The sequence below is a fragment of the Dipodomys spectabilis genome, unplaced genomic scaffold (assembly GCF_019054845.1).
Source record: "Dipodomys spectabilis isolate Male_0828 unplaced genomic scaffold, ASM1905484v1 ptg000075l, whole genome shotgun sequence".
Classification (NCBI taxonomy): Eukaryota; Metazoa; Chordata; class Mammalia; order Rodentia; family Heteromyidae; genus Dipodomys; species Dipodomys spectabilis.
Window position 1 is genome coordinate 10,129,022 of NW_024870752.1, and position 72,089 is coordinate 10,201,110.

At 39.7% G+C, this 72,089-nt stretch overlaps 1 protein-coding gene and 1 pseudogene across 1 annotated transcript; one reads left to right on the forward strand and one right to left on the reverse strand.

Annotated features, from left to right (window-relative positions):
- Positions 1–8,032: 8,032 nt before the first annotated feature.
- On the reverse strand, positions 8,033–45,060 carry Dct (dopachrome tautomerase). The gene is made up of 9 exons (XM_042682660.1): positions 44,766–45,060; positions 36,572–36,871; positions 33,887–33,987; positions 33,148–33,314; positions 32,095–32,274; positions 30,386–30,521; positions 19,860–20,061; positions 17,928–18,055; positions 8,033–8,136 (listed from the first exon to the last, which is right to left on the reverse strand). The coding sequence occupies exons 1-9, from the start codon at positions 45,058–45,060 to the stop codon at positions 8,113–8,115; spliced, it is 1,533 nt and encodes a 510-aa protein (XP_042538594.1). The 3' UTR covers positions 8,033–8,112.
- LOC122110162 lies at positions 24,522–24,896 on the forward strand (annotated as a pseudogene).
- Positions 45,061–72,089: the final 27,029 nt, after the last annotated feature.

The following is a 72,089-nucleotide window of genomic DNA, read 5'->3' on the forward strand; positions in this document are numbered from 1 at the left end:
GTATTCCATAGCGCATCCATGCAGAGGTATTTTTGTGAAAACACTGCACAAAACTAACTCATTTCTGTTCTTGATACATGCTCTCCCAATACTCCCTACCTTCAGCTTCCAAACGAATGAGGATAGATTGAAAGGGAAGGAAATAGGAGGGCTCTATCTTCCACATTCCTCCTATGTCATCATTGTCAAGTAAGTGGTTGATTAATGGAGAAGAAGTAGGAGTACGAAGAGACATCGTCAGCGTGCCTGATGATTTGTCATGCTTACAACGCTACTGATGTCTTCCTGAAATAGAGGCAAGTTCTCGTTCAAATGGAAACAGGGTTGTCAGAGCAGCTGCACCCCTTCTTATACTAAGTCTCACCAAACTCTCTGTGCATCAAAGGTTCACCACAATTTTGTGCATACAGGACACTGTAGTGCTAAAGAGGTGACAAGAACAATAGACGTGCATATCCAGTAGAGGTGCTCCACTCATCTGCCTGCCCATACATACATTTTCCCATGAGACTTCGTATACAAAGTGCAGGTTCAAAGATAAAATGAATCTCAACATGGTGATGATAGAATATTAGAGCAAATACAATGATCCCTCTGAATATGGCACTCTTTGTGAGGTATAATAGCTTCATAGTAATACAACAAAATACTCAAAGCAACTAATTTATGAAGAGAAAAGGTTTCTTTATCTCAGGAGAGGGGTTTAAATCCAAAGCAGGCAGCTCCATTGCTTTGGCTTCCTTGCTTGGTAATGACTTGTGCATATGCTAGAGTTAATGTTACGTTTTGAACCAGAAAGCCAAGAGAGACTGGGAGATAAGTATCTCATGACCTTGTTCAAAGACATGTCCCCAGTGACCTAAAGGCCTCCCATCAGGCCCTGCCTCCTATATAGTTCCTATCCCTGCACAATCATGCTATCTTAAAAACTAAACCTTTACCATATGAAACTTTGGAGAACGGTGTCCATGTCTGAACCATGACATAACTGCACAAGTCACACATTTATGGAGCTTGCCCTGGTACTCAACCCATGTACTGGAACCCAATATCCAGCCCAATTCCATATACCTGGAACTCATGTGAGGTTTTCACTCATGTGAAAAGATTCCCCAGCCTAGGTAAAGGAGGGTGCACTTTCTACAAAAAAAGGAGCATGTGAAATAGTGAGTGTGGTCATCCGGATTCAGACTGGGTTGGTGTTAGTTATCTAAAAAAAAAGCTTTAGATCTTAACTTAGAGCTGACTGAGGGTTTTAACGTAGCTCAGTGGTGACGTACTTGCTTAGCATGTGTGAGGCCCGGGGTTCTATTCCCAGCACAGCTAATACTAGTAATAATAAACAATAATAGGGGTAATAGTGATCCCTGTGGTGTGGACCTCATGAAATGCCACATAGATCAGATCTGCTCTGAAAAAGATAAATTCAACTTTGGAAAGAGATTAATTATCAGCAGGTTTTTCAAGATCAGTGATGCCCACTGAGACTGGTTTGAAGAAAAGAGGAAATCTCCAGTGTAATCAGTGGCAAAACGTTCAGAGCAGGAAGCAGGAAGGGGAGCATGATGGGAAACAGAACAAAAGGAGGGAGAAGGGAAAGAGCGGGTATTAGAAGCGGGCCCCTCAGTAGCTTTGAGAATGATTAAGGATAGTGGATTGCATGGGAGGGACTATTATTTGATCACCATAGGTGAGAATGAGACTTTCAACTTCAGAAAAAGAGAGGAGCCAATTACCAGTAACTGAATGCAATAACAAGGACAGAACAGCCAAGGAAGGAAATATGGGCTGAAGGCTCAGAAGGATGGATGAAAGGAAGAGAAGGCATTCGGAAGCCAAAAATGATTATTAATTGATGACTGACTTTGTAGATTTCTGATCCCCAAACCATTTGTGAATCTCTTACTGAAAATATGGATGCTTGCTCACTGGCAAGGGTAGTGGAGGACAGATTCTTATGTGGTCCATACGATCCAGCTCCTGGCTTTATGGCCTTGGATGCTCCCTCTGTTGAAGTTCAGGTGGCATTTGTGATTGCTTCAACCCAATAGAAAACTGTCAAGGTAAAGACCAGTATGTGGTTATGAATGAGTAACTATGTGCGTTAGATGCCTTTGGCTGTCACTGTGAATGTCTCTCCTTTACTGGCTTGAAGGAAGCAGCCCAGTTGGTAAGCCCAGGTTGTGGGAGCTGAGATCCTGAGGGCCTAAATTATACAGGTCAGGTCAGCAGGAACTGAATGTGAGCTGGGAAAGAATTCCCTCCCCTGCCCTGCCTCAGATGAGACCCCAGCTCCCACTGAACCTAAGCAAGAGTTCATGGAAACAAAAAGGTCCTGGTCTAGCCCTTTCTATTATCACAGAGCATGGGCTTCAGATAGTTGAATATTCATTCGCTCTGGGTGTTGCCACCACTTTTAGTATCATCATACACTACCTAACTCAAATTTTGTACCCTTGTAATCCAAGGATCTTGAGATTCAGAGAGCACATAGCATTTCCCCAAAGCCTAGAGATTACACAGGTTAGACAAGGAATTTAAACCCAGCCTTCTGCTTCTTCCTTGTGTGTTCTTTCTGTTCTTACATGCTGTTATCTTTTTAAGCTTGATGGAGTCTGGAAGATAATTTAATCCCAAGCCTCCTAGTTGAACAACAGGCAAAATGAGCTCAGAGAGGTCATCCAGGCTACCTGAGACCACTCTGCACTTCTAGAAAATGGCAAACATGGAATTAGATTTCTCTGTCTCTGGGCCAACACCTCTGACTGCCCCTCTCGATCACCTCTTTGTGGTTGAATTCTTTCCAGCTTCCTGCCCGGTAGAGTCAGGCTGTGGGATTCCTCACCTTTACTTTAAATATGTGGTACTCATTCACAAACTTCCCTGGCTATTTAAACTCTGGACTTCAACTCTTCATCGTTAATTCCCTAAAGGTCACTAATTCAGGTAGTCAACCTGATACGATTTACTCATCCAATTAGTGAATTGAACGAAACTTTCTTTCCTCTTTTTTTATATGAATAAGTTTTTTATTGTGAAAATACCATACAGAAGGTTTACAATTACATGAGCAAGGTAATGAGTACATTTCTTATCAAGCATTGTTGCCTCCTCCTTTGTTTCCTTTTCCCATCCCTGCCAGCCCATACCACTCCCCATACCAAAGTTGTAAAGTTTGTTTTTTGACATAATGTCTTGTACATCTCATTGTTGCAATGGGTCCACCTGTATCCCTATTTAAACAATTTGTTTTTCCCTTCCCCTCCCCAAATTTATACCAACATCAAATACAGTGAAAACAGGGGTTATACAGTGGGGGAGGGACATACAAAGCAACAAAGAAATCATCTTATAAATATGTTAGAAACAATAGCAAGAAAGCAAAACCATTTGAATCCTTATCTTGGGGTTCATTTCGCCTACCATCAACTTATCTGACCGTTTCTGCATGTCTACAAGGATGTCCACTAGTATATGTCTTTCCTCTTTTTAAGGTATGTATCTCAGGTATTCTGTCACCGTGACAGGAAGTTGGTTAAGACAGAATCTTATTCTCCCTCATTGGCTTGTCTGTCTCTACCATTTTTTTCTACTTGGATCTCCAACCTATGGGGAGAGTTGTCTACACTCATGGTGGGCTTTCCTTTCAGCTTGTCCTCCCACATGCCAATTGTCTCTGGAAACATTCCAATAGACACAGTTAGAAGTCTAGTTTACTAATTTCCTAAGCAGCTCTCAATCTAACCAAGTGAAAATCAAGACTGACCATCTCAAGAGATGAGAAACATGAAATTAAGTACTGAAGATGTGCATAAATACCGCAGGCAAGTGGCTCCCAGTTCTGTGTAACACGCAATTTTCATTGGTTCAACCAAGTACACAAATCCAATGTGCAATTTGTTAAGGCAGCATTACAAATTTGTAAGTAATGCCAATGTGTAATTTCTGGAAGAATATGCTCTACTACCACAGTCAAATGGGCGAAAAGTGCAAGTCAAAAGAGGCAACAACACATAAACTACCTCTAGAAGGTTTAAATTACAAATACAAAGCTTATTTGATCACATAGCTAAACAGCAAGGAATCCTCACTTCCAGTGAAGTAAGGTACACTAGTCACTTCCTTCCCCATCCATTTGTATTCCCTTCTACCCCCAAATAAAAACTCAGAGAGACAAACCGAAAAAGGACAGGCTCTGTTCATCCAAGATATGTCTTCTCAATCCAGGCTGAGCTTAATATTCAAGCTCCAGGAATGAACTAGAAACTGGGAACATTTTCTCATGCTGCACTAGCAGGGGAAAAAAATGAAATTTTAATGAAGCAGAAGCACCATGTCAGTTGCTTAAAGTTCATTCACATTTAACATTTCACACACCATTTGCCTTTCAGATCTCTCTCCACCAAGTGAGAGGCAACAGTGCCCTTTGGGGCTCAGTGGAATGGTTGGATTTCTTTGGAGTGGTGTCTTTCTTATTTCCTTCTTCCTCGCTCGGGGGTAAAAGGTCTTAACAACACCCAAAACCATCCAGGGGCTTAGTGGCCCATCTAAGTACCAAAAAATCACACAGGTACCTCCATCGTGAATATCAAGGGAAAAGAAGCAATGATTCTACAACAGAGCCTTGCTCGGTTCAGATATCTTTACAGAATCCACAAACCTTTTGGGAGTTCCAAACAAGATTTCCTGTCTTGATGGATGAAATTTAGCCCACGGCTTTGGTTTCACACACCTAGGACTCCAATATCGTTTGCTAAGTAACACCAACATTTATTTAGCAACTTCTCTGTTCTTAGCTATTACAGGATGAATTATGTCTCCCGCAATTCATTATATGGAAATACCCTAGAATGGAACCACATTTGGAGACAAGGTCTTCACAGAAGTGATTAAATGAAAATGAGCCTGAGCCATTGGGGTAGACTCTCATCCAACATGACCATGCTCTTATGAGAGGAAATGTGCACACAGAGACAGAAAAGATGCATACACTCACTAAGCAAAGACAAGACACAGGGGAAAGGCAGCAAACCAAGGGAAGAGACCCTAGAACACACCTGGAGCTGGAACTTAGCCTTCCAATTGCTGGAAAGTAATTTCTGCATTTTACACCAACACAGGCAATGATATTCTAAAGAAGTTATATTCATTCATAAACAGTATGTGTATATGTACATATCTGTGTAACAAGAGGAACATGGTGAATGTCCTTTTGTAAGCAAGGAAATGAAATCCCACAGCAGTTAAAACTAAAAATTTAAAAACGATATCTGGTACTGGGAATTGGTGGTTCATATGCCTGTATTCCTTACTACTCAGGAGGCTGAGATCTGAGGATCCCAGTTCAAAGTCATCCCAGGCAGGAAAAGTTTGTGAGATTCTTATTTCCAATTAGCCAGCAAAAATCTGAAAGTGGAGCTGTGGAGGGTGGGAAGGGGGAACTAAGGAAAGGCACTCAGGCCTTAAGCTGACTGGGGAAGTAAATGACTGAGCTAAAAATTTACTTCCTTGGGCTGGGAAGGTGGCTCAGTGGTAGAGTGCTTGCCTTGCATGCATGAGGGCCTGGGTTGGATTCCTCAGCATCACATAATCAGAAAAGGCCAGAAGTGGCGCTATGGCTCAAGTGGCAGAGAGCTAGCCTTGAGCTGAAGTGCTGAGGGACAGCGCCCATGCCCAGAGTTCAAGCCCCATGACCAACCAAAAAAAAAAAAATTAATTAATTATACTGTCTCTGCCCCTAGAGACATGGGAATCACTGCATGTTCCTGTGTGTTTCTAGAGGAGTCCTTTGTATTAATGTTTCTCCACTTCTCGTATCTTTAAAGCACAAAGAAAAACTTTTTTTTCAATTGAAGGTAGAAATTATGGTATTTGGAAATAAAGAACTAAGCAAACACACCAACTCCCTCTGTCTTCCCATTTCTTTTTCAAATTCTCTGGAAGTTAGTTAAAAAATTTCATGTCATACTAAAGTTCTTGACTGAAACTGGACCAAACTTTAAGCAGGGGGGGTAGGTTGAAATGAAATAAATAGGATGGGTCACTCCCTAGCTAGTTCAAACTCCCAAACAGGCAAAATGGCTGCTGTGTTTCCAGACTTTACATCTTTATACTGACTCAGGTCCTCTACAAAGATCTGTTCCTATTGACTGGCTTTCTGTTTCAAGGCTGGCCAAGGACATGGAACATAGCCACTGCTGCTTGGTCTCCCCCTTAGCCTCATGCTGAGTTCCTAAGGTGGAAATGAGAAAAGCTTCCTAAAGCCTGGTTAGAGGTTGGTTGCCTACCATCAAACACCTTGCTGGCAAAAAGAGGATTATTCATGATGCCATGATTTATATTCTTATTTTCCATGAGAGTGAGGGAGAGCTCAAGGGAAACATACAAAACTCCATCCAGGGCTTGAATTTCCTGTCTCTATCCAGGGCCTGAATTTCCTCTGTCCTCCATTCTTAATGGGCCAGAGTCCAAGTTCACTCTCCGTGTTTTCACAGACCAAAGGGCATGACACTAAGAGGCAGGTAACAGCTATCAGGAAGGATTTAAGTACACCGGGCACTCATCCTGTCTTTCTGTCACTGGACGCAGGTGAGGGTTTGTGAAGTTTCCATTTGAAAGGAAGGACTCTTCACTTGAGGTCTTTGACTTTGATTGCAAGAGAAGTGTTTCTGGGTAAGTCATAATGGTAAGAAAATGTGGCAGAGCTGCTTTGTGTAAGTTAAGCAAGCAAGAAGCAGACAAGCTCTAACGGAGTGTAGGTGCTCAAAGCTTTTTGGCCGCAGCATTATTTATATGATAAAGGCAGGGAGTCTGACTTCAAGGTTATGCAAAGATAGGTATTTTATCTTGGCTCTAATCACTCCTGGGGTTATGCTTTCTGAGTTCCTGGATGTTTGGGGCATTGTTTGCAGGTAAGAATACCTCCTGTCATAAAACAGATGCTTTTCCTTGGGATAAGGAAGGCTTCCTGTTGTCTCTCTTAGAAGCAAAGAGTACTTCTAAATACTTTGTTTCTAAGTTGCCTTCACCACGCCTCATTTTCCTTAATTTATCTTGCCTCTTTTTCCCCTAAAATGACTTCGGTGCCTTTTAGTCTTAAGGGAAGTAGATAGATGCATATCTCTTGCATTTGCTTTAAGCTTCAGTTTTTGAATTCCTGGCAGCTGTTTACCATGTCTTGTTTCCCTTATCTATCCTGCCTCATTTGGACAGAATCACTGTGCAACGGTCAAGCACTCAGAATCCTATATAAACAGGACAAGGGAAACCTCCCATGGGGCTCCAGAGTCCCCTGCACCTACCTGAGGAATGGGAGGTATACAGTACTACAGAAGTGTGTACCTGGGGTGATTAAAAATCCTGCAAAAAAGGATGCTGGAAAATGTATCGCTAAATTGTACTTGTTCAAATGGATCAAATATCAAATTTCATGTTACCATGTTGCCACAAAAAAAAAAGCAATTAACAAGCAAAAGAGGAAAATTGTGCTGCCACATTTTACATTTCCTGGATCAGGTGGTATTCTGAGATTCAACTGCCCAGTTGATATTCTGCACCGCCCCTCTTCCCATCACCTCTGCTGCCCCCTCCCCTTCCTAACCGCCCCCCCCCCCCCGCCCCAGGTGTCCCTTGGCCATTATAGACAGCCCTTGAGCATCCCAAACCACTGAAGCAGTACAAGGCGACCAAGCGTTAAAGCAGCCAAATGTCAGCAGAGAGAATTATGTTCAAATTGCACAGAAACTTGTGTCTGGACTCCAACACACAAACCCTTATCTTAGACTTCCAGGGATGTCATAGAGGGAGATCATTAAGGTCAAATCGCTTGTGAGTGGTTTAAGTTGAGGGTAAAAAAGGCCCTTGGCTGGTGCTCTGGAGTGTGGTGTTTTCAGTGTTCAGAAGAAGGGGACAACTGGTGGGTGGCAGGGCTGTACCTACACGAATCTCACCTTTCTCCTGTGTCTAGTACAGTTAGTTTCTTACCCAGAAGCCCCTTCGCCCACAGACATCACCAGGGTTTTACTTCCAGGCAGCCACAGTGAAGATGAGCTGCTTACCTGGAGATAAAAAGCACTTGATGAAATCCTGGCTCCAGCCAAGGGGAAATCAAGCTCAAGGCAGCCATCTAGCTGCAAGGTGAGTTCATGGTAATTGGAGGCTCAGAGCCACTATTGTTTAGAAAAAAAACACAAAACAATGAATTGACATCCATTATGCCCAGCCTCTACTTCAAAATGATTTTTATCGTGTTTGCTTTTGTGCAGCTAAGCTGGAAAATGTGGGCTGTGACAGACAGGCAGAAAAGGAACACATTTGCATGTTCCTGGGTAGTTGTAAGAGGCTTGGATTGTTAGAGAGAACTGATAATGCTGTCAAGACACTGGCAGGCTGAGTGACACCCAAATGCACCAGATTTTTCCCGTGATGTGGCTGACCGTGAACACCACAGTCAGCATGGAGCCAAAGAATTTCAAATATTTCAGGTAAAAATGCTAAACACACAGTGACATGTGCATCTGGGTAAGAAGATGTCCCTGAGGAGACTGCACAGAAAGAGAATGACCATGCTTTAGAAAATGTTACACACCACAGAATGATAAAACTCTTGAAAGAGAAAAAAAAATGTGTGGCTCAAATATGAGTTTGTGTGTGTGTGTGTGTGTGTGTGTGTGTGTGTGTGTGTGTGTGTTTGAGGTAACAAAATGGCTGAATGTCATGTGCTTGCCACTGGTGAGAGAAAGAGGGACTTCCCTTCACAGAAATTGTTAGACATGGACGGTGGTTTTGATTACACACCTGTTTTTAAGGCTGGCCTTTTGCTTGTAAATAAGTCTAATGATGGGTAAACATGTGTGTGTTTAGCTACACGTGCTCTATTTGATATGAAATGCAAGACTTTTGAAACACACAGGTATTTTTCAATATATGAAATGTTTTTATTACCACCAGTTTTTATAGCTCAGATTTAAAAAGAGGATTTTCCCCAGTGAAGAGAATTTTCGGATGCTGCAGTTTCAACTCACTAACTCAATATTTATTCTAAACACTGTGCCAAAAGTTTTCTTCTTGATTACAGTTCTTAATTAATTAAAAGACAGTTTCCCAATCTCTACTGGAGTATGACCATATAAATAAGTTAACCAAATTTATACTGCGTATTTACCCAGAGAAAAAATTTTCCCAACTGCCAGAAATATTCCCCCAACATGGAAAACATTTAATGCCTCAAAAGAAGTGAACAATTAAATTCTGAGAGCCTACAAGAAAACTTTTTCCTATTTAAACACTACGCTTTCCCAATTGTCAGTTCTGAACCCAAAGCCCTCCCACTCCATAGCTTAGCTGTGAGGAAGCTATACTGCAGTGTGCAATTTTCAAACCAAACACAAGAGGGCAGGTTTTGCTTTATTGTTAGCCTAATTCTATATACTGGTAATCAAGATGGTCATTGGGCTAATTGCACATTCAGAAAAAGACACACAAAGACAGGGAGTAATCAGGGTGTGTGATTTGTGTGTGAAACCTCTATTGTTTTAATAGGGAAAGCCAACCTGGAGTCTTTCTAGTTTAGCCTTTATTTACAGCACAGGGAATAATTACACTAAGGAAGCATGACAATTGTAACTGGTTGTATGTTTACAAACCTCCATTGGAGTAGAGAACATCTGAAACAAAGAAGAGCAAATTGTTATGTTACATCCAAGAGATTTCAATGTGGCAAATTTCACAAGTGATTTTTTTTTTTTATCCAATAGATACAATCTTGGTGAAAATACACACAGCACCCAGACTTTCTATTTTTGGAGTATTTATATTTTGGGGCATTTTGTGGTTTTTCAAACGCCTTGCCATATCTTATAGTTCACAATTTCCTTGTGTGTTGTTTTTCAAACTTTTATTAGATAAACTGCCAATACATAATTTATTTCATAGAGGTTGTTTCAATGTAAACTTTGATACGTTTAAAGTCAAAGTAGAATCAGTTCTCAGTATATGAATGCTGATCTTCATCAGACTCAGCTAAGGATAGAAAACATTCGAGAAACCAGGTACTAGAGGCTCATACCTGCAATCCCAGGTACTCCGGAGGTAAGAGAATTAAGGTTCTAAGGCAGACTAGGTAAAATGTTCACAGATCCTCATCTCAGCTAATAGCTGGGCTGGATGTGATGGTGTGTGCCTGTCATCCTAGCTTAGTGGGAAGAGTAAATATGAGAATTAAGGTTTAGACCAGCTCAGGAAAGAAAGTAAGACCCTACTCAAACAAAAACAAAGCAAGAAATACTGAAGGCATGGCTTAAGCTATAGAATAACTGCCTGGTAAATGTTGAAGCCTGGATCCCAAACCTCAGTGCTGCTATCAAAAAAAGAAAAAGAAAAGAAAGAAAGAAAGAAGGAAGGAAGGAATACAACACATGTCATTATTCCCTAAACATGAAAAACTTGAGAATTTTGGGTAACCTTCGAGATTCTGGAGTTAAACATGCACAGAAACTCACAGACAGCATTTTCAGTAACAATCTGGGAGTTTTCCAAAGTGATGTTGCTCTGGTTCATTAGCACGAGAAAATGAATCTGTGCTCAGACTCCCTCCATTGAAATGAGATTTTTAGACGGGCCCGAACGTGAAATGTGAAAAAAAAATGGTCGTGTTTGGTTTTTCCTTTTGCTTTGTGTTGTTGTTTGTTTGATTTTTGCTTGGGCAGTTCTGAATGCCCAAACTCAGCGTTTTATACAGACTGGCTAGGTTGTTGTAATATCCCTGAGATGCACTGCCAGCCCTATTTTGTTCTCATTATTTTTAGAGTAGGTTCTCATTTCCTGGCAGGTGTATGTCTGAGCTTTGATATGCCTGCTCTAGGCTTCTGGTCATTGCTGGGTCATGGGTGTGCACCACACAATCCAGTTTCCTTCCCATAGAGATGAAGTCTTCTTGACTTTTCTGGCCAGGCTAACCTGGCACTGTGATCCTCCCAATCACAGACTCCTATGTAACTGAGAACAACAGGCATGTGCAGCTATGGGATGAGAAGGGGAAGGTCTCTCAAATTGTTCTGCCTGGGATGACCTCAACCATAGTTCTCCTGTTCTCAGCCCCGCAGGTAGCCAGGATCACAGGTGTCAGCCACTCGTGTCTAGCTAGCAATCTTAATTTTTTATCCTATTCCTGATAAATGGAAGGATTAAAGCCTGCCAATGGTGAGAAGATGTATCTAGAAAGAAAATATGTCTGAAGTGTGTGTTAGGATGTATGTAGTAAAATTGTGCAAAATATAACCTTGTTGTTGAATGTAGTAACCCCCCTCCCATAGGTAGAACTCAAAATTTGAAGGTTAGATTGTCCTTAATTTCACAGGATGTAATGTTTCTCTCTAATATGTTTTATCCAAGACATTAAAATGCATGCCAGAATCTATCCTGAACAACAGGAACCAGTATACAAGGACACATGCACCTCCATGTTTATTGCAGCACTGTTCACAATAGCCAGGATATGGACACAACCCAGATGTCCCACCACAGATGAATGGATCCAAAAATTGTGGTATCTATACACAATGGAATATTATGCAGCCATTAGAAATGACAAAATAATGGCATTTGCAGGGAAATGGATGGAGCTAGAAGAAATCATGTTGAGCGAGGTAAGCCAGGTACAAAGAGGCAAATGGCACGTGGTCTCCCTGATAATTGGATGCTAAATCCAAAATGTTAGGTGATACGACAAAATTAACAGGACTTAAGAAACAAAGGACTTCCACTCATCTGGTTGAATCTCTACTAAATAACCCCATGCTGCTGATCACATGTATGGTATATATTTGCACACCTGACAGAAACCAGGAGGAGGACACAGAACTAGAGGGAGTCAAGGAAAAACATACAAAAGTGGGACCCATCAGCTGCACTGGACATTGACCAAAATCAGCTAAGCAACTCAATGGCATTGATGGGAGGGAGGGAACAAGTGAGAAAGAGGGAACAGCTGATGCTATGCAAAACAAAAAAAAGTACAGATCACCCAATGTGGAAGAAATAACTGCATTGCAAAGCTCATAGAACTCATAAATGTTATAAACCATGATAGACAATTTGCTCCATGAAAGAATGTGTTTGTGACTTTAACTAAGCAGCACTATCCCACAATACTGTGAAATTTGGGGAATTATGTAACCACTTAATCACAATAAGAAATAAATAAAATAAAATGCATGCCAGAGACATGATTGATTCCCTTATTCATGCATTCATTAAAAGAAAACATGTATAGAGCACTCAGGATGAGCAAGGCACTAAGGAAACTGCAAGACTCCAACCATTAGTTTCTTTATTGCATTAGGGAACAGAATTCTGCTCATTGGAAGGAGTCATCTCTTTAATGTATCTACATCAATTAACTACCAATATTTTTCTGAGTACGTGTGGCAAAGTGGTGGTGTATCACTTGACCTCTAGCTTCAAGTCTAGAGGTGAAAGTGAACACAGAATAATTATTTCATTAGTTCTAGCTTCCTTCTGGAGGTTGACTGGACATGAGAACATGGAGGATTCTTTTGACCTTCAAGATTTAACTAGAGCACCACCAAGCTAACTCCCTTAGTATCCCTTCTCCTTGGGCTACCCCAGCCCAGGATCAGTGTTTAGACTGTGAGGATAAGAAAAACTCTACCTAGTCAAGGCTAGCTCTCCTTTTCTACTTGTTCACAAGAGATACAATTAATAGAGTATCAATTGCTTAGAAACTTACCTAAGAACTAGAATGTCCACTTACGAACCTCCTTTCAGAAGTAAAGTTGAACAAGAGGAGTTTTTTTTGTCATTTTTTTCATTTTTGTCTTGTTTGTTTATCTATTTGTTTTGGGGAAGATAAGGGGAGGTACAGAAATGGAGGGACAAAGGGTGAATGAATGCAGCAGTGGTACTCTCTAGACACTATGTTGAACATGAACTACACAACTTGTAGGCAAGGACAGGAGGGTAAAATGGGAGAGAGCAAGGGAAAGGAAGGGGTGATGTCCCCCCAAAAATGTACCTATTAGCCTGACTTATGTACATTACCTTTATAGTAACAATAAGAAAACAGGAGTGAAGTTGTTGTTATATATGTGTGTGTGTGTGTGTGTATTACAATATATGTATGTTGAGGGACCAGAAGATGGGAATCATTGCACACAAATTTAATTAAAAACAAAACAAAACACAAGAACTCTTCAAAGATGAGCAATGATTTGCAAGATATTTATTTTGCTTTTTAGTAAGTTTTTAATTACTTGTTAATGGCAAGTGGCAATTACTCATTAGAAATATTATAACTAATGATATTAAGATTGAAATTAATGTCAAAGAATTCTAAATTTAAAAGACAGCTGAAAGAAAGAAATTACCAGATTTTATTTCACTTCTGGATGTCAGCTTACTTCATAAAAGCATTTCTATTGGAATCATAATTGATATGCATACAGTTTTTCTAATACTGAGGATATAAGCATGTAAAGACATCTATTCATTTTCTTTTAGGTTAAATTTTCTCCCTATCATTGGAAAGTATAGCCCCATATTCTCAGTAATATTTTCTTGAGTTTATTTGCATAATATTCAATGTAAGTAAATACCAATCTTTTATTCTGCAAGTGAATTCTACCTTTAGATTTGTTTAAAAAAGCACTTCTTAATTGATTTATTGTACAGTTAGAAAATGCTAAGAAATTTTATTTCTTTTATATGAACTATGAAATTAGAAAATTGTTTCTGATAGGAGCACATCCTAAAACATATTACTTCTAAGAAGTTGTATCGAGTATGGATAAAAGCACCTAAGTATAAATGATTACTACCTATGTCTACCTCAGATCTTGTTTTAACCAAATCTTATGAGAATATGATGTATAAAAATTCTGAATACCCAAAAGATAAACAAGAGGTGATTGCTTGACTTATAGAATTATTCATAATAATTCATCTATAAAAAGTGATTTTTTTCCTGGTGCTTTTAAGATCTAATTGATTTATATGTAACTTTTCAGGAACATACCTACCATACACAATTATATCTTCATTTTACTATATTTCTCTTTCCATTTTAAAGCTGTTGTAAAACTGTGTCCCCACCAACCACGAGCCCAGAGAATAAACCTTCCATAGAGGACCGTGTGATCCATACATTGCTGCTGTTTTCATGAAGATTAATAATGGCAGGAATTGAGGTTCATATGCATATGATTGTGGTTAAAATGCCCACGTGGGCTTCATCCTGTGCAGGACCCTAGATTGTCTTGGTGTTTTCTTTTTTTCTTTTTTGGTCCGGTTGTGGGGCCTGAACTCTGGGCCTGGGCGCTGTCCCTCAGCTCTTCAGCTCAAGGCTAGCGCTCTGCCACTTGAGCCACAGTGCCACTTACAGCTTTTTTCTTTTTGCTTATGTGGTGCTGAGGAATCGAACCCAGGGCCTCAGGCATGCAAGGCAAGCGCTTTATCACTGCACCACCTACCCAGTTCCTGTCTTGGTGCTTTCTACTAATTCAAGGCTCAGAGATATGTGTCGTTTATGAGGCTTGAGCTTCAATTCATTTCCAGCTGGGCATTGTCCATGTCTCTGGGGATAATATTAATTCTTCAGCAGTCTGACCCAGGAAGTCATGCTGATTCTTGATTAACCAGGCAGCTTCTTGGCTCACCATGTGGAGAAGGCTGCTCCAGAGTCATTCCAATGCCATTATTTACACACATCCATCCTAGCACCAAGGGGCCAACAGAAGAAAACTGACAGGCCGTCTCTAGTGCTTCAGCCTCACTCCCGATGCACAGGTCTGGGCCTTGAAATCTCATTAACATTTGACTTCTCATCCTGAGGACTGTCGTGGTAAGTCTAAACATTGTAGAAAGGATTGCCTCTGCTGCATATCTCAGGATCTGATCATTATTTAGCTGAACATAACCGTTTAATTCTGAATTGTCATACCACGAACAGACAAATTGCTTTCCAGTGATACGATTAATTGATTAGCATGCATGAAGAACTATCAATGACAGCCCAACATTAATGAATTTCATGTCGACTCTTAAAAATAAGCATTTTATAGACTTTTTTTTCCTCTGAGGTTACCTTATAAAGAAATTGGTTCAGGATTGGCCAAATGAGACCTCAGAGTAATGGTGTCTAATTGCTACCAGGGGAAGAAAAGGCATGAGGAGGTTCTTACAGCTCCCCATTTCCATGCAGTTTGCAGTCACGAGCTCTACATGGGAAATGGTTTTGAGGGGTCTTATGAAAAGGAGAGTCTTACAAGATAAAAGTTTAGCAAGGATTTATTTCAATAAGATAGGGTAAAGTTGGAGGACAGAAGAAAGGAAAGAGAAACATTTCCTGCTTCACACACCACAGATAACAGTGCAGAAAACTCAAATGGTGGTTCTTATCTTGTGGTGTTCAGGGAGCCCATCATGAATTCCCATGACCACATGATGTGACCGGGGTCTAGGGCCAGTCTAATACTCAAAAAACAGGGAGAGCTGGGTGGTGCTTATGCTCACACCTACAATCCTCCCTACTCTGCCGGCTGAGATTTGAGGGCAGCAAAGTCCATGAGACTTTTATCTCCAATTAACCACCAAAAAGCTGGGAGTGGAGCTGTGGTTCGAATGGCACAGCACTAGACTTGAAAAGAAAAAAACAAGAGTCAGCACCCAAGCCCTGAGTGTAACACCTAGTATATAGAAAAGAACAGAAAAAACACACCAAAAAAATGCACAAAAAACAATCAGGAAAACCTCATTTGTCAATCATGTCCTTTTATATATTCTCTCTCTCTCTTTTCTTCCCTCCCTCCCTCAATTATATCCCTATTCAAATAGCTTACAGCATCTTAACATCTAAAAGGAGTAGACAGGCCAGCCCTTTATTGAATGTCTCCCTATCCAAGGCAATAACTTTATTTAACATCTAAAAGGAGTCTGGAGTGATGGGAGGAAAGTTCATGGTTTTAGCCTTCTTTTCCTGCTTCAAATTCCCGATCTAGACTTTTCAGTACTTTCATTGTTATTATTTTTATTTTTATTTCCCCATTGCCTCCTCCGTCCACCTTGCCTCCTGAGTAGGCTTCTCATGTTCAGGATTCTAGCCTTGCCAGTCTTCTCTGGAGACTTTCCTGGAAAGAGTGACTCCATACTTGCTAATAGGTTGAGAGCAATATGTTAATTAATTAGGAAGCTCCATAGGTTTATAGGATCAGTGTTTAGCTTATTAGTATTAAGAACTGCAAATTAAAACAAATCTGTAAATCTCAATTCATTTTTTAAAAAGAGCACGGGTACAGATCCTTCATTTCTTCATTCTATGTTCTATATGGAAAACCAAATCAATTTTCTTCTTCAAGGCTAGAGAAGAAAAGACAGAGAAAAGAGGGGGAAAAAAAGCCTAAGACAGATGAGAGGGAGGACACCTAAACCACAGTTTCTGTGATCTTGGGGATCTCTGTGTTTCTGGGACAAGCATCTAATGCCGCCAATATGAGGCTTAAAAAGGATAATGAAATAAGGACACTGGGTCTAAGTAACAGTGCTTTGTTCTATTGTCACTCTGGCATCTCATGGGCAGTGAGGGCTTTTCCCCTAGCTCCAAAAAGCCTAGAAGTGAGACAGGCTATTCTTTTTTTTTTTTTGGGGGGGGGGGTCCGGTTGTGGGGCCTGAACTCTGGGCCTGGGCACTGTCCCTCAGTTCTTCAGCTCAAGGCTACTGCTCTACCACTTGAGCCACAACACCACTTCCAGCTTTTTTCTTTTTGCTTGTGTGGTGTTGAGGAATCGAACTCAGGACCTCATGCATGCAAGGCAAGCTCTCTACCACTGAGCCAACTTCCCAGTCCCGAGATAAGCTATTCTTAAAAATGCACATGTATCATGATGAGTAGCTCCAGGAAAGTTTTGCTACAGAGAATACTTTCCCAGGATTTTTCTCCCCCAGATGGTTTGCTTTTGTTGAGCTTGGGTCCCCACCCAAGACTCATGCTTTTCACCTTTAAAAGCTTTGTGCTAACAGTATTCTGAGCTGAAGGTCTTTGGGACAGGAGTCCACTTGAAATTGTCAACTCTCTAATAACAACTTGGGATTGGACCTCTCAAAAAGTGGCTTCTCTGTTTCTGGTGATTGAATTCCTGTATAACAGTAGAAACAATCGAATCATGGTAATGACTAGGATAGATAAGGCCATCTGCATGTGTGGTTGGATCCTGGTGGGCTTTATTAAAAAGAGGGAGAAAAACCCTACAGACATATAGACATGTCCTCTCCCTGATTTTCCCCTATGCTGTTCTGCATGACCTCAGGAGTCTGTCAACAAGAAAACTGTCTTCAGAGACAAACACTAGACCTGTACTGACAGACAAGGGAGCCAGAACTAACTTTTCTTCTTCACCAAGTTAACCTGCCTCAGGTAATTTTGGAATAGTTATGAAAAGCTAATTAATATCCACTCCCACCTCCACATCATTACAAACAAAAACACTTGGACTAAGAAAGATGAAACAGTCTCCCATCCAGGTCTCAAACAGCACTAGCCTACAAATTTAAAGCTACTCAACTCATTTTCGGGTGCTTTTAGGAAAAGGGAAAGATTCGATCAATATAGTGAATTCTTAACCACAAATTATCAGTTCTATCTTACTTTGGTGATAGAGACAGCAAGCACTTGAGTGAGCTTGAGTTTGTTAAGCAAACAAGCAAAACATGAACTACAGCTAAGCATTGTTATTTGGGATCAACATGACAATAATAGAAGCTAAGCCAAAGATCTCCAGCTAAAGAAAGAGCCTTGAGCATTTCTTTGATTACCATCCAGGCTAGAAGTATAACTTGGCTGATATCTGATCTAGGATGAGGCCTGAATGCCCTAGTCTTCCCCTGTATATCTTTTAGTGCTTAAATTTGTCTCCATGAGAGGTGTGTATCCTCTTCGAAGTTTTCTGTATTGAAAGAAAGCCAGCAGCACAAAAAAACCAACCAAAGCCACCAGCGTCCCCATAACCACTGAGAGTGTTGTGGTCCAACCTGGAGTTTCTTCAACTGAAATGAAAGCAGAAGAGAAGAGGCTCTGATGAGACTATTCGTCAGCTGAATATGGTTAGAAGGGGAAAGGGAAGCTCATTCTGTCAACGAAGCAAATCCACCACTGCTAGAATATAATTTTATCTTCTCTTTGCTCACAAACTATTAATCACAACTGTTTTCTTCAAGAAGTTGGTAGTGACATCCCATTGTTTACATACGGCTTATGACATTTTAAAATTTGTTACGATAAATGCTTATGTGCAAAATAAGCCCTCTAAGGGAGTACCTAACTGCTTCTGTAAGATAGAAACTCATTTGTAAAACTCATTTGAATGCTAACATGGTATCTGGAGAATTGTTAAACACACAACCCTTGGTAGAAAATTCTGCTGGAGGTTCTGCCATTTTCGCAGGTGACAAACATATGAGACAAGTACATTGGCTCTAACAAGAGAGGACAGCAGACGTAGATAACATTTCTGCTCATGTTAATGATCGTGATCAAAATCTGACTTCCCCAGTCATCCAATCACCCACTCATATATATATATTTTTAGAGTCCTCTCCAACAAAATTAATGCATTTTATTTATAATATATTTATGCTTCTCTATGAAATCAGCTTATCTGTCTTTTTTTTTTTTTTTGTCAGTTCTAGGTCTTGAACTCTGGGGCCTATGCACTGTCCCTGAGCTCTTCAGCTCAACGTCAGTGCTCTACCATTTGAGCCATAGCACCACTTCCAGCTTTCTGGTGATTTATTGGAGATAAGAGTTCCTGCCTGGGCTGGCTTTGAACCTCAAACCTCAGATCTCAGCTTCCAGAGTAGCTAGGATCACAGGCACGAGCCACCAGTGCCTGGCTTGCCATTTCTTTTTAAATGATCTATCCAGATGCTCAAAAAATTCAGTCCCTCAAGACTGATAGAAAATGACCAATCCAGTTGTTGGAAAACAATTGTTATTGAAAATGATGATGCTGGATTGTTCATCATGAAATTCTTCTAAAATATTGCATTATATTATTACTTAACATAATTAACTGAGGTTTTTAGCCTCCCTTTGAATTTTATGCTAAAAGCAAATCCTGTACTTGTCTCACCAAAATCCTGGCCCTGCCCTCAGGCAATGGTCTCTCTCTGGGCTAGTTCTATTTGACTTTCTTGTCAGACATTTCAGTGACCATAGGAAAGTTTTCTATGCATTCTATTAATTCAGATAGAATTGTCAAATCAAGTAGAGGGGTAGATAGTTACTCTGTGGGATGAGGTCACATAATAACTTCATTTTTTAAGACAAGAGTCTGCTTGCTAGTCTCTGATATTTAATTGTTAGTTTAATAGCTTGTCTTGTTATATAGATACATTCTAGAAAAGTGCCAATAAGCTTAACTACAACGGAATGTTTCAATTAAAGGTCTTGGTTCACATAAGGAAGGAAGGAAGGAAGGAAGGAAGGAAGGAAGGAAGGAAGGAAGGAAGGAAGGAAGGAAGGGGGGAGGGAGGGAGGGAGGGAGGGAGGGAAGAAGGGAGGAAGGGAGGAAGGGAAGAGAAGAAAGGTCTTTTAAAAGTTAAATGAGAGGCTGGAAAGGTGGCTCAGTAGTACAGTGCTTGCCTTGCATGCATGAGGCCCTGGGTTTGATTCTTCAGCACCACATAAACAGAAAAAGCCAGAACTGGCGCTGTGGCTCAAGTGGTAGAGTGCTAGCTTTGAGCTGAAGAGCTGAGGGACAGCGCCCAGGCCCAGAGATCAGGCCTCACAACGGACAAAAAAAAAAAAAAAAAGTTAAGTGAATCACCATTTGGAAGTTGTTTTAGTTACCTGTCAGATCAATGGCATAACTGTAGCCAAGTTGGTCAGCAGCTAAGAAGAGTTCCTCATTAGTCACCGGGGGGAAGAAAGGAACCATGTTATACATCCGATTGTGACCAATGGGAGCCAGCTCCTGAGGCCAGGCATCTCTAGCAGGGTTGTACCTTTTCATCCACTCATCAAATATGGCATCTGTAAAGGAATGAAGGACCTGCAAGACAGTTGGACATGGAATTTGATGTTGATTGGTTTGTTTCAATCAACTACTCAGTCAACTTCCTCTACAGTTAGAATTGAACTTCTTTTTACCTGGAGAGCTACTTTATGCCCCATCATTTTTGATAAAATATTCCATGATGTGTGACTATCTTCTTCTAAATATAACTGAACACACTAATGTATGCATCGCACACAATAGATACAACTGCAGCACTATTCACAATAATCAATCTATGAAATCAGCCTGGGTACCCAACAGCTAATGAATGAATTAAGAAAATATGTTACATCTACACAAAGGAGTATTGCTTGGCCATAAAGAATGGAATTAGGTAGGAAAATGGATGGAACTAGAGACGTCATGCTGAGCAAGCTCAGAAAGCCAACCATCACATATTCCAGTTTTATGTCATATTCAGATTCTACACCTAATAAATAATACTAATAATATTATGACATGATTGTAAAGGAGGGCTAAAATTAGGGGCCAAGGAGGAGAGGGTGATGGGGTGAATATAATTGAAATACATTATGTGTTTGTATGAAAATAGCATAATGAAATCAACTAAAAACTTTAAAGGAAAGAATAACACAGGGATGAAGTTTATCAAAACATATTATAACTTATATAAAATTATCACAATAAAACTCTTTGAATAATTTATGCTAGTTTTCAAAATGTAACAAAAAAGAAAGTTCACTTGCATATTTCTCATTGCTTTGGGAATGTCTGAAGCCTTCTGCATGTGTGGTTAATTATTCATTTCATAAAGGCAAAGGAAATATGGCATAATTTCTACTCCATACCCATATACTTAGGCCTCACAAGAAAGAGAAAAAGTGGTCCTTATCAGTATTGTGAATTGACAGTAAGAAATAAGAAAAGAAAATCTCTAAATTGGATTTTCAGATTTTCCTCATCAGAAAGGCCTTTGTGTCTACTTACTGTAAAAATACTCTCACTTGAATTCTTGTTGTTATGTTTAGAAAGTCTAAAAATGTCATCATGAGCACAGTGCTCTTTAAAATATTTTTCCTCAAAGAAGCCTTTAAAGCAACCTTCTCAAATTCAATAATTCAAATTATTATTTCAAATACAGCAATGGTGACATGTTTTGAAGCATCACTAGGATACTCTGCACATGCATAATCCTGAGTTCAGCCTAGCGCACATCTGGCAGTCAGTTTCCTTTTTCATTTCTCTACTACAAGTTCAGAATCCTCAGGGACAGCTGCTTTCCTTTCTTCTTATATACTAAGGTTTGTTGCCCATGAACCACTATATGAGATGTCTAACTATCCCCAAAAGGAAGCCCAAACCAATCCACACAGAGAGACTACTCAGAGTAGTCCTGAGACCTCAGGAAAAGAAAACAATAATTGACTAGGCCACAGCTGTCCTAACACCTGTCACCACTGGAGTGTAACTGCACTGAGACCTTGGAGCCAGAATTGCTCAGTCAAGCCTTTCCTGAACTTCTGCCAAGATTCATGAGAAATGCAATGAGAAATCATGAGAAATGAGTTCATCATTAATGCTTTAAGCACTAAGTGCTGGCATGCTCTATGCAGCAGTGAACACAAATGCAAAGTAAAAAGACCTGAATGCAGTCTGGTGGACTTAACGTTTACCCCAACAAATGCAGGGAAAGAAGTTTCCTGATCCCAAGGTGAGGGCAGAGGTTCTGGGACAAAAGTAGAGATGAGGTTTGAAAGGAGAGGAACATAGCTCATGACCTGATGAACAGGAAGATGACTGCAAAGAGCAGCAGTGAACACGTACCATTAGGAAGGTGGAGACGATGCTATCTATAAATCACTTAGCTCAGCCCAGTAAATGTAAATGGTTGCTGTTACTGTGACTCTATCATCAGTACTGTTATAATTTTAACTTGGGGTAAGAACTTATGGAAGAAGAAGGAAGGAATTCATATCTTAGAAGCATAGAGGACTATAAGACCTCTGAGATCATATATTCTACATCTATAGCTAATAAGAAGCTGAGCCTTTAGAAAAGCTTAGAGTTCATAATAGATTAATATTATTAGTGCTTATTCTATATCAAATACCATTCTAAGCTCTGTTCCTCTAATGAAATTTCCAACACTCAAGACAGCTTGATTTGGTAGACCATTGTCTTTAAGTGCCTTAAATGCTCAGGTTACCATAGACTAGATGGCTTAAGCAGAAGCCATTGTTTGCTAGTTCTACAGGCTTCAAGTCCAAGGCCTGTAGAACATATCTGCAAAGCTGGTTCTTTCTGGGTGCTGTGAGGGAAAAGCCATTCATTCTCCCCATGTAGCTACTGGTAGATTGCAAAATACCAGTCTTGCCAATGTCTTCACTTTCACATCATGTCTTTACTATGTACAAATATACAAAGACACCACTTGCGATGGTTTAAGTGTACTCTCCCAAACTCATGATAAAGGATAATATCCTACGGGATCATGTTGAAGCTGTTCCATTAAGCAGGTGTCTGGATCACGGAAGGTTTGGACCTCATAAATAGGTTTATATCATTGTGGTGGGAATGGTTATGATGGGAGTAGCATGATTTTTACCTGATTTTCCTTTGTGTTTTCCACACTCACATGCTGCCTGCCGCACACCTGCCCCTCCGCCCCGCCATGACCACCATGTGGTGAAGCAGTACAAAGCCCTCACTGGGTTCTAAGCCATGCTCTTAGGCCTCATATCCTGCTGAATCATGAGCCAAGTAAATGTCTATTGTTCATCTTTACCAAGACAGTGTTATTTTGTTATAGAAACAGGAAGTGGACTTAGCCTTATTCATCTTGAGTTAAGCACTACTCTAAACAATATGACCTCATCTTAACTAGTTATATTAATAAGGACTCTGTTTCCAAACAAAGTCATTTTTGGAGGGATGAGAAATTGGGATTTCAACATTTGAATTAGGTCTGGGGGTATAAGTCAAACCATAGGGTTATTATCCCAATTATAGGTTAATTATGTTTATATATGAATTATGAGCATAAATTTGAATCCCAGAAGTTTATTTCTAAAGTTAGAGTTCCTAAAACACACCCATCTTCTGCTATTCAATCACATGGTCATACAATTATTAATACAACTCCCAAGACCAAATAGAATAAGAGAAATGAGTTTAAAATCGTGTTCTCAAGTCTTACCATGGGAAGAAAGCACAGTGTTTGAACTAGGAGTTCTAAGCCAATTCTGAAACTGTTAGATATTACCTGAGCCCAAGTTAGAGATGAAATTAGAATTTCATCTCTAACTTGGAGAGATGAGAAACTCTTAGGACAAAAGGAGGATGTAGTTTTTGTGTTATGTGAGAAAAAATAGCTTTTGGAAAAATAGAATTCACCAAGTGCAAAGAGTAAATAATTAAAAACAGGCAAGAGTAGAAAACAATTCATAATCTGGAGAGATAAAACAGGTGGAAATAATGAGGAAAGGCAAGAGTATCAGAAGGTCTATAAATTATTACATAATAAATAATCTAGTATGAACCATATAAATAGTGCAATGTGATTTTTTAAAAAGAGGCAAGATATGCTGAGAGATGCAAAGAACTTCATAAATAATATGCCGCGATCAATAATGTAGGCAACAAGAAGTCACTGCAACCCCTAGAGTAGGTATTTTTGTTGTACTTGTGGGCATTCTTCCTCCAATGAATTACTCTTGATACTAATTCTATCATTATTGGACACAAGTTAAAAATGCACTTGCTTAATATCTCTGCAAGGCCAAATGTCATTCCAGGATAAGAAACAAAAATGAAAGTAAAATAAATGCATGTTACTATTGTCTCCAAATATTTTGGTATTAGATCTTGAGTCTTTAAAATATGTTTCAAAATTTGTATACAGACCTATTTTACTTTATTCAAAGAAAATATAGATAAGGATAGGAAAAGAAAAACATGAAATTTCAACATACTGTATATGCAGGCATAAAGAAAACAAAACACAAGAGTACATGCTTCTCTTTTCAAGATAATTGGAGGATAAGGTTAATACTGAAGGGCTAACTTTGATGATTGTAAATTCAGATTATTGCCACAAAAAGGAAATGAGAATGTCTGCACCTGGAGAAAGGAAACTATAAAAGTCTGAATCTAGCTGAAAAACATGTGTATATTACCTAGGTAGAACCAGCACAGTTTGTGTTTTAGTCCATTTAGAAATTTAGTATTTAAGGTGAAAAACAAACTCATGAACTGTTTTGTGAGTATTAATTACTCAACTTATGGGCTTCCTAATAGCTGGAGATGTGAAAATATTTACAACTTACCCAATTCACTTTCTAAAAGAACAACATCAAAACCACAACCACAATGAGATACTACCTCCAATCAGCCAGAGAGATTATCATCAAAACCCCAAAGACAGAATTGGCTGTTTACTTCCAGTGGAGTGGAAGCGGTGACTCGGTTTCCAGCTATTTCTCCTTTCCTGGAAGATGGCGCTGGAGACAGTCTGAAGGATCTGTGGCATCTGTGGACGGGTCTGCTGTGTTCACTGGTCAAGACTATAGACCAGATTGAATATGATGGATGTGATCATTGTGATACATATCTATAAGTGAAGGGTAACAGAGAAATGGTATATGACTGCACCAGCTCTTCCTTTGATGGAATCATTGCAATGGTGAGTCCAGAGGACAACTGGCTCTCCAAGTGGCAGTGAGTCAGTAACTTTAAGTCAGGTGTATATGGTGTGGCAGTCACTGGTTGCCTGCCCCCAAGGAATTATACAGGAGCTAAAAAGTCGAGGAGTGGCCTACAAATCCATAGCCACTGTTACAAAAACCTAGCAAGATGCCGGACTGTCAACATCTTTGCTTCTACCTTCTGCCTCTGCTTTGTTTTTGTTCTGGAATCTGAACAGACAGAACTTCAAAATCTCTGCTCTTCAACTCTGAGAATCATCAGACTGTTCAATGAATAGCAGATCCTGTTCTTGGGCTATGGACTACTGGTAAAATGGGAGGGCTTGGAATGGTGGATTCTCATAGACTGAATTGAAGGAAGATAGTGTTTTTTCTACTTGTTGAAGGCCTTGCTGTATGCTTCCTCTTGGGTCAAATGCCAATAAGCATGAACTCTTGGGGGGAAAAAAGGCAAATTCTGGTAAAAGGCAGGGAAGGAGAACCTTAATGCAATGTAAGTGTAAAGTTACCACAGCCATTATGGAAAACTATGTGGAGGCTCTTCAAAATAATTGAAGTAAAACTTCATGAGTCAGCAATCTCACTCCTAGCTATATAACCAAAGGAAAAGAAATAGGTATGTCAAAGATAGATCTATCTACACTCTCTTGTTTACAATAGCATATGCACAGTGACCACGACAAAATTCAGCCTAAGTGTCCATCAGATGAATGGAGTTTAGAAATGCGGTACAACCCACAGTAGAATATAATTCAGTTATTTTAAAAGGATAATTTCCTGTCATTTGCAATAGCATGGCTGAACCTGAAGGGATGATGTTTAGATGAATTAGACAAGCACAGTAAGACAATTACTGCTTAATGTCACCTAAATGTGTGTGTGTTGGTACTGAGGCTTTAACTCAGTGCCTCACACTATTACTTGACCTTTCTGCTCAAGACTGGCACTCCTCTACTTTTGCTCTACCATACTCAGCTCCACTTCGGGTTTTGGGGTGGTTAATTATAGATCAGGGTCTCATGGACTTTCCTGCCTGGTCTAGCTTCAAGCACTCAGCCCCCTGGGTAGTCGAGAACCATACGGATGAGTCACTGGCACCCAGCTCACCCAAATAAACTTTTAAGAAGAGCACTTTTAGAAATTAGGGAGAATATGATACAATTTCTTTTTTGGCTACAAATTAAACTTTTTAATCCTACAGTCTATTTCCTGTTTTGTTTTTCTCTCTTTATTTTCTGGATTCAAGGCAGCATTGCTTAACATTCCTGGGGCCTAAGCTTATTTTCCATGATAAATTTGTGCATTTGCTTCAATTACCCTCAGAACTATTAGAATTTCAGAGATAGGTTCAGAGATTTTCCTGCATTTTAATGATCTGCCTTCTTTTATCCCTTATTTTAATCATACACAACTTTGTACTTTGTCTGAAGAGATTTCATAAAACATAAATAAATGTTACATGTAATATACGTGCATGAATTGTCTCATGATTTTGAACCTCTAGAAGCTATAACTCTGTTGACTAAAATGCTTTAACCTAAATCTCAGTATGCAAAATAAACCATTTAAGGCTGAATTGGCTTCAATATAAAACCCCTTGTAAATAGCCTGAAGTATGTTTGGGAATCAGTGCCAAAATATTATTCCTTCTGTGCTTTCAAAAAACGGGGTCTTGCTTTTCTTTATTTATATGTGGATGGTAAAATTCTTGTCCAAGAAAAACAAATTTCTAAATGTCAAAAAACTAAAAGTAATAAATAATAAAATGAACATGATTTAGTATCTTTGAACTACATCCATCAAATGGTAACATGAGTTCTGTCTTAGGGCAGGAAAAGATGACTAAGGAGGCTAAGGCAGGAGGAATGAGAATTCACAGCTAGATGGGATACATAGCAAGACCTTGCCTAAAAAAAAAAGAGAGGGAGAGAGGGAGAGGAAGAATATTTTTTATTTACATATTAGAGTCTGGGTTGGCAAACTAACACCTGAGGATATTATATCCATGAAATAAGCAAAGCACAGAAAACTACGGCCTGGGCTCACCACCTTTTTTCTAAATAAAGTTTTCTTAAAATACCACAGTCATTTTTGTATGCATTCTCCGCAGCTGTTTTCATGCTACAGTAACAGAATGGAGTCACGGCCACTAGCCTGGAAAGCCAAGAATATTTTCTACTTGGCCACTTACAAAAAAATATTAACAATCCCTAGGCATTTTGTGAGCTTTTCCCAAAGAAAAAGAAGATAGATTTGTAATGCTTAAAAATATCAGCGTACTGTTTCTTTTAGGAAGAGAAAGGCCTGGGGTATCATCTTCAATTGGTCAGTGGATTCCACACTTCTACTCTACATTTTACAATACTAGATAATAAGTATTATGACATTTTCCTTGTGAATATGGATTATGTGCACAAATTATGTAGTTAGAAAATATTTTTAAAATATATTTATTTAGAGATATGGAATATGATAAAAAGCATAGTAACACATCTATGTAGATAGTATTTAATATATGTATAAATTATATAACATCTGTACCTATAGAGTATAGATAAATGACAGAGAAGGCAGACATCAATAATTCTTGTCATAAGAATTATATCTGTTCTTCTAGCTACTCAGGAGGCTGGGATCAGAGGATCCTAGTTCAAAGTCAGTCTGAGCAGACAAATTAGAAAGACTCTTATCTCCAATTAACTAGCAAAATGACAGACATGGAGGTGTGGTTCAAATGACAGAGTACCAGCCTAAAGCAACGAAGCTCAGCAAGAGTATGAGGCCCTAAGATCAAGCTCCAGTACTGATGGAAGGTGGAAGGAAGGAAGGAAGGAAGGAAGGAAGGAAGGAAGGAAGGAAGGAAGGAAGGAAGGAAGGAAGGAAGGCAGGCAGGCAGGCAGGCAGGCAGGCAGGCTATTATAAGCTGTTATAAGCTGATGGTTGAGATGGGAAAACAATCTGAAGTATCAGGTAAGAGCCCTTGGAGAGAAAGGCATCCCACAGATGGCAATGGTGGCTGTGGGACCACTTGTTTAGTGCAACACTTGTGGCAATCCTGTCATTTATTGCTTCTACACAAATCTGAGGAGAGAAATAATTTTTAGGAGGAAAGACAGCCTCTTTCTGTTGTAGAACTTCCTAAAGTTCATCCTTCCCTTGCTTTAATTGATCTGGGAGCTCCAGAAAGCCACTTAGGCCTATATCCTTCGTGTCACTAAAAAAGGCCAAGGGCATTGGAACCTACGGCTCCACTCTCTTCACATCTCCTTTATTGCACCCCAAGTCCCATAAAAACAATAAATCCCCTTTGAAATCCCTCTACTTTTGTGCTAGCCATCAGCTGCCTTAGGACATGATTGTGTGCTATGAAAAATAAGATAAGGAACTTTAATGAAGGTCTCGGAATGCAAACCTAACACAAAGTTCTCCAATTCTCTCCCACTGACTACATCCAAACACATTGCTATTTTTTAATAAGAACTTTTGTGTTGTCCTGGGTGGTTCCTCAGACAGCCTCAGATTAGCACAACACTGTCCCACCACAAGATCAGGTCATGTGAACATCACTGGACAGGGAGAAACGGCTTTTTGTTGTTAGGAACATTTTCAAGATTCCATAAATTATGACTAATTAAAACCAACTTGAATTGCAACCTAGAGTTTCTTTCACAATGTTATGGACCATGCCAGGATTCAGAGAAACAAACGGCTTTAAACTCATAATACTATGAACTGAATTGCTCCCATAAATTCCTATATTGAAACCCTAGATCTTGATGTACCTACATGTTGAACATAGGGCCTATAAAAAAGTAATAACTGTTGAATGAGGTCATAGGGTTGAGACCCTGGTATGATATGACAGTTTTCATATAAAAAGATACTAGCACATTAACAACAACAACAAAGAAAAACCTCTTGTGTCCATGTCTTGGAGTTCATTTAACTTAGCATCATCTTATATGGTCATATGTATTGAGCTATTCTGCTCATCTGCTGAGATTATCCTAGACGTATACTAATTATTGCAAATAAGGGAAACCATGGGATCTATGTTTCTTTGAGTCTGGCTTACTCCACTTAATATGATTTTTTCTGTCTTTCCATTTCCTAACAAATAGGACAGTGTGATTCTTCCTGATGAAAGCATAGAATTCATATATATATATATATATATATATATATATATATATCACTTTGTTGTTGTTTTTAATATGCTATCTGATTTCTTTTTTCTTTTGTGTGTTTCCCCCTTTTGGTTTATCCTCTGTTGTCACTGTATTTGATTTTGGTACTCTGGTGTTGTATATACATTTATCTGAATTAGGGAAGGGAAGAGGAACAACAGAATGGTGAGAGAAAGGACAATGGAGAGGGAACCAATGCAACAGTAATATTCACAAGACAATATGTTGGAAATGATCTGTACAACTTGGGAAGGGATTAGGGGAAGGGAAAAAGGGAGAAAACTGAGGAAAGAGATAACAAGTTCGACAAGAAATGTACTTATTACCTTACTTATGTAACTGTAACCCCTCTGTACACCACCTTGACCATAAAAAATTATTTTTTTAAAAAAGACACTAACTCAGTATTAGATGACATTGGGGAAAAAAAGAATATTTTCCATAAGAATGCTCTTTTTAGGTGGGGCACCAATGGCTCACACCTATAAACCTGCTACTCAGGAAACTAAGATCTAAGAATCACAGTTCAAAGCCAGCCAGGGCAGTGTTCTTATCTCTAATTAATCACCAAAAACTATGAAATAAAAAATGTTTTGGCTAGAGGATGTTGACTAAGGGCATCTGAACAACATGGCCCGATTGTCACATCTGCCATTTTGTTCATCTGTCTTAAAAACTAGTACAGCTTAGAATTCTAAAACTTACACTTCTACTGTCAATTTTTATCAAATTTGTCCTTTTGTTTTAAAGTCATATAGAAATGAGACTCAACTATACCAAAGCAGTCCATTATACTTGAAAGGTTTGAGAACCATAGGCTGCTGGTCACCATGGCTCATGCCAGTCAACCCATCTACTCAGGAGACTGAGATTGGAAGGATCACAATTCCAGGCCAACCCAGGAAAAAAGTTCATGATACTTTATCTCAACCAATAGTGAGGCATGGTGGTACATACATGTCATATATCTGTCATCCCCACTATGTGAGAATTGTAAATTGAGGGTCCTAGTCCAGGCTGGCCTAGATAAAAAGTAAGACCCTATCTCAAAAACAGATTGCAGATAAAGGGCTGGAGGTATGGCTCGAGTGGTAAAAAGAAAGGGAGAAAGAAAGCGGAAGGAAGGAAGGAAGGAAGGAAAAAAGACAGAAACCATGAGGTTCCTCCAGATTTTGCTAAATTATGGAATCATTATGCTAATTTGTGATTCACCTCTGGATCATAAACTGTTGTCCAACATCATCTAGAAGCAATCATCCTTGACACACAGGTTTCAGATTAGAACTTACAAATGCTATCTAGCCATCCCGGGGCGGGGGGGGGGGTGGATTAAAAATAATTTTGCATGTGCACACATAACATTGTTCACAGAGAATGAATCAGCACCAAGCGTTGATTATTCAAAAACAAATAAATCTAACATACTGTCTACAAACTTTTCCCTCTCTTCTGAGTCTCTGAACATACCACAAAAACAGGATCATTGGCCGCAGAATGTGGCAAGGCATTTGTCCCATTCAGGAAGGAGTGGACCAAATTGTGTAGGCTCATAACTTGAGAGTCCAGTGTTCCATCTGCTTTATCAAAGCCTTCCAGGGCATTCCTAAGAGAAGCCAGCATGTCAGTGACAACAAGCAAATATTGACTAAGGTCTCTATTTATTGTCTCCAGACCAATCATCATCTAATCTGAGGCTGAATAGGGATAGGAGAGGCCATGTCATAGCTAATTAACAATCAACCCCCCATGGAAGTGGAGCTCTAGTTCAAGTGGTAGAGCTCTAGTCTTTCTGAAAAAAAACTAAGGGACAATACCCAAGCCCTGAGTTCAAGTCCCAATATCAGCACCTTTCCCCTAAAAACGCTTTAATGATAATCTTTTATTAGGGAAGGAAACACCTAAACAATGCTCCTTCTGAATATATTGCATCTCCATAGGATATTCACTATCTCAGATAATTCCAACAATGTTGTCTGGGGACTACACTCCTAACTCAAATCTATAGGAAGTACAATGAGTTTTAATGGCATTTTTATCACAAACTAATGCACATTCCTTTATAAAGACAATCTTAAATCTCATTTTTGACCAACCATTGACCCCTACTTTAAGGGTTGTGTCCATCTTGAGCACATACTCCAAACCCTGTTACAATTAGCACAACTTCCGCATCCTGCCCCTAGCCCACAAGTTATATAATTAACAGAAAGAGAGAGAGAGACAGAGACAGAGACAGAGACAGAGACAGAGTATCCAGCAACTATAAATCTAGACACTACCTCTCTTTGGAAGACACATTCATCTTAGTTAAAACATTGTTTCTCTATATATATGTATTCCTCATAATTCTTAAAGTCTGTTTTGGGTGGGAGAAAAATAATAGTTGGCCTATAAATTTTGGATATAGGAATGTTATTACTGTGCATTCATTTGTGTTGAAGTTAGTCTGCAAAACTCGAAGAGCTCAGATCCTCCTAATGTTATTTCTAATGTTAACATTAAAAATAAGAAAGAAAGCTTAGCATGGTGGCATATGACTACTCTCAGCTACTCAGAAGATGGATATTGGGAGGTTCATAGTTCAAGATCAGCACAGACAAATAATTAGCGAGACCCCATCTTAAGCAACAACATGTCAACAAGGCAGGACATAAATGTAATCCTAGTTATGTGGGGGCATAGATAGAAAACTTGTGGTATGAAGTCAGTGGTGGGAAAACCTGAGACTCTCCCTATCTGAAAAATAATAAAATCCAAACAGGGCTGTCATCCTGGCTCAAATGATAGAGTACCTGCCCAACAAGTATGAGGGCCTGAGTTCAAATCCTTCTACTACCAAAATAAGCAAATGTAAACAAGTATATACATTTGTTTATTCTGATAGTAGAAAGATAAAGAGAAAAGAAAGAACATTTTTAAAGTACTGTATTTTAAATGTTCAAATTATCCAAACAAAAGATCGTTTTCAACAGTTATGTTCGAAGCTGATGAAACCACACTATTAGTTATAGGTGTGATGAAGACTTTCCTAACATCAATCCTTCTTTAACCTCTGTTATTAAGCACATTTACATTTCTTAGCTTTGTAGATGTCTCCAATAGCTAGAATTCTCTCCAGTGCAATACAAACACTTGGGTGAAATGTTAGTTATTGTAGAAGAGCTCAGAGCACCAACCTGAAGCTGAAGGTAGAGTTTTGGAAGAAAGGAGGATTGTCAAACTTCTGGAGGGACAAACAGTCTTGAATGCTTTTTAAGGTTGGCAATTTCTCACCATTGCTTCCCACTTGATTTCTTCTCAACAACCCTTCATAGGTTCCATTACACAGAGTGACCTGGCGGTTGTAGTCGTCCAAGCTAAGAATCAGAAGAAGGTTAACAACAGTATATCTTAATTGATGTTATAAACTTGGACCCAGGATACAATGAGGATCGTAATAATAACATTTTTATTACTTACCTTATAAGGACCAAAATTAGGTGGTGAAATATTACTGTTGAAATAATCGTATGCTAAGATATTTGAAATATATAGATGCATAAAATATGAATACAGCAATAAAAGCTATAATAATTCTATCCCATTGAAAAGACAATGACAGGGTCTAGTAGACAAGATGGTAACTCCTACTGTGTGTATTTGACTCTGGAGCAAGCCGGGTTGCCTGTATGACACAAAGCCCAGCAAGTTTGGGTGGAAATGGCTATGTAGAAGGGAAAAAGCAATTTAAACACACTGAGTAAAACCAACAAAATTACAGGAAAGGCTTATAAATATTTTAGGAAATAAAAATGCTAACTACCTTGGTTGGCTGTATGTATTGAAGCATTACACTGTATCCTATTATTTACAAAATCAAAATATATTTTTGAAAAAAAAATGAAGAAACATACATTGGCAGCAAAGCTCTGGTGGTAGAGTGCCATTTGGGAGCAAAACAAGCCAAAAAGGTTTGGGAGACCCTGAGTTCAGGCCTTGGTGCCACCACACACACACACACACACACACACACACACACACACAAATAACCAGATACTAGTAGCTCATACCTAGTTTTTCATTGAAAAAAATGCAAAATGTAGAAAAGTGCCATGTCCACTGGAAAATTGTTATATGGAAATGTGGAAATGACCCCCTAGGTACATTAGAAACAGAAATAGGGAAATAGAATGTCCATCCTTCTGACATAAGATAAGCCAGTCTCTCTTATGCAGCACACATGCCATTACCTGTTGCAGACAATTTCCCAGCTGGAGAATCTTGAGCTCTGACTAATCAGAGTTGGGTCATCTTGTCTTGCTGCTCCAAACAGCTGGTCTGTGCACACATCACATTCATTCCTCCCAGTGGCAAAGTTCCAGTAAGGCAAAGCGAAGGACTCATTACCAATGAGTCGCTAAAAGCAAAGGGCAGGTGCAGTCTGTTGATTATGCAGCAGATACAACAATAAGGCAGATAAGCAAAGACTGATGTCCCCATCAAATGCATAAGAACCAGAGAGATGAATGCAATTTAGTTGAGCTTTAATAAAGAAATCCTATCAGCGGCAACAAAATAGATGAACCTAGGAAATACAATGCTAAGTGAAATTAACCATACACACACACATACAGAACAAATACAACATGATCTCACGTAAATGTGGAATCTAATAGCTAGAAATCAGGGAAGGGAATTACAAGATGAGTAAGTCTAGAGATCACATATACAACATGAGGACTACCATTGGTAATAATACATTGTACTCCACACTGGTGATTTGCAAAAGAGTAGGTTTTTAGATAATCTTAAAATACGCATGAATTATATATAAAAATTATATCAAAAATGAATTATATGAGATTTGAGCATGGTACCTTTCTTAACTGTCACTTCACTATGAATACCAAGACATATACATCAAAACATCATATTGTACAGTAACTCTGTTTTTTAGTTTAAAATACTCAATATATAGTTTTGACCAACCTGGAGATCTCTTTCCAGCCACAACAAATGGTACCGATGCCAGGTAACAAAGGCAGGCCCTTGGTGTGAGAAATCGATGGCCTTATAGGGACGACCTGGTCCTAAAACAATTTGGAAACATTAAAGATCACAGAAGAGAATATTTAAAATATTAAACCGTGCCTGGGATATGTGTCTATAGCCAATAATTTCATGATGAAGAAAGAGAGGTTATTTATGTCTTCAAAAGCAACCATCATGCTGTTCTTGGACTGCGAGGGGAGGGTGGTCAGGGGAGAGTACAGAACTCGAGGGAAAAAAGGGTACAAAAGTGTGGCAGTGGATATTGATAAAAGTGAACTATATAAGTCATGGGTGGAAACAGGAGGGAGGGACTGAGAGAGAGAGAGGGAACAGAAGACACTGTACAAAAGGAAATATACTTATTACCTGACTCATGTAAATGTAACCCCTCTGTACATCACCTTTGTAATAATAAAGAAAATTTTAAAAATCATGACAAAAGAATTTCAAGTAACATTTTTAAGACAAAGTCCTTTCATCTCTCAAAAATCTGACTTTTAGAGGGGACCCAGAAAGTTCAAGTACTTTTCCTACTAAGAGCCTTGCTATATAGTTAATTGTTTTAGCAAGGGGAGGAAGAAAGGAGGGGAAGGAGGATTACTAGGGCTTCAGGGCCTCATGCTCTTGCTTAGCTTTCTCTAGATTTTTCTCACTCAAAGCTGGCACTCTACGACTTGAGCCACATCTCCACTTCTGGTGTTTTGCTGGTTAATTAGAGATGAGATTAGTACCGATTTGTCTGCCGGGGTTAGCTCTGAACCTTGATCCTTAGATCCCATCTTACAGGTATGTGCCAACAGTGCCTTTTTTTTTTCTGGAATCAAAGGGAATTTAAGAATTTTAGAACCAAAAGGAATTTATAGAATATAAATTTAAACCAACTATGCATTAAGAAGAAATGCAGTCTCTGTAGGTTATTAAGACCCAAATGAACTATAATTTTAAAAGACATTTGTGTCTTACAAATGCACAAATTTATAAGGGAAGAACTAATTAATTACATAGCAACGCTGACCACACAGAATCCTAATGCAGTATTTATTCAATCAAAAGGAACTTCCACAGATTCTGCTTCACTCATCCATCAGCTCCAACTACTAGCTGACAAGCATAGTCATGGACACCAGAAGAGAGAAAAAACATTCAAAGCAATTTAGTTGGCCACTGGAACTGCCAATTTTAGTGAGGCGCTTTGGGCAATTTAATGCCCTCCTTACTGCCTGTTCCATCCTTCTTCTCCCGCTTATAACAGCTTTGGATGGTTATGTAGAAACTTTAGCTAACTTCAGTCCTTTCTCAAAGTATCTATAATAACTTCAGAGAGCTGAAAAGACATGAATATAAATTTAATTCCTCAATATGACCAGAAACTATAGTTTTCCTCTTGAGAGACTACCCACTCATAAAGCAAAAATTCCTCAGAAGGATGACAGGAAAACTATAAAGGTTTATAGTCGGAAGAGCCTCTTTCCTTATCTATCGATAAAGAAAGACAGATGGTTACCTGTGAGGCAGGTATTTAAAAAAAAAAAAAGACTCATACCACGAGCAGAACTGTTGTGTCTGTTATTGGAGGCAGAAAGGTTTTTCAAATGTTTTTTATCTAGAGCTCAGTTTCAAATTTCTCCACACAAAATGATGAGGGAATGTCAAAGGATGAGAATAAATGATAAACACTAGGAGGAAAGGAGACTTCAAGTAAGAATAGTACTATTCCAGGGGAAATAAATTGTCTTTATTTACTGTGATCCCCCCAAAAAGTACACTAAAATTAGGAACAGTTGGTAGAAGAATCTAGAATAGATTCAGACTCTCTTGGAACAATATGATAGCTTCTCTCCAACTGATAAACAACCCACCTATTTGATTAATGCACTTTATAACAAACCATCTCCCATTCTCAGTCCTACCCAGTCACCCAATTTTTAGAACCTGAGAAGGTTCTCAATATTTCCTCAGCATCATTTTCATTTCACCATTTTTGAAAGCATCAAATAAAACCATAGGCCAAAAGGCAAGGCAAAAGAAACTACCTTGCTGTGATTCCACTTACACTTTTCTTAAACAATAAAGCTAAAAATAAAATAAAATAAAGTCAGGGATTCCTAGCAGTGGCTATGTATACTGTAAGTGATTATCTAATGGAAAGTCTAAAAGTAAGTTTAACAAGATTCACATTTCCAACATGGATATCAATTGTGCACAAAGAAGGTCCACGTGCTTTGCCACAGGCTCAAGTTAATTCCTCTAATTTGAAGAAAAGGTCACCCAGGGTTTCTATGGCCAGATTTGAAGTTCTTTTTTTTTTCTGGAATCAAAGGAATTTGCCTCCACTGCACTGAACATGACTTTGAGGATTAATAACTTCACAGAGGACAGTTTAAGGCTTTGAACCAAGAACATAACCCGAGGCATCTGCAGCCGACATACAGGACCAAACATCTCCATTCCAACTTTAGGCAGTATTTGGTAATTTTACCCATTGACAGACCGGCCACTTCCTGCCTGGAGGTTGATTGCTTCCTTGTTCATGAACTGGGGTCAAAGTGACTTTCCATCCCACATCCTCACCCAATCACACGTTTTTTGCAGTAAGCCTTACGCCAAGAGAGGGAAACCCACCTAATAATGTATCCCTAACAGAATAATAATGAAGCCACACGAAGAAATCATAAATGCTGCAGTTGGCGATCTGGGGCTGGGTCCCATTGGGCCCAAGCAGGCCAAGCCAGTGCTGGGTGGTGATCACATAGTCGGGGTGCACGCTCCTTTTCGCCAGGTCCAGTGCACCCAGGAACTGTTCCCGCTCCTCAGGCGTCAAAGAATGGATGTCCCTTCGCACAACCAGTGGTTTCCTTTGGTCACAGTTGGAGCCCGACCAGCCAAACTTGCAGTCTCCACAATCATAGCCAGCAAAGTTTCCTGATTGATAGAAAGGGAGAGAGAAATGGGGGGGGGGGGGGAGAGAAAAGATGTTTGATGTCGTTTGGTACAAGTTTCTGAACTAGAATTTGGGGGAAGAATGAAGAGAATGAGAAAATACATAGAGGAAAGCAAGTCAGTTGCCAGATACATACAAAGAATATGATTTGTAACAATCGCCCATTCTCAGTCCTACCCAGTCACCATATTTTTAGAACCTAAGTGTTCTCAGTATTTCCTCAACAGTTTTCCTGTCATCCTTTTGAGGAATTTTTGCTTTGTGGGGCAATAAATTTCTGCTAATAAAGTCAAAGATGAAAAAAGAAAAAAAAAAAGTCCACTTCCTCCCCCCCACCCCCCAATCTCCTCTCGAAATCTAAGTAGGACCAACACTAAAAACTTCCCTAGAATAATCCCAGCAAAGAAACAGGACATGAAATGTTCTAGAAAGTTCTATAGAAATCCCAACAAAGAAACAGGGTATGAAATGCTCTAGAAGCTTCCCTAAAAATCTCAGCAATGAAACAAGACATGAAATCCAATTAGAAAGTTCCATAAAAATCCCAGTAAAGAAACCGGTTATAAAATACACTGCAAAATATTATAGGCTTAACTGTGTCCCCTTTGAAATGAACATACTCAAGTGCAAACCCCCAGAAACTTGTGACTATAAATATTTGGAGATCAGGCCATTGAAGAGATCATTATGGCTGGGCACCGGTGGCTCACTCCCATAAACTCAGGAGGCTGAGATCTGAGGATCATGGTTCAAAGCCAGCCCAGGCAGTAAAGTCCTTGAGACTCTTATTTCCAATTAACCACCAGAAAACCGGAAGTGGCGCTGTGGCTCAAGTAGTAGAGTGCTCACCTTGAGCTGAAGGCTGAGGGACAGTGCCCAAGCCCAGAGTTCAAGCCCCATGACAAAAAAAAAAAGCCTAAGAAAGAGATAATTATGTAAAAAAAGGTCCTAGTCAGTATGATTATTGTCCTTATAAGGAAAGGAAAGAGAGACACAGACATACATAAAATAAGACTGTGGAAGAACTCAGGGAGAAGATGGCCACCTGAGTCAAAGGAAAAGAAGTGTCAGAAGAAACCAATCTTGTAGACAGATGTTCTTAGACTTCAGCCTCCAGGGCTAGGAGGAAATACATTTGTTGTTTAAGTCACCCAGTCCAGGATAATTTGTTATGTCATCCTAGTAGATGAGTGCACATGCTCTAAGGCCTCTTTAACAGTCACAGATCTGTCCATCCATTGTCCCTGCCAGGCCCCACCCTGGACTGATCAGTAGCCTGGGATTTCCCCTGAACCCTGCTGTCCCCAGGGCCGGCACAGGCCCATTCATTGATTTACAGAGGGAGAGAACATGTGCGTCAGTGGAGCCAAAATTAATCAACAAGCAGGCTTCCAGGAATGCAAGTAGACTAGCATCAAAAACATGGGTTTATCTCACAAAGGAAACAGCATGAAGACAAAAAAAAAATCAATGGAGGCTGGCAGGTCGTAAAGGTGAATTAGCTGCCACCACCTGAGCAAGTGAAAAAAATTCCTGCAAGTTTCACTGTCAGCTGCTCTGTGTCCTTGATTTTTCATTGCCCAAGGGACCAGGACTAGTGCTACCCACTTCTAAGATATCCCAGGTTGGCTTTCAATAGCTCAGTCTTTCAATGTGCCTTTGACTTCTCCCCCCACCTTCTTAACCTTTCTTCCTAAACTCCTCGGGCCTGGGCTACCTGCTCCCTCTTTAAACCGCATGATGGATCCTCTTTATGGCATTTTGCAATGTTGGAGATGGAAGCCAGGGCTTCATGCATGCTATGCAAGCACTCTGCCAATGATCAATGCCCCTGTTCTACATGTCAGAGTCAGGTGGGCCTGAGCTATGCTCACCTCTTAATCCCCCTTACATTCACATTTGTCATACCAACTGCTGGACTTACAAACTCTATACATAACCCAGGGAGCTAACTCACGACAGATGCCTGGGCTTGGCCTTGTATGCAATGAATGTATCGAATGAATGATGGAAACGTAAAGCAGGTAGGGAATAATACATGCTACTGCTTCAGAGACTTATGCTGTTGCTTGGCTTTCTTACTCGCAGCTCGTGCTCTATTACTTGAGCCACACCACCAGTCTAGCTTTTTGCTAGACTCTATTTGAAAATAGTCTCTCAGACATTTTTGTCTGGGATGGATTCTAACAGCAATCCTCAGATCTCTGCTTCCTCAGTGGCCAAGATTACAGATTTGAGCCAATGGCACCAGATTGTTTGATGGCCAAAGAAATTTTCATTAAAAATACAATAGGCACATCTGTAATCCTAGCCACTCAGGAGGCTGAGAACTGAGGATTGGGGTTCAAAGCCAACCCAGGCAGGAAAGTCCATGACACTCTTATCTCCAGTTAACCACCAGAAAACCAGAAGTGGTGCTATGGCTCAAAGTGATAGAGTGCTAGCCTTGAGCAAAGGAGCTATAGGACAGCACCCAAGCCCCTAGTTCAAGCCCCAAGAACAACAACAACAACAAAAAGTAAATAAAAATACAATAGGTAGGATGAGCTCAACGGAACAATAATTGATTGCATTTTGGGCTCCTTTGTAACATGCAAAGTATTTAAACTTTTTTTGCGGCTGGTCCCAGAGCTTAAAACGGCTTGGGTGCTGTCCCTGAGCTTTAACTTTTTCTGTTTGTTTGTTTGTTTGTTCGTGGTTAATTGGAGGTAAGAGTCTCATGGATTTTCTTGCACAGCCTGGTTTTAAACCAGTCTCCTGAGTAGCTAGGCTTACGGGCATTAGCCACCAACATCTGGCTTTTATCTACACTTAAATAAATGAATTGCTTGTATTTTCCTGCTTCAGTAACATAGGAAACAAAAGTAAAAAAAAAAATCTACTTCCAGACTCAGATTCATATTTTTTGCTGTGAATCTCAAGCAGCTCAAATATTTTTTAAATACTAAGGAATAACACTTGTAATGTTATAATAATAAATTTGAAACATTCCTATATTCAAAGGCATAAAGTCTATTTTTAAATTTGGGAGCCTCATTATTCAAATTGAATAATTCATAGTTAATGCCATAAACTTCAAGACTAAACAACTTCCTCTATTATGGTTTGTTTTGCTTGATAGAAACAAAATTATCAATAACTAATTGTCTCCCTCATTTATTCCTTCAACAAACAGTATACTAAACATGTATCTTAGTGCAGTATCTGGGTAAGCTATATGTCCAGGGGTGGCATGTGGTAGGAAGTATGAGGGGTTCTCTGTGCTACACTGTGTGTATGTGTGTGTGTGTGTGTGTGTGTGTGTGTGTGTGTGTGTGTGTGTGTGAACATGTGTGTGGGTGTGTGTATGTGAAAGTAATGGGGCTTTTTTGTCTTTTTTTAATTTAATTTTTATTTTCAAGGTTATATACAGAGGGGTTACAGTTACATATATAAGGTAACGAGTATATTTCTTGTCCAACATTGTTATCCCCACCCTTGTTTTTTTCCCCTCCAACTCTCCCTCACACCCCAAGTTGTAAAGTTCATTTCCAACATATTGGGGGGTTTGAACTCCAGGCTTTGCATCTTGCTTAGCTTTTCCACTCAAGGTTGGTGTTCCAATCCTTGAGCTACACTTCCACTTCCAGCTTTTTGCTAGTTAATTAGGGATATGTGTTTCACAGACTTTCCTGTTGGGGCTGGCTTCAAACCTCAGTCCTCAGATCTCAGCCTCCTGAGTAGCTAAGTTTACAGGTGTGAGCCACCAGCTTCCAGTTCTCTGTGCTTTTGTTTCACTTTTGCTGTCAACCTGAAACTGCTCTAAATAATAATAAATACAGTCCTGGAAAAACAAAATTTCCACAGGCCTTCCTCCATGGCCACAGAGCCTTCTGTGCATTCAGAGAAGTTTCCACACTCAGGAACTTTGCACTTAACCTCTCAGAGCCTTCCATATTAGGGTCAGACGCCCATTTCAAGCACATTAAGACAAGGGAACGTGCAAAATCGTATGCTAGCGCTAGCATTATTGTTGTCAGTACTTTTCAAATAGGAAAGCAATGATTTCTTTTCCTCTCCACCTCACCTATCACGACACTGAACACACTCACAAATCATGTTATTCTTTGCCTCTCACACAGCTTAATACAATCAGTGCTAAATCAATGCTAAGTGAATGGGTGGAAAGGAAAGGAAAAGAAACGATGAAAACTTACATCCAAGGCATCAGGCCCAGTGGGATATAAGTGCAAACAAGGCACAGTGTCCAAGTCAAGGGGAAAATAAGGTGTGGGCATTGTGCATTGTGCGAGAAGACACCCACTCGTCTAACTGTAGGAAGTGAACACTGAAATATACCCATCTCTGAGGGATGAGAGATGACAACAATGAACACTGACTCCCAAGACCAGAAACCCTTCACAACTGTGGAGAACAAGGAACTTTCAAAGACCAAGCAATGTCTTCAACACATTGCTTAACTAATGCTAAGAAAGTATCAGAATTTTCAGTTCATAAGTGGGAAAGAAAGAATGAGGTTTGGTTACTGGGAAATAGAGAGAGGGAGACTTAAAATCAAGGATAGCAATCTATCTCCTTGAGAAAAAAATAAATTTAGAGTCTGAGTCCTCACCTGACTTAGGACTGGGATAAAGAAAAAGAGAACAGCTAAACATCACATGTGCCTACATGCATAGCATCAGCTCAAACTCAGAAAGTTATTAGACTAAATAACGGCCAGTGATTAGTGAATTTACAAGGAACTCTAAATGGCCTATTCCTTTTAATTAGAGATTCTATTATTTTAATAACAATACTTTATACTCACGTAGGTCCTTTCATCTACAGAGCTCAAAAAAGATTTTACAAGTGTGGTTTCCCCATTATCCCCATTTCAGAGATTGGAAAATAGAGGCAGTTAGTCACTTGTACAAACAAGAACTTCTCAGCCAACTGTTCAAAACTATTTGGTGCTCAAGGTTTGGTTTGGTTTTGTTTCCAAAAGTCCAGAGACACAGCTGCAACTGTCATATTCTCATAAATGCCAACTGGCAATGCTTTAAATGGTAAATAGTGAATGCCAAAGTCTCCTGAAACACAGCTTAGCCTGACAATTAAGTTCAGCAATTTTTTTTTAATTTGTGTCTATGGAAAATAAAGAAGTGTTCTACAGGGAATTGAAATATATTATTTAGGGTTGTTTTTTTTTTTACATATCAGTGTTTGCACTTGCCTTTCATTTATGAGGCTGAAGTTACTTTTACTGTTTCTTCAGTGCAGTAACAAAAGTGAGGGCTATCAGCAGCCTGATGGCCCAGAAAAAAGTGGGGGGGCGGGTTGGGAAAATGGCTCAGTGGTAGAGTTCTTTCCTTACATGCATGAGGCCCTGGGTTAGATTCCTCAGCACCACATTAGCAGAAAAAGCTGGAAGTGGCGCTGTGGCTCAAGTGTTAGAGTGCTCACCTTGAGCTGAAGAGCTGAGGGACAGTGCCCAGGCCCAGAGTTCAGGCCTCACTACTGACAAAAGAAAAGACTTTTAAAAAAAAAATATGAGATACAAGGAATCTTTGGAGATGTGGAGACGCTGGCTATTACCTTGATTGTGGTGACAGCAACTCAGAGATAAACCTGGGTCCAAACTCAGGAAACTGAATTACTAAATGAAGTAAATGAAGTATTTCGAAGCCAAGCATACATCACTAAAGCTAGGGGGAAAAAAGATGGTCTATTAAATTAAAGTTGCTGTACAGCAAAATTTAAGTGACTTAAAAAAAAAACCTCACATGGACACAAAAATTTGATATGAACTTAAAAAATAAAAAAGATACTGAGTGAATCTAGCCAATTACATAGAGAAATCACAGGAAGGACCTGCAGGCCCAGCCTGGCCAGGAACATGGCTAATGATGAAGAACACAGGCAGTGATAAGGAAGCCCAGCTTCCGTGGATATGCAGTGCAGTGGTTATATAGTGGCACTTACAGGATGTGATCTATTACCGGCTCATAGTCTTTTGAATAAGGCATAATGAGTTTTGTTCTAAAGTAGATTGCTTATAAGTGGGAGAAAATTTATAAACATTCCTTTGGCAAAAGTGATTTGATATTTAACAAGTACCCCTTCTATTCTGCCGTTGTCTGGCTCTTCCTATTCTTGCCTTTTAAAAAATACATGTGCGGTGGTAAATCAAAGTATATTTTATGCATGGGCAGATGTATCCAAATGAGAACCTGCATGTTATATAATTACTGTGCCATCACTTAAAAAATGAGATAGGATATGCAATGCAGATTTGAAATAGAAAGGAGCTAGGGACAGGAAAAGTTAGCATTAATCTCTGAATCACTAAAACCTTTTCACCCAGAAATCTATAAAAGGAGATGTCCAACTTTTTGAATGTCGTGGCATTTTATCATCCATTAACATGGAAAACAATTACAATAGAAGTGCTCGGGAGCTTAATACAAAGGAGTAGCATGTTAGTGGGGTTTGCCCTGCGCAAGTTGCCTTCATAGGCTAAGAACCCAGGAAACCTTGTAAGAGAATGTCTATAGAAGCAAGTGCTTAATATCTTGAGAAAAAAATAAATATGGTCAATGTGTTATGAAAACGTTTGTCACAAGAAGTATCTAGGGCAAAAGTAGGACTGAAAAAAATCTCTGTGACTCCCATCACTGAAAATATAACTGCAAAGGCTAGGGATGTAGTTCAGTGGTTCAGTCCTTGGCTAGCATAGGTGAGGTCTTGGGTTCAATCCTCAGCACCACAAAATAAATAAGTAAATAAGTAATAACATAGTACTTATTTATAACATATATGTGCACACATAATGATTATAAAGCCAGAGCTTTAGCATTGTAAAGAAAATCTAATGTCATTCTTATATCAACATTACCAGCCTTTGTATCTTCTCTTGGTAACATTTTACCAACTCACTTCTATATTCTCCTTAGTTCTAGCATCATATGAGAATACGAGGATGGAAGTAAGACAGCCAGCCACCAAAGAACCAGGATTTAATGAAGCTGCTACCTATGGGGGGTTTTGTCTTTCAAATGTCCTGCCAGCCTTTATCACTGCTCTACACAGCTACTGGAAGCCAAAAAGGAGCCAGATTGATTGGAGAGGATTATTTGAGTATGCTCAGAAGAGCAGAGACATAAGACATGCAATCAGATAAAATAAATAAATTAATTAAATTAAACAAAAAATAGGTGGGAAGAGAGACCAAAATTCCAAGGAAGGACACAGAGCAAATTTTGTAATGCCCACTTCCAATTCAGACAAGGAACCCAGGCAATTTGTAACTGAACAACAGCCTTCCTTCCCACTTGATGGAGGAAGCTGCTTGTCTGTCTCCCCAACCGTGGCAGAAGCATTGCTAACTCTTCCTGTTAACGAGGATGATGGGCCCTGGTTGAGGTTTGTCCAAACCCTGAGAAATGCTGAGGCCAGGGCTGCAGAGCACCTGCCTTCCGTCTTGGCCAGGCAAACCGCTCCCACCCATGCCCAGCAAGTGCAAACCCATGGCAGGGCAGTGCACCCTACTCTTCTTGAAAGGACTTGTTCTATTTTCAAAGCACACTCTAGGCCTTTAGCCTCCCCCTTCCAATAAGCAAGTCAAAGGTATGTTGGCACGCGTTCATGAAACTGGGCTTGGCCCAGGTAATAGCTATTTCATTTTCAAAGCTAAAAGTACAGGAGGATGGGAAGAATATAAATAACCAGGATCTCAGCCTTCCTGACACACTTGCTACCAAAAACACAACAGGCTGGCTTTTCAAAGCCTAGGCTAATAGTCTCTGTCTACAGTCTCATCTCTCCCTTCGAAAGGGTTGTTTTCTCAGCCAAGACGAAGCTCAGGGTGTGGGCTAGATCTGCCCGGAGGAGCCTCACCTGTGCACTTGCATGTCCGGTTGAAGAACTTTCTGGGCCACTGCTCACGATCATCCTGGTTTCGCAGGACATAAGGGCCACTCCAGGGCCTGGTGTCCACCTGAACCTCCGTGCACTGCCCCCGACCCTCCTGAGAGCCACAGATATTGGCTGGCTCCACACCCAGGGGTGGGCAGCACTCCTTGCTCACCAGGCTGCCCAAGGTCATACAGACCCGGGGAAACTGTGCCCAGGCTCCCAGTAGACTTCCATAACCCAAGCAAGCAAACAGAAGCCTCCACTGCACAGGACTCATGGCTGAATGGCTGAGAAAACTCGTTCAGCCTCTCCTCCTGACTTAGGTCTGGCTCTTCTCCTCTTCTTTTCTTAAGTTTTTGGGCATTCATTCACTCGTCTAATTTTTTTTTCTTTTTGTGTTAGTTTCTTTGCATTCTATTCCTCTCCTTTCAAAATCCCCACAAAAATCACAGAATCTACACATGTGCACATGGGTACCTGCTCGTGCACACACTATTTTATGTGATTCAAATAACTAACACAGATTTAATTTCGTAAGAAATGCCTCTAACAGCCAAATTTAATGAGGATAATGCTTCTTGCCATCTCTCCTCCACCTTTAAATCAGGCTTTGTCTAATTGAGTTAATTTACAGAACACTCCAGTCTTACTGCTTATTATGCTGGTATTTCTAAGCCTCCTCTTTCCCTCCTTAGCCCTTGACTTTAATTGCCTTGAACTAGTTCAAAAGCCAAACGCCGTGCTGCCTTTATTCTGTCTGGTTTGCCAAGTCATGGGGCCTAGTAGGGGTTTTGGAAAAGCTGGGAGAAGCCGTCATTAGGGGAATTATAGCTAGAGAAATCCTCATTGTTAGCACATGACCCAAAGTGCACAATGGAGCAGATAAAGTTTCTGGCTTTGTTTCAGGAGGGTAAAACCACCCTCTTTATTGGGCTCATGTGCTCCAGCCAAGCCTGTGACCTCAGACTTCCCAGCGAGTCAATAGATGCAGTGAGCCCTTCGTCAAAGGCCCTTTACACGAGAGCACACATCGCTAGCTACTTTGCCTCATGACTGCTCACTGACGTGCAAGAACGACCACTACGGGAGGTCATACAACTTCAAAAATAAAGCAACATTGATTTAGGACTGGTAGACAAGGAACTGCCTTGTTCTACCATGAGATTTCTCTTCCCTCTGCCTAATGACTTGCTCTTCTCCCATTCAGCACATCTATACAGCAGGTTTCTTTTCATTCATTCATGTGCAGTACATGCCACCAGAACCTCCCAACTGTCATGAACTGGTTGTCCAGAGACCAATGGGACAGTTTGGAGTGAGAAATGACAAGTGCATCTTTTGCTTTATGTTCCAGTTAGGCATGATGTAGTCTGTAGACTAGTGTCTCCCAGATGCTTTGGGATGAAGCAAGATGAATGCCCAGTGGGTGACCAAGGTCACTCATCAGAGCCTCTGTTTATGGTGGAAACAGAACTGTCATGATACCTCAGGATCTGACAGACAGCCGATCTGAAACTGCTTCAGCTAGCTTTTCAAAGAATGCTTTCTACAGAGACGTACTTAATGTTAATTTCAAAGAAATTTCTTAAAGGCTTTTTTTAAGGTATCTGGGTATGCCCATACCATGTATCCTTGTGGCACCCTCGTGATAGTAAATGCAAGTGACTAATTTGACAGTGGAGCTTACTTCTTGGCCTCAGAATCTCTGAAGGGTGTTCCACACATCAGCCTTTTCACAAGGTTTCTGGATGGGTTTTACTATGCAGCTAGAATCATAAACCACTGAATGAGAATGACACAAAGGTACAGACAGAAACTGTGCAGCCCCATCAGCTAAGATATAAAGAGACATTTGCCTCCTCAGGGTGCTATAACAAATTACTCTAACTTGGATGACTTCAAAGAACAGAAATCTCTATTTTTGTCATTCTGGAGGCTTGAAGTCTGATATCAAGGTGTGGGCATGGTATGTGTGTGTGTGTGTGTGTGTGTGTGTGTGTGTGTGTGTGTGTGTGTGTGTGTCCTCCCAAGAGATTACTTGCTCTTTCTGGCCTCTGGTGGCTTCCAGAAAGTCCTTGGCTTTCTTGACTGAATCTAGAACATTCTAATCTCTACCATAGGTAGAGGGCATCTTCTCTTTGGTGGTGCTTCTCCATTTCTGTCTCTTCCAAGAAATGTCATGGGATTAAGGACCATTTGAATAATCCAGAAGTCAGTTTAAGATTTATAACACAATCACATGTGCAACGGAGACCTCTTTTTCCAAATAAAGGCACATTTACAGGATTGGGGGGGGGGGGAAGCAGGGAGAATGGGTATCATTCAACCCATCATATCACAGATGGAAACTTGAATGCTAGAATCATAGTACCTCAGAGTTGGATGGGCATTTTGGACCTCGTGCATTCAATCCATGGATGTTTATGGAGTGTTACTTCATGCCAGCCTGGTAACACCACAGGTGTCTATTCCGGGTTTTATGAAGCTTTGGACTTTGATGAACATTAGAATTACAGTTTTGGATGTTAACTCTCACAGCAGAACATCCCAAGGCCTAGCTCCTGAGATTCCTTTATTATCATTAAGATTTGTGCTCCATAACAGCTTCCTGAGGCTTTAACACAGGCTGTTATGACTCTAGTTCTGGCCTCACTTGTAGGCTGACTAGTTCCCTTGGGGGTCTGAACAGCTCTTGCTTAATGGACTCAAGGCAGAATTTTTCCTGTCTCCTCCAGTTTTCCACCACCAGTCTTCTCCATTAGTCCTTAAATCTTTCATTCTTCTCCTTCTCCTTTCCCTCACAAAGTTTTCCAGTGTACATACAGTAAACCCTGAGGTTCCTGCATGCACTACTCAAAGCATGGTCCACAACACGTTCCTGGTCTCTGTCAAGGGGCTGGGAAGGTGGCTCAGTGGTAGAGTGCTTGCCTTGCATGCATGAGGCCCTGGGTTCGATTCCTCAGCACCACATAAGAAAAAAGCTGTAAGTGGCACTGTGGCTCAAGTGGTAGAGTGCTAGCCTTGAGCTGAAGAGCTGAGGGACAGTGCCCAGGCCCAGAGTTCAGGCCCCACGACTGGACCCAAAAATAAAAAAAGACCAGTACAGGGCAGGAAAATAAAAGCCAGCATGTAGTAATGTTCCCATTGACTAAACGTTGTCACACCTTTGAGCACGTGATCAGTCCTCTCTTTAAAGAGGGAAGGGTGCGGTTAAGGGATTAGCTAATTTTCACCATGTGACTCAAGTTGCAATCTGGTCATCCGCATTTATTTGGGTCACATGCTGATCTATGACTGAAAATTGTCTTTGAAAAATGCCTTACCATAGATAGTTTGAGATGGTCTCTCTCCCTCCCTCCCTCATTCTTGTTCTTCAGGGGCACAGTGCTATCTACCATCACATTGTTCACACATAGCCCCCTTGGCCTTTGTGCTACTCTTCCCTTTACCTGGAATATTCTTGCTCAGAATCCTCTTTGCCACTCAATTTTCATCTCCTTACTATTCATTTTAACATGGCTACACCTAGCCATCTACCATCCACTACTGCATTATTTCATTTTCTCCTTAGCATTAATTCATTCATTGGGTACTGTCTTGATTTTATTGCAAAGAAACTAAGGCTATTAGAACTTAGATGGCAAGCCTACAACAGAGACATTTTCTAAGTTCTAAAAGCCTTAGTTTCTCTTCTACTTCCTACTCTGTGGCTGGTTCTGTGCTACCTTATGTTACCTCATTGAAATGACCAAAAAAAAAGCTCCTTGAAATTTAAATGATCATAATTGAAGTGAATTGTTTCATTATTGCTATCCAAGATGAAATTAAGAAATCCTCATCCCGAAAGAGGAGACCAATTGCAGTTGAGAATCAGGATTGGTTCCCTGCTAGCCTGGAATTAACTGAATTACCTTTGGGTAACAAGCTGTCATCCTATATTAAAGTATGTTTTTGGAAATTAGTGTGTGAAGATCATAAGGTATTTCTTAATATCATCTAATATACTTCACATTCGAGAGATTTCTCTCAGAACCTACTGTCCAGAAGAACTGTCCTTCCTTATAGTAACCACTACCTCCAAATTTTCAGCCTTGTGAAGCTCAGGATGGTATTTGCTTTGGACAGTGATGGAGCTTAATGTCAAGCCTACAGGCCTCACATCATGCGATTGACTTGTGTAGTATCTAGTTCAATTATTTTCTTTCTTAGATTTCTTAAGTTATTTTCTCTATTTGGCAAATCATATCTTTTTTTTTAGCTCTTTTACCTCCTTTGAGCCATAAGACTGAAAGAAGTATACATGCACATGGATATTTCTGTGTGAACCAAAGGTAATCAACATCCAATCGAATAAGCAAGACAAGACTTAGAGAAAAACTGAAGAAGGATTCTCTGAGGAATGGGTATGAATGATCACAGATCTAAGAACAGAATTCCAAAAGATCACAGATAGTAAGCATGGCTACAATTAACACTGCCTTAGTTACAAGAGGAAAAGGCAGTAAGAAATTGAATAACAAAATCCAGGAGATATCATGGAGTATATCAAGATCATTTGTTGCCCATAAAAACTGTAAAATCAAAGGTTAGGGGAGGAATGTTCTGAAATCCAGTTTAAAAAGAAAAGAGTTCATCATAGAGTTGAGAGAAGGAAAACGCCTTCTTTGAAACAATTCATTTTACCCTCTGCTTTTACAATTTGAGGTTAGACTGAATTAAAAATAAAAAGATGTCCCACACATTTTGTTGTTGTTGTTTTTTTTTTGGTCCCTAGCCCCATCTTGCTATAAGAGGAACTCAATGCATTAGATCCTTAATCTCTATATGAGATATGTTAGAGAATGTGTGCATGGATGATATAGGGTGTGCATGCAAAACTTTGAAGCTTGGATGACAGCCATGCCTTCCCCACACTGAAAAGAAGAAATAAACAGCTCAAAACCTGGGCAGCGATTATATAAGATGGTGAATGTCTTAGAGCCCTGGCTAAGGTTAATACAGAGAAAACATACACAGCATTCTTCTGCCTGTCACTGAGTTGCCTGCTCTTCTCTCTCCAGTCTCTGAGTGAAAATTCTCCTATGTGTAGCCCCCTGCTGGGCTCCTCTGTCAGATGCTTTTTTATCTATTCTCTGCTGCCACATCATGGGGAAATGAGATTATTTTTTTCCCTGCATCCGAATTGTTCCTAAAAGCTGAGCATCTGTCCTGATAAGGCTTTGCTTTCCTACATCTAAGAGCTTTTCTTTTCCTGGTGGCAGGAATTGTTCTTCAGAGGAATTAAGAGGTGGGAATGGGCTAAGCTGTTCCAGTCATGTCCAGTGAGACTATTTTTCCCTTTTTGCATGCATTTTTTGATGGTTGATCCTTAAAGCTGTGTTTATACATCAAGCATGCTTTTTAATTTCAGATTTTGCCACATTCATCTGTATATTTATCTCAGTTCTCTGTCATGTATGCTTTCCCCCTCTGATGCTCGTTTTATCATTGTCTTTACCCTTCACCTGGGACAGGGTTGTTGTAAGGTGAGAAAACAAAGAAGCCACATTTTGAGAAGTCGAATCTTGGAGTCTTTATTAAAAGGCCAGCAATTACATGATGGACTCCTGTCTCAAAGACCAGCAACCAGCAAATACACTTAACACTGATAGGAAACTGAGCCATGAAGACCAGAGAGGAAAGACAGAACCAAAACAATACCAACAAACCAGTTCAACTCCAATGCAGAGATGAATTGGTACACCACTGTGACAAGAGAAGACCTAGGAGATAGGAGACAGGACATGAACACAGAGACACATTATTTGGTGTCCTGGCACCTGAGATGGTCCAGGCCTAAACAGGGTTAGGTCAGAGGGCAGGGTCACAGGAAATGCCTAGTCCAAAGCACTGGACTGACAGGTTTAGTAACCTACCAGCCAAGTACCTCCCTCTGCCGCGGGGATTCAGGTATCAGGTATACCCATCACCTGGAGATGATGGCTTCACCTTCCCCCACCATGAAGACGGTGCCAGACCCTACCCCATTCACCATGTGGCCAAGATGGAGCCAGCCAGACCCGATCACTCTATTCCAGGTATTCAGTTTGGATTCTTCTTATATGAACCCATATAATTTAACAGCTGAGTTGAGTAAGTAATCGAGCTACTCCACTCTTCAGAGCACGGATCTGTAGGATGGAGAGAATATCTGTCCCTTCTCTGTCCCCTGCAAACCAAACCCAGTACACACCACCTATACATTTGTGAGGTGCAGTACACTTCTCTGGACAACTTTGGTACTGACAGGCCTATCAGACTTATCGGTATGCAGTGAGGACTGTGTGAGGTCTTCCAGGAGCACCCGTGACAATTTTCAAGGGAATGCATAAAACACCTAGCTATGAGGTCACTATGCTTACAATAACATTTACCTGTGAAGGACTGGGAGCGGGCAGTATGTCTCTGTCTGTTATGCCTGTCTGCCTGTGTGTTTTCATGTACAGAATACACTCAAGAAACAGGTCATGCGGCTGTTGATAAAAGGGCTTTGTGGGCTTGGGAATAAGAAGGGAACCAAGACTTGTTTTCATTGCAAGCTTTTCTGTGTCTTGATTTTGAACCCTGGGTGTCTACAGCTTACCTCTAAATTCAGTAATGAATAATTTCAATTTAAAATGTTTTAGAATGATGGGTATTTGTGATAGCTGCCTTATTCAAATAGATGAACTTCCTATAAGTGTACAAAGTGTATATTTCAGTAAAAAAAAATGCCAACAAAATGGAGAAGGGCAAATTCATTCCAAAGTTCAAATGGAGAGAAAAAGAACTTATCAGTTCTATGAACTTGGATAGAGCACTTGTTCGCTTGCAGGCTCAGTTTCTTCACCTGTCAGCCCTAGAAGATTAGAGCCACTTAGTAAGCCATCATGATAGAGATTAAATGTAGAACGAACCATACGGACAAGTTGCTTAGCAGAAGCTAGCATACAGCAGAACAGCAAATTCTGACCTTCAGCAAACAGAGGCTGTAATTATTATTTCCACAAAACAATCTATTAAAGCCATTGTCAGCCTCAAATTTCTGCACTAGCAAACCACTAAGCACTAATTGTTGAGAAAAGTAACACTTTCTAATTGATAGTCCAAACTGCCCCTATTTCAATGGACAATGGAGGGAAATCCACAAGAATACTGAAATATTCTCCCCACCAAGAAAATCTTGATTCTAATAATTCTCTATTAATGTTCTCTATTCTAATAATTCTCTATTCATATATATATATATATACACAGTCATACTTATGCATATACACATACACATCTAATTTTTCTTCTGACAACCAAATCAGTTTTGTGACTCTAACATATGGAAAATATTCTTCCCCTCAATTCAATATTTCTACTCAGAAATTAAAATAATCTTAGATTCTACTGGTTCAAATAATATTTACAATTATGTGATTAGGTTTAGAGTTTAGGAATCTCCATCATTAATTACAACAAAGATATATGAAAACAAAAATATGATAAAGCCACAGAAGTTGTGGATAAACTAGATACGACTACTCATTAATTTTTAAAAACTGACAAAGTGAATTCAATCATTGAAAATACAATTAAAAAACTTCTTAAAAAATTCTTGACCTTGATCTCATGCTTTTACACTGAGATCATTATTTTATGACTATCAGAAAGTATCTAATCATACTTTCTGTCTGAAATTCTCTTTGAAAATGGCTTTCTCATGTAATCTCATCTGCACTAATTCCGTTAACTTCATGGACCAAGCATACACATATGAGCCCAGAAAACAACTTGCAAAATTTCCATTTGTTGTATAAACTATAGAAAAGACATATGTTCTTACAAATCACAGCAGACAGCTGCCTAGCAAATGCAAATTTTGCTGTTATGAATTTTTCATTTTTAACAGCATTTTTTCCTAGTATAAGAAAAATAAGCTGAGAAGGAGCACAGACTGAGATCACTTCTTGAAGGCTTTGATTTACCCTCAATTACAGAGAAGTTTAGAATGTTGATATTTTTATAGTCACAAGCAATCTATAGGATATATGAAAATCTTGGCTAATGTTTAAAGAGAAACAACAGGCCTTAACAGAATTGAAGTTAAATTTCAAGCAGTTGGCCACAGATGTGAAAACAACATCCACCTGCAAGCCAGGGGAAATGCAAGGAATATCTAGCTCTTTTTTGTTTAAAATCCTGCAGAATTTTTGTGCTTTGGCTATTTTTCCTTGGCTATTCAGTGACTTATTCATTTAAATAACTCATGCAGAGTCTTCCATTTACCAAGCACTCTACTAGGTTTGACATAGCAAAAGGCACATAACACAAAAGTGAAATGGAAAAAATCCAAAAAGAGAGGCCATAGGAGAAGAAGAATCAACCTCCATGTTTTCTTTTTCATCCTTGGTATCACTCTGTCCTGTGGGGGGCACGGCGGGGGTATTTGTTCAGCTTGAAATAGTCTGTCAAAAGTGAACATTAAATCTGGTGAGTTCAAGGGAGCATATTTATTCTCCCCATTGCAAGCAGACATCTTAAGCTAGATGTGGATAGATTTAAATTCCAAGCATCATTCACAAAGTTCTTTAGCTTGCCTTTCCATGCTTAGGCAACTGAATTCATAGAGCTATTTACTAGGAAGTACAAAGTTTTCTTCTGCAAAATACAAAGGATTAGGTGGTTTTTCATGCATGTCTTGTGGGATATTCTAAAACTATCAGACAATACATTGTAGTTTTTGAGGGCAATATCCCAGTTTTGTGAAATGTGGAAATCTCCAAGTCTTGAATAAATAATGCAATGTTTATTAGTAGAATATGCTCTTACCCCTATATGTTGGTCATTATGTTTCTCCAGACAAGTTGTGTTCTAGGACCAAGTTGGAGCATAAGTTTTGGGGGGTTTTTTTGTTTTTTTTTTGGGTCCGGTCATGGGGCCTGAACTCTGAGTCTGGTCACTGTCCCTCAGCTCTTCAGCTCAAGGCTCTACCACTTGAGCCACAGTGCCACTTACGGCTTTTTTCTTTTTGCTTATGTGGTGCTGAGGAATCGAACCCAGGGCCTCAGGCATTCAAGGCAAGCGCTCTACCACAGAGCCACCTTCCCAGCCCTCTAGGACCAAGTTGGGATGATACTCTTCATCTTTGAATTTATGACATTGAAGTTGTTGTCCTTTATATTCCATAGTGAAAAGAGCAGTGATTAAGGCATCCCAGTAAAATATTTCACCCCTGAGACTGAGGACCATTTCCTACATCTTCGCTCCCCTCACTGTGGTGAGGATCCACAATGGCTTCTCTGAGGTGCCTTGAGACAAATGCAGCTTCCTTCAATGATATCCAGTCCTTTCCAAGGCCCACCTCTGCATTTCCCATGAACACAGGTGCGCCTCAGAAGTAGATGCAGATCTGCAAATCATGTAGATAGCTCAGGTCACCGTGAAGACAAATCTGTATGTTTCCCCAAAGAAAACCCAGAATGGCACATTGCAACAGACTTCTGTATATACTAAGACTAGAACGGTGAGAGAAGCCCATCTCAGAGCCACATTCTGGCACTCCCCAAGCCCAGGACCTCCTAGGACAGCCATAAAGAACACGCTGAAAACAGAATCCACCTTTGTCTCATAGGGGCTGTTCAGCCTGTCCTGAGGGAGAACTGCTGTGTGAGCTGTTATGTTGTCAACTTCACCAGCTGCCCACAGTCTCCTACACATTATTCTGGGCATTTCTGTGATGTGTTCTTGTTTGTTTGTTATTTTGTTTACATTGTTTGACTTTTCTTTTTAGATCATCGTGTAAACTAGTAGATCCTCATGTAAAGTAAACTAGCTTCACAAAGTGGCTAGTTATCATCCAATCAGTTGAAGCCTTGACTAGAACAAAGGCTGGCCTTCGCTCATCCAGAAGGAATTCTGCTAACCACAGAATTCCTATAGTTTAGACTTGAAGCTCACCTCTTCTCTGGGTTCTGTTTCTCTGGGGGTGGGGGGGGGGAAGGTGATGAACACACCTGTTTTGTGCTTTTGGGTGGAAGATATTCTAAAGTGGAAGGAAGTAATCTACCTTCTTCAGTCTTTTCTTAAAATTGTTTTTGTATAGTTCATATACAGAGGGGTTACAGTTACATGAATCGGGTATAATTGGCACAATTCTTTTTGAACCATTTTTTCCCCTTCTGTCGCTGTCTCCCACTCTTTCCCTCCTGTCCTCACCCATAAGATATCCCTGTTCCTTTTTGACATAGTGTCTGGTGACTACAAGGATGAACAAGCACCTTCTGCAGTCTTAAATAAGAGCTGTCATCATGAGAAGCAAACCCACGGTTAAGGACAAGAGCAAGAAGAGAATGATCTTGGATGGGCGAGACCCCAGGCAGATGCATTAATGGCTATAGCAGATAATATAATAGACAAAAGCTGTGAGGAGTTCCAGCAGATGATAAGCACCCTGCTCACCACAACAACTACTCATGTGGAAGCTGGTTCTGGTGTGATGTTTTTGAGAGGTGATAGAGCTTTATAAAGCACAGAAATCACAAAGTAGGGACCCTCTTCGAAGGATTAATGTAGTTTCTGCAAGAATTGGCAAGTCTCCATGAAGGCAGGATGTTATACAGCAAGTTCAGATTCCTCAGTTCTCACTTGCTTTCTCCTCTGTCCTCTGATTGCTTGCGCAACTGGCCCCCAACAGAAACCGAACAAATGCTAGTACCATACTCTCCGTACCTCAGAGCAATGGCCTAAGTAAACCTGTTATCTTTATATAAATTACTAAGCCTTGGGTACTTGGTTATAGCAACAAAATGGATCAAGACACAATTTAATCTACCACTGAGTTATAATAAGTAGAATGATGATAATGGAAGTAATTTTTACCGATTTTTGTTGATTGCCATGGTTAAAGTCCAAAATAGAGAAGCAAATAAATCAGCAATGAAGGAAAAAAAACTTTCTTTGAGAGCTATTGTAAACTGAATGATTGTGATCAGGACCCACACACCCCCCAAAAAAAAATTTTCTTCAGGAACTTAGTAGAGACCATGAGAGTAGAAACATCATTAAAGTGTCATCATGAAAGAAAGTCCAGAGAGCTAGTTTTTTTACCTCCATGTGGGCACATACACACAGCCCTCTATCAACTAGGAAGAGGCCCTCGCCACAAGCCAGATGGTTTCCACTCTGATCCCAGACGTCCAGCCTGCCTGGTGAAGAAATGTATATTGTTTCAGCCACTCAGCCCATGATAACTGTTGTGGCAGCCTGAACTCAGGCAGGAGCTCTGCATTACCTGGTCTTGAATTAATATGTAGCATAAAGAAAACTAAAGCATGCAGATATTCTCATTCCACAAGCAGTAAGGCATTAGTGGGAAGATTTTTTTTCCCTTCTGAAGTACCAAACACTGGCTGTTGATGGTAGTCTAAAAATGTGAATAATGTAATGTCGTCTTTGGGATATTCAAGACCCAAACAGACCACGTAAGTTAGGCGGAGTATCCTTAAACATAAAAAACATCTCTATATTCTTATTAGGCAAATAATCAAAGTGTGCTACCAACAGCCATTCCAACTTTACATTGGAAACAAAAAAGGAAGTTTGATATACTTGAAGAAATTCAAGTCAAAATGACACCATTTCACCTATCAGAATGGCCATCATCAACAATAAATGCTGGCAAGGATTCAGGGAGCAGAAGGGGTAGGGGGAAAGAGGAAGAAGGTCAGGGAAGAAACCTTCATATACTTATAGTGAGAATATAAACTACCACAACCAGTATGGAAATCAGTATGGAGATTCTTGAAAAAGCTAAAAATAATGCTGCTATATGCCCCTATTATAGTACTCTTGGGCCTATATCCTAAAGAGACTAAGTCAATGTATAGTAGAAACACAGGCATGCCTAAATTTAATCACAACACTAGTCTCAATATCCAAGCTATGGAAATAAAATGTGCAAAATAGGCACAATGGGATATTATTCAGCCACAAAGAAGGATGGAATCATGCTATTTGTGAGAAATGGAATTGGAGATGGAGATTATAATCCTGAGAGAAATAAGCCAAGCTGAAAAGTTAAATATCTCATGTTTTTGTTCGTATATGGAATCTGGATCTAATATTTTTTAAATAATAATAATGGGACCTGAATGTAAAAAGGGTACAGAGGAGGCACCCACAGAAGGAGGAAGGAAAAGAAGAGGGTGCTGGGAGGTAAAGAGAATCAAAAAATATATTACATGTATATGAAGACAGAATAATGGAATCCATCAAATATTGATTGAAAAGTGAGGAGGGGTAGATCTAAGGAATGTAATAAAGGAAGTAAACTTGCTAAAGTATATTGAATGCACCTATGAAATATTCGCTTGCATTATTAATAAATCATAAACAAAAAAATAACAAAGAACTTAGTGCTGGGGGCTAAACCTGTAATCCTGGCTTCTCAGGAGACTGAGATCTGGAGGATCATATTTCAAGAACAACCTTAGCAAAGTTCTAGACACTTCATCTCCAAAATAACCAAAAGCCAGGCCTGGGGATATGACTCAAGGAGTAACGTGGCTGTCAAATTAGTCAAAAGCCCAGAGTTTGAACTCTGAAATGAGAAAGAGAGTTAGAAAAACTTTGGTTCCCAATTCTAACATCAAGCTCAAGTAGTGGAGAATATAACACCAATGCCCCTTACACTCCTATTAGTCCTGGTTCAAGATTTGCCCACCATATCCCAACCAAAAACACTCTTGGCTTTCATGTTTTCCTCATCTTTAATGAGATATAATTGACAACTAAAAATGATACATAATTAAAGTTACAATGTGAGGTTCCTAGGCATTGCAATTACTTGATTACTATCATCAAGCTAATTGATATATTTCTCAGCGATATGGAAATATAATAGACAAATAAAAGTCATACATATTAAAGATTATGTAATATGATATATATAAACATTATAAAATGATTACTATAATCAAGCTAGTTAACAATTGACATATCTACCAATTCATAAAAGTTATCTTCTTGAGCGAACAACGCTGATCTATTTTCTTAGCAAATTCCTTGCATAAAACATACTATTGTCAATTATTGTCACCACATCTTACATTAACTCTCCAGAACTTATTTTCTCTGCACATATGAAGCTTTGTATGCTCTGATTACCAGCTCTCCACTTCTTCCCCTTCACAGTCCTGGGAGCTAGTGTTATACTCCCAGCTTTTAAGAAGACATGTTTTTAGAACCAACATTTGAGTGATATTATGCAATGCTGATCTTTTGGTGACTGGCTGATTTTGCTTAGCAACATGTCCTCTAGCTTCATCCATGTTATTAGAAATGGGAGCGCTTCCTCCTTTACAAAGGCTGGCTGATCTTTCATTGTATATAAACACAAAGTATCTTCATTCATCTGCTCATGGGCACTCACATTGTTTCTTGTCTGTTGTGAATATTGCTGAAATGAGCAGTACTGGAAGTGGAGTTGTGGCTCCATGACAGAGTGTCAGCCTAGAGTTCATAAAAGCAAAAGGGCAGCACCCAGGCCTGAGTTCAAGCCCCATAAGGAATCAAATCTTGCCAATGATTGGATTTGAGATTCTTTGCTTAGAAGCAAATCCCTTCCTAGTTGAGCCTCAAGAGGACCACAGGCATCTCTGTATAATTATAAACACTATATTTGCTTAGTTGCAAAGTATCTTCTTATCTATTCATTATAAAGGGAGAAGCAGTTTTGAAACATGGGAAAGTCTCTATGATACCATCTGAACCAAGTGACTGAATCTGCTATCACCAATGATAAAAGATAATATACCAACATCACATGCCTCCTAAGCCCATGTGACGAGTCAGACCATCACTTGGAAGTGGTCTTGTCTTCAATGCTTCATTTCCACCTTTATTTTAAACTATCATATCTATTCACATTGAGAGTTTTATGATCATCTTACTGTATAATATTTTCTTGGTCTTGGTTTCTTTATCTGGACAAAAAGGGGGCTTAGACTGCCAGTAGTCTTCAAAAAAATGTCAAAATCACAAAAGACACATAGATGAAGAACTGCAAAGATGTGAGAAACCTACAGAACCATGACAACTTGCCATCTGCTGTCAAAGGAGGGACAGACAAAGGAGGAAAACTAGTGGGCTTCGAGTAAGATCTCTAGATTAGTCAGTGTCATGGTACCAGTTCTGAGTCATTGTTTGAGTGATTGTACTATAGTTATAGGAAATATTAACATGAAGAGCTGGGTAATTTCCAGTGGTAATAGTGGTAGTAGTAGTAGTAGTAGTAGTGATGAGTTTTGTAATTTTTCTTCAAATGTAAAGTTGTTTCAAAATAAAAGTTAAAAAATTAAAAACAAATACCTGGTTTTCTGAGAACAGAGTCCTGATGGTCTTTTGAGTTTCATACCTTCCCTTTGATGTAAGCTACGAAAGAGTCTTTGCTTAGAATGCTCCTCTCAGCCCATATCAAAGCACACCCTGCTTTTGAACAAGTAGCCTTTGCATCTCTGCTGTATTGACTTTTTAACATTTAAACTCCTAGAAGACGTTAGCTCCACTTGAATTTATCTCTTCTAACTTTATTGAGTTGAGTCCACAGAAATCTCTATACTTCACATCGTTCATGTCAGAAAGAATTGCCCATTTGAATCATAGCAGAAGAAAAAAACGGGCACAGCAAGAGCCCTTACAGGTAACTTCATAATCACCTATAGTCCAGAGCATGAATAGTATGCTACATATCATCTTAGGAAAAAGTGATTGCCATTAAATATTATCTATTGTCTTGGTGATTAAAAAGTAAATAAATTTGTAAGTACACACACGGTGTGGTATACAAGTAGGTATAAATGAATTGACTGAAGTATAATAGACTCAATGGAGAGCGCATATTGTTTAATTCTTTAGAAAGACTAAGCCAGAGCCCAACAAAATAAATACCAGGGAATGGGTACTTGAAAGAAGGCAGGGACAAGGAGGTAGGGGTAAAAGAATGAATGGAGGGAATGAGTCAAATGCAAGCAAGAATGTATTGACTATACCACAGAGAAAAATAAGGAAAGGGATGGGGTGGAAAGGAGGGTGAAGATGTTGAAGGGATGGCACAGGTTGAGATGCATTGCATATATAAACTGCTTTGTTAAATGACAAAAAAGAAATTTCAATACTTGACCTAGAAATTAAGAAAAGTGAGGGTATGATAGGAGGAACGGTGAGAATGTTGAAAGGGGTGACATTGATCAAGAGGCACTGTATTCTTAAACTGCTTTGTTGACTGGCAACTCCTTTGTACAACTACTTAAAGATAATAAACATATTCAAAAAAGTCTCTATTGTCACCCTAATTATTTCTCATGCTAATTTTTTTCTTATTAATATTATACACCAGGTATTGAGCAGACCAGTTTATGGATCATTGCTTTTATTCCTTCAATAGCTCTATTATGCACTCAGCACAGATCAGTCAACTCTCACATTTCTAGTAGTATCTGGATCAGAAAAAGAGCTGTGTGGGTTACACTGAGCCCCAGGGAAGATCTGCGCAGAAGTGACAGAGTTGTCATAGCCACATTTACTGCAGAAGAATTCCCTTCTACTTAGGTCTTTTAAATCAGTTTACTCTGTGAGTACTCAGGAAAGGGGACATAGATAGAGAGCAGGAAAGAAATGCCTCAAATTCTATGAAGAACAGCAGTGCTGTCATGAAAATGGAGCCGTCAGTGTGATGTGTCTTAAATTAGACCAGCTTCAAAATGGAGGAGAAACACTCAGAAGGAACATAAAAGTCAGGTTTTAAAATGTGAAGGGCTGTTGGAGCGATGGAGGATTCAAATTGTGTGTGTGTGTGTGTGTGTGTGTGTGTGTGTGTGTGTGTGTGTGTGTGTGTGTGTGTGTGTGTGTGTAAGTAACTGGGTGGAGCTGTACTATAAGGAAGCATGCTCTCAGTAGCAAGGCCAGTTCTGAGATAAAATGGAGCAGCTGGTGGAGGATGTGGTAACCTTCCCACCCCTGGAATGCTTCAGAGAAGGGTGAAAAACCACTTCCCAAAGAAAGACAACATCTGGGGTTACATATTTAACGTGGCCAACCTTAAAAAGCCCTGCTAACCAGAATGACTGGGGAGGAATTCTAAGCCTCTACTGTCAATAGATGAGACCCTTCTGAGGCTGTTTCCTAGTCCTGGCTCTGGGGTGTCTCTGTGGTCTGGAGGATAAGACCACTCTCCTTACAGCGTAATAGACCAAGCCACTTACCTCTCCCCAGTTCCCTTTTGTGAATTGGGCTGTAGGCCTCCGGCTACACCGAACTGCCTCTGAGCATCTGACTGACAGGTCTGGGATCTTGGCATATACCATGTTCCTTCTGGAATGCACTTCCTACACCCCTGCTCTTGCATAAGTTTGTTATTTGGGATCCCCACATTCCTTCCTATAAAGCCTGGATGAGCCTCTTCTCCCACCCTCAATGCTTTCATGACCACCTCTGTCCCCTTTCCTAACCACAGGCCCCAAGACCTAGCATTGCAATCGTCTTGTTACTTTCTTTACTTCTGCGTTTGACCAGAATTGTAAAGGCATTGCTGACTTGTCTTTGTCTCCCAAGTCCCCTACCCAGGGCACAGACATGGAAACAACAAAGAAACAAAAATGTAACAAAACACATGGGGCGTGTGAAAACCACACTGGCCTTCGCACACACTGCCTCTGTTATTAAGAACTGTATAAATGTCTACTGAAATAATAAATTTAATCATGTGATCAGACAGTGCTAACTAAGAATCATTTAAAGGAATTGGAAATAGAATCGAGTCGCAAAAACAGCCCAAGGTTCTTTCAGACAAATAACTTCTAATTGATTAAAGAAATAGCTGTGTCACAGCCACCTCATTAACAACTAAAGACTTAAAGAGAGACTTCTCTGAAAAGGAAATAAGAATGGTCAATAAACACATGAAGAAATGCAAATCCAAACAATACTGAGATTCTACTTCACCCCAATTAGAATGGCCATTATCAAGAAATCTAATAACAACAGATGCTAGAGGGGATGTGGCCAAAAGATAATGCTAGTACGCTGTGGAGAGTGCAAACTTGTTCAACCACTCTGAAAGCAATGTGGAGGTTCCTCAAAAGACTAAGCATAGAGCTCCCCTGTGACCCAGCAATCCCACTCCTGGGCATTTACCCAAATGACCACAAACAAGGCCATACTAAAGCACAACAATGTTCATTGCAGCATTATTTTCCATAGCTAAAATATGGAACCAACCTAGATGCTCCTCAGTAGATGAATGGGTCAAAAGATATGGTATATATACACAATGGAGTTCTATGTTACCATCAGAAAGAATTACATTGCTCCCTTCATAAGGAAATGGAAAGACCTAGAAAAAATTATGTTAAGCAAAGCAAACCAGGCCCAAAGAAATATAGATTTCATGGTTTCCCTCATTTGTAATAACTAGAATATGTCTATGATATTCTTAGCAGAGGATCACAATAGCCCAATCACTAAGTGCATATATAATGAAATGTTATCAAATTGAACTCCAGAAATGGGAAAAAGAGTTTCTTATTATGTCCTGTATGCAGTTATTTCTATTTTCTTCTTTCTGTTTTAGTTTTTGATACCCTTTCTATTGTGTATAACCTTATCTGATCCGTACAGGGAAAGAGAATCACAGAAACAGCAGGACAAAGGATGAACTATTGCAACAATGATACTCACTAGACACTATGTTGGAAATGAACTTTACAACTTAGGGAGGAGGAGAGTGGGAAAAAAAATGAGGGAAGGGGTAACTGTGTTTAAAAGAGTTGTACTCATTGCCTTACTTAAGTAACCCTCCTGTTCATCACCTTTACAATAATCTTTTTAAAAAAGAAATAGCTGTTTCATGCATCTAAAAATAAAAATATATGAGTAGGAATTCTAATCATTATGAAGGTTGAAAACCCAGAATTAGAGAAAGGTTCAAATTGTTCAGTGAAATCCAGACCTTACACAGCTTCATTCACCAAAATACTGACTCAGCGTGGGATATTTCCACTCAATTTCACATGGTCCACATTGCTGCATCAACTCAATAAATCCACATATTTCCAATATTGCATGCAAGTGAATATGGTATTTCCCTATATACAAACACCCAGGTGCATGCATAGACACACACATACGAAGTATATAAGTGAATATAGGACGAAGAAAGAAATATATGAAATATTTAAGAAAAATACCTTTTGGAGTGTCCTAAACCCAGTAGTACTCCAGAATAGCATGAAAAGGGTGTAACCATGCCCACCTCCTGGAGATAATAAGATTTGAAAAGGAAATGAGGGAGATCGAATGGGAAGATGATTAAAAGATTTCTCTAAAAGACAGAAAGAACAGAAGCTAGGAAGACATGACATGGTCAAACAACATGCCAGTTGTTGCCAATGTCTTTCAAAAATGATGAAGGACTGTTTTGTAATTTCACATTATTCATATCTGAGTTCTTGCTTGTGAAAGAATGTGCCTTTTAGACAAGTTCAAGTTGTTCCCAAGACTGTAACACCCTCAGAAATGAAATTGATGATGTCTCCTTCCTTACCTCCTTTGAGACAATAACGGAGCACTTCCCACTTCCCATTCTATGTTGCAAATGGTAAGTGGATTTGTGAACTGTTCCAGCTGGGCACATAAATTACTCTCTCCACTCAAGAGTGCTTCCTGAAGCACCTGGATTTATCACGTGGACAGGTAACTATGGTCTGTTACAGTTTTATTGGCATCTGTGGAATAATCCTGAGCTTAAAGTACATTTAAGTCCAACCAGCACTTTATATAACAATGTGCAATCATCTTTTTTATCAGAAATAACACAGGAAATGATGGGCAGCTACTTGTTGTGGACTTGCTAGAACTCTAAGATGTTGAGAGTACCTTGTGACAAGGAGACAGATCTAGGAGGATTCAGCCAAAGCCTACATCCACCATTTGGAACGAAGTTGGCCCCAAAAAGGGTCCAGGCTGAAGGATAAATCAAGATGCCTTTGACTTGTCCCACCTTTTCCGTTGATCCAAATTTTAAAAATCAAGGATGGAATGCAGGACAGCCAGAGCACTGGGTCTGAGTTCAAACCAGAGCAAACAGAACCAAAGATGACAAGGCTGCAGCCCAATCTGTCTAGGTGCCATGCATTGACACCAGTTCCATCCTGATGAAATACAGGAAAAAGTAAATGCAGTGTTGAAGTAACACGCTTGAGGGTTGTCTGACAGAGGAAGCAGAAGTGGCAAATAGGAATTTTCTTTTGAACTACCAGTGCTTATACCAAGTCTTCAAAACAGAAGGGACTGATGTGCCTCACTAAGGTTGAATTCAAGTTGAAGTCACTGAACCACTTCTTCCCGTCCTAAGAGGCTACTGACCACTGCCAAGTTTATTGGAAATAACAAAGTTAGAGGTTGGTTCCCTGGAAACTGCCAGTTGGGACAACTTGCCTGAGCTGAGTGTCTAGATAGTTGAATGCTGCAGAACCACAAGATGAGATGTGAGACTCCTGTCAGAATAGTATCAGGAAAAGCTAGGCAAAGAAAGGATAAATAGGAGTTGACTGAACAGGGCAGGGAATACTTAGGAAAAGGGACAATGGTGCAGGAAAACTGAGAAATGAAAAAATGGGAGCCCTCAATATGGCTATAATTCAGAGAATTTGGAAGCAAAATGGATGTGGACAGTGAGGGACGGGAAATAAAGGATGGCCTCATGTTTAACATGAGGTAGGTGTTGCTACCGGGTGGCTGCTGCTACTCCTTCCCAAATATGGAATCAGGTGGTGTTTAGCTAAGAAACAGAAGCCACTCCATGTATTCCATGTATAGCCTTTAATACAACGAAGTAGACTATTGAAAAATCTCAAGACAGGCCACATGTAGTTCTCAGAAGTTCTATAGCTACTGTAGGAAGAGAAGCTATTAGAAAAATTATGAATTTCCAGAAAGCTTGAGCCGCAGCCTACAGGTACAGTGCAAGCCATCTTAAAGATGCTGCTGCTGTTGTGTAGATTTCACACAGTGTTGCACCAGAGACTCACCTGGATGGTCAGCTGGAGAACCGACAGATGAATTGGGACACACCATACGAGCTCCAATGTGTGCCTCCAGGATACAAGAAAGAACTCGGAACTACAAGGGCAGATTCGAGAGCTGTAGAGATTCAAAATTAAGTCACCCAGAGAAAATGTGGAGAAAAATATGAGAAACCACCAGACAACTTGCACAGTAGACCAAAACATAGAGGAAATGATAGCAGCAACCCAAGCATCTTGATGCTCCCTCTCCACTCTCTAACTTAGAATTCCTATGTCGCATAGAAAAAAATGTAGGATTGGGATTCAATCAGTCCCAGCCACCCCTGGGCTCATGTTCTCTAGCACACACTAACTGCAGCTGTATAAAACATCTGTTCATTGACTATACCTGACAGGAATTATAAACCTAGAAGTTCAGAGTAGAAAAAGAAGATGGCTAGGTGTGGGTAGGCAGAAAGAATTTGTAGCAGAATGCAGATTTGAAGGAAAAACAGGCTGTTTTCTATGTTAAATTTAAACCCTGGACGGGTCTGCCACTCGGAGAAGAAAATGCATCTGGTGATAATCACATGGTTCACACAAAGTGAACTAAGCAATTTCTCTTTGTGCTGAAGATTTCATGGTTTGTTGAATATGCAATTGGAGGAAGACTTTTGAAAAAGAATAAGTCTTCATGAGACAACTCGTGTTTACCCACTAAGTAATTTCCAAGATTATACAAGAAAAGGCAAAATAAACCAATTTCAAAAGCATATTCTAAAAAAAAAAAAAAACAAGTTTTATATGCAGATACAGCTTAAACAATGCACCTCATGGCATACTAATTATGTAGTTTCTAAAATTTCCATTCCAAATGTGATCACGTTCTAAATTATGGGGGATAGGGTCAATGATGAGTGAAGAAGGGTAGAAAGGGAAATGATAGTGGTTGGAAATAGGAAATATCTACCTTACAAATTCTCTCTCACACTTTTGATCATTTAGTTCTATCCAATGACAACACTCCTTCCTTTTTTTCCCCTATCCTCTTCTAACACTTAATCATTTCCTCTCATTCCCTGAGGGCTTTGGCCTCTGCAATTTCTTCCATTGTCCTCTGTGGCTTCACAGTCTATCCTGGTATCAACCACATAACTAGGCTTCAACTCCTTGAACTCATTCTGGAGAATACCTCTTTTCCTCTACCTTGGATGCTGTCCTCAAGGTCCCATTCTTTACCACCAGAAACTGTGTCACTTCCAAAGATGATACTTTCAAAATTTACAATATGTAAATATCCAACTCTGTGACCACACCCTCCCATCCAGCAGCTTTCTAGCCCAAAGATACTAGAGTAGCCTAAATAATGACTCCCAATGATATCAGGTCCTAAGTAATGAGCCTGTAGTTATTACTTTATATGGCAAATACCTTGCAAATTGAATTTTTTGGGAATCGTTTTTTAAGAATATCTTTCTAGCTTTTTCATACTACTTATCATAGAATTTTTTTTTAATTTTTATTGTAAAGCTGATGTACCGAGGGGTTAGAGTTACATAAGTCAGGTATTGAGTAGATTTCTCCCAGTTTTTTCCCTCCTAACCATCCTCTCCCAGCCCAAGTTGTATAGTTCATTGCCAACATAGTGTCTAGTGACTATCACTACTGAATTAGTTCATCCTTTGTTCCACCATTTCTGTACTTCCCCTTCCCCTCCCCAAATCGGATAAAGTTACTTACAAGACAAAAGATACAGAAATCAAAAATAGCAGCACAAGGGGGTGGGAACCAGAAAACAAAAGAACCATAAAAAGTAAAATTTTTAAAAGCTTCATGTTTCCACTTCTTGGAGTTCATTTCAATGAACATCATTCTATGTGATCATATATATACACATACCTATTGAGCCTTTGTGATCCTCTCCTAAGAATACCCTCCTTTGGTCTCACTGTGTCAATGTTTAGAGTCCTGTTTAACTTATCATATGCAAGTAAATTGGGGATCCTAAGATGAGGTAAAATTATCTAGATCGAACATAAATAAAATTACATGTGTCCTGATGTGCGATATACAGAGATTCACCATAGACAGAAGTAGGGAAGTCATTGTAAAGAGAGGCAGAGATCAAACAACATCCCAAGCAAAGGAATGATGGCAGCCACCAGATAGACATTGAAAGAGGAAACAAAGGAATTCCAACCCTTAAAGCCTGAGGGAATCCAGGGATCAGGGTGCTGATTTCAGGCAGGTGCAAGTGATATCCGAATTTTGACCTCCATAACTGTGAGAGAAGAAAGCTTTTTGTGTTGTTTGTTTGCTTGGGTTTGGGGTTTCTTTAAACCAGTCCAGGGGCTTGAAATCAGGGCCTTGAGCACTGCCTCTGAGCTCTTTTTGCTCAAGGCTAGCACTCTACCTAATTGAGAGCCACAGCACCACTTCCAGCTTTCTGTTTATATGTTACTGAGGAATCGAACCTATGCTAGGTTCATATGTTAGGCAAGCATTCTACTATTAAGCCACATTCCCAGCCTGAAGAAAGTATTTTTTAAGTCATCAAGCATGTGGTAATTTGATACAGCATATCCATGAAGTAAATACATACTCCCAATGAAACTGTTATCAGTCCTATGGAGCTACCAGTTACAAGGCTCATCCATGATTGCCATATCATAAATACTCACATTCCTTTGTCCTCACTCTTTACATAACCAACCACCTTCAATGAATCAGACCAGTAGCTATCAATAAGCTAGCAAGTTTCAGAAAAATTACAGAAGTAAGCACACTGGTACTACCCAAAATGGTTAGTTGTGAACCACACCACATATTCCTCAGCCATGTTACAGACCAACTGTAACTGAAACTGTGTCCAAAGAAACCTCAGAAATCCAGCGGACCCAAAGTAATTTCATGATCTCACTTTCTAACCCCACATTTCAGTATGGGTTCAGTTCAAAACTTCATTATCTCCAGCTCTTGAACTGTGTTGTTATTCATGATAGAATTTTTGACAGTTTTCTTGTTTCATCTTGGTTAATCCATGACCAATTCCTGTTGATTTTTCCTGCCAAAAAGCCTGTCAAAGCTGTTTACTTGGCTGTTTACATATTTTTAATCAATATCATGTTCAACTCATCATTGTTTGTCACTTAAACTGGGACAATAGTCTCTGTGCAGATCTGATTTGTACATTGCTGGGCCACATGTTTTCTAGGCAAGTACTCTCCCACTTTAACTGCCATCTTCAGCACCTATAGCTACTCTAATTCTCTTTGGTTGATTAGTTTCTCATGGTTATAATGCTTTAAGTTTCTGCTTAAAACTGAATATATGAATAGATTTCAGTTCCAGATAGGATAAAATGGCAAATCCTGACCATGACCCCAGGGCCCCAGGATTTGGCCTCTTTCCTTTGCAGCCTTACCTTCGATCTCTTTACATTTTCATCCAGTGGCCTTATTCTAATTCATAGAATGAACCAAACTCTTTCCACCTTCAGAGCCTTGGCTCACATTCTTCTATTTGTGAGAAAGTTTCTTTCTCCCATGCTCCTCTTTCTCCAGCTTGGTTATTTATTTTTGATGAGTTGCAGGTCAGATCTGCAAATTATATGCTCATAAACTGCCCTGTATTCACCTTCTCTAGGCCTACCCAAGGGGAGAATTATCATCGGTACTGTTATTTGTTTAATCTATCTCATCCCACTAGATTATAATTTCTGTAAGGTCTAGAGTCTTTTCCGTCTAATTCCTGGCAACAATCTTCATTCACTTCATTCAATTTTGGATTGGAGGAGAAGAAAGTATAAGAACTCAGGGACATAAAAGATGAACAAAACCTTTCATACCTGAGAAGTTAGCATTTGGATCAAATTGCATCTTACCTAACCCCATCTCAGAGGAAAGAAACGTGAAGAGAGAGAGAGAGAGAGTGTGTGTGTGTGTATGTGTATGTGTGTGTGTGTGTGTGTGTGTGTGTGTGTGTGTGTGAAGGATATTCAGACCAGTACCTAAGCAGCTGAAGATGAAAAAGGTTGTTAACCCCTCTCAGCACTGTAGGCCTCCGTGGGTATTGAATTGCCAGAAGGTAAGTAGGATTTACTAAAGTGCTCAGCTTTCCTGGCTACCTATCTATAAGGACTGTATTAACTACAGATGTCTTTTTCTAGAAGGTTCTAGCGGTTGCCTTGGTTCAAACTCCAAAGCAGCTTCTTTTTTTTGTGATTAAAGTGATGCCCCAAGAAATTCAACAGCCTGGCTGTTAACCAGATAGTTTAAGAACCAAGAAGAAGCCCACTGTTTGAGTCTAATACTCTACTGTGGAGTAACTCCACAGCTATGAGGAAGACTGAAGAGACAATATAAATATGCAATGAGTTCTGAGATGGCAATTAAGGACATCTAATAGAATACTTTAAGTAGTCCCCATCTGACTTTAAGATGTCTCTCAGGCATCCAGAAGGGTCAAACAGAGCCTTTGAATACAAATCTTGCTATTTAACTTCCTCAGTAATCTTCATGTTTAACCCCTCACTAGCTCTCAGATATTGTGTCATTGACCACAAAATTAAAATTAGAATCAATACAATGAATGCTTGCTAGGCAAAACAATTCCAGCTCTATTTCAGCATGAAGTTTCATTTAACTGTAGGAATGAAAAGCGGAGACAACCTTTTGTTCTCTTCATTTCACAATCCCACAAATGGCCTCTTAGCCAAAATAGCTCCTCTAATCTTTAAGTTTTAATTAGCTGCCCACAATTCATAAAGTATCAGGAATTCAAATGCTGATACCTCATTCTCCTGAGAAATGGCACACAATTAACCTCTTTTTTCTGGTCAAAGGCAGAAATTGAGAAAGGGTAATGACAAAATTAATCTATTCTGGTGGCCAGACCCGGCCATGGAGCAGGGAACGGCATCCAATCCGGAATCAAAGAGGAAGGTGATCATTGGTGTGTCACACGCTGCATTAGTTGTGCCTTTTGTACTCCTGACATGCTATATCACAACTACCAAGCCCCAAATAGTTTACAAAAAATGATAAATGATTCCACAGAATTAAATTAACCAAACCCACCTTTTCCTTCCCTCTGAAAACAGGTATCTAAACAAGCTTTCGATAATGTCAGAAGTAATTGTAACCCTCTGTACGGTATTTTCACAATAAAAAAATAATGTCAGAAGTTCTGGCTTTCTGATAAATTGGATAGAGAAAGAAAGGGCTGAGAAATCCACACCTTTCATGGCATGATCTCTGCACAAGCAAAAGCAGACGACTGAGTGCTGTTACCAAATGTTCACTCATTCTCCAGAAAAGATCAACTCTACACTTTTCCCCTTAATGGCAAATTGCATGATAAACACAATTAGCCTTCTCCATTTAAACTTAGTTGAATACAGAATGGAGTCCAGTATTTCAAAGGTAACTATACTCAACACAGACTGCCAATGAGGTCACAAGACAGGATCCTATTGGAACTCGATCATGAGAAACAGAGTGGCCACACTTTGAGAGGTCAAATTGGGAGTCTTTATTAGAAAGGCAGCATTGTAGGTGATGCCTGCCAAAAAGACCTGCAGCCCCTTGCATACACTTCACACTGTTAGAAAACTGAGACATGACAGTAGCAATGCAAAGAAAGATCAGAAAAATAATACCAACAAACCAGATCAACTCCAATAGAGAAGTGAAGTTGGACTTCATGCTGACTAGAGGAGAGCCAGGACACAGGAGACATGGAGTAATGGTGCTTGAGTTGGTTCCAGGCTAAACCGCATCAGGGCAGGGGGCGGAGTCACAGGAAATTCCAGACACTGGCCAGTTAGAAGCATAGGACTGATAGGTCCAATAGCCTACCATCCAAGTCTCCACCCAGAGGCATACCTGAGGGTGGAACTTCCCTGCCTCTATCATGAGGACAAGGTGATGCCAGTTAAACCCAATTCTCTATTATCCACTACATGGCTAGGATGGCTAAGAATTCTATTACAGTAGCACAATAGACTAAGACAGCTACTATTAGTCTCAACAGAGGCTAATATTTGTTCTCAACAGAGAACAAAATACTGTGCTATATTTTAAAATCCTTTAATATTTCCATTTGCTATTTTGGGGGAACTAATTATTGGGGGGACTAGAGAAAAGTAATGGCTCTATTGATAAACAATCTGCATATAACATCACTCATTCGAAGAAGACTATTCAATGTTTTTTTTATATTTTCACAGAGTTATGAAACCATCACCACAATCTATTTTAGAGCATGTTCCTTACAGCAAATCATCTACACTTGAAACTCAGTACCTATTATTTCCCAAACTTTCTGGTCCTGCCAGCCCTAAGCAACTACTAATCAACTTGCTAAGGTCAACTCAGCCTCTCATCAGGAATCCCAAAGAAATGTGAGCTGGAATGGCTGGTACCTCTACTCTAGAAAAGTTTGGCTATGCTTCCAAAATGGTCTTAAGCACCAGCTCAGAAATGAAAAAGAGACAAAAATCTTCCAGGTTTTTTTAAAGAGCTACTGAAGGCCCAGTGGATCAAGGATATACTCAAAATATGGTAGCAACCAGGAGATAGCCTAGGATCCAGGTCCAAATCTCATGAGAACAATGTTCTAGAAGGCCTGGACTTGATAATTTAACATTGACACTAAACAGATTATTTTTCTGGGAGCTGCCAGGACCTGTGCCATCTAGCAGCTATTCATCAAAGGAGACCTCCAAACATACCTGCCAAAGAGCCATACCCATGTAACCTTCTAACCCCCATGAGAATGATTGGATTGATCATTGGCAGACTGAGTAAAATATTTTCATATAGACATGTTTTTGTTTGTATTGGACTGTTTGGTTTCTTTATAGTTCTCTGAATCCAAAACATTTCTTTAGTTCTTAGTCTCTCCATTACATCTGAATGTTTCCTAAATATTGTTTATCTAGAAAGTTCTTTGAAGCTTACATTTTAAAAAAATATCAGCCTTAAGATGGAAAAAATTCTTCTGTTGTTAGGACATTTATTGAATGACAACCAAATGAAGTGTGGTTGTGATCCCGGTTCATGGGTTCATGACCTGAATTAACCTAGTAGTTCTCTTTAAATGCCTCCATTTATGTCTGTTAGAGTAGTCCCGTGATCTTTTTGCAGTAATAACAGAGTTTTTGCTTCCTGTTCTACTTTCAGCAGTACTGAAGAAAGTGTAGTCTTTCTTTTTCTCTCTTTGTGTTTTATTTTACAAA

Coding starts and splice junctions, on each gene's coding strand:
- Dct (XM_042682660.1), bottom strand. CDS start 45,060: ATGAGTCCTGTGCAGTGGAGGCTTCTGTTTGCTTGCTTGGGTTATGGA. Junction 32,275..33,147: donor TGGGAAATTGTCTGCAACAG/GTAATGGCATGT, acceptor TCTGATTCTTAG/CTTGGACGACTACAACCGCC. Junction 18,056..19,859: donor TTATGCCATTGATCTGACAG/GTAACTAAAACA, acceptor CTTTCATTTCAG/TTGAAGAAACTCCAGGTTGG.